Source organism: Mya arenaria, chromosome 3 (genome assembly GCF_026914265.1).
Source record: "Mya arenaria isolate MELC-2E11 chromosome 3, ASM2691426v1".
Taxonomy (NCBI): domain Eukaryota; kingdom Metazoa; phylum Mollusca; class Bivalvia; order Myida; family Myidae; genus Mya; species Mya arenaria.
This window is the reverse complement of record NC_069124.1, coordinates 84,804,232-84,876,320: the sequence shown is the minus strand read 5'-3', so window position 1 is coordinate 84,876,320 and position 72,089 is coordinate 84,804,232. Positions and strand designations below refer to the sequence as shown.

Below are 72,089 nucleotides of genomic sequence, written 5' to 3'. Positions count from 1 at the left end.
AAAGTGGCCTCGCCACTTCGCCACTCGTAAAAAATATGTTTTTCTATGCACTCGTGAAATAAAAAACGGTCTTACACTGAAATCAACAAAGACCCTCTATTTTTTTAAGTCGCGGACGTCACGCCCTAAATCCAACCTACATCCAGCGTTGATGCGTTTGCTGTGCACTTAAGTTACCAATATAACAAAGTTTGCGCAAGATATAAAAAAGATACCGCTTTATAACAGCGTTTGCCCAAGATCAAATACCGTCACGACAGAAAAAAAATATAAGCAACTAAACTATATAATCAAGTATGGACATCATAAAATAAAGTGTGCACACAATATATTAGACTAAGTGTATAAACATACGGATTAAAAGTTGAACGTAACGTTATAAAATGTCTACACCGAATAAAGATATATCCGCATAACATAATAAAACTATGTATATAAGTAGAGAACCACAACATATAACGATATTCTGACATAACATAAATGTATTTGCACAACATGTAAAGCATTAAGTACGTAATGTAATAAAAACAAGCATGATACATAAATACATTACAGTTTAAGGACTACGAAAGACAGTACCAGCGTTCCATGCATACTTTATTGTGTATCGAGGTTTACAACAAATAAACATACACAAATTAAATCGGTCAAGCTGTGTAAGTACTAAGAAAAAGAAGAAGAATGCTATTTTCTATCTTCTGGAGTCAACTATGACAAATATAATAAATATATTCATATTAATTTGTAACAATTTATAGTAAAAAATTGAGGTAAGCGCTAATTAGCCTGGTGTATTAATGAATTAATCCAGTATAATCTTAAGAAACTTCGCTAAATCTATCAATTTCTTTTCATCTGTTTCATTCATCAATTTTTTATACATAATTGTGTTACAGTTATCACCTTTAATATGCGGTAGTAGTCGTTTTCTTGCATCAACAAAGTGAGCACATTTAAAAAGATAATGAAATTCGTCACCGACATCGTTTGATTGACAAAGATGACATTTCCTATTATTACGTTCAATATTAAACCATCGCCCCTTTTCAATAGGGAGGTGATGATTACACATTCGAAATCTTATCAAATATTGCAAATAGAAATCAGGAACATTGTCAAAATAGCTTCCATAGCCAAACGTACTCTTAAACATTCTATAATTCAAACATTTGGAGAAGGAATTAACATCAGATGTCCGACTCTGTATATATTGATCAGACAGTGTTCGATTGATTCTAGTTAATAGCAGTTGTTTTGTACCATTAAAATATTGATTATTCCATACATAACTTATTCCACATTTGTCAAAAATATGTTTAACATGATGCATCCACTTGAAATGAGTATCATTGTCATTTAAATGGGTATATACTATTTTATAAAGCTTTGTAAACAGTTTGCCTTCAGTCGATGTAACTAAATTATGCCAAAATCCAACCATACGTTTTTTTTTCATTAAAATCGACAATGGATAGCGACCATGATCACCATATAACATGACATGAGGCGTGCTCTTTTTAACTCCGAGAAAATGTTTTAGAAAATCAGTGTGTACCGTTTCAATAAGTGACAAGTCACCATAGCCCAAGATCTCACAACCATATGTCAAAATTGGTACAATGGTGTGGTAAAATAATTTAAGTTGGCAGTCAATGGAGAGGTCTAAATTCCTAATTTTTCTATATAAACTAAACATTGCTTTACGAGCTTGCTCTGTTACATGTTTCTTAGCTAATGCAAAATGTCTGTTTTTCGAGAACAAAACTCCTAGATATTTGAAATGATCAACGACTTCTATTGTACAATCATTAATTTTAATATCTCTATTCCGTTTCATTTTATCGCCAAATACCATATTTTTTGTCTTATCAAAATTAATATTTAGGTTCCACTGACAGCAATAAGAATAGAATGTCTTGAGTACAGATTTAAGGTCATCCTCAGAGGTGGCAAACACCACTGTGTCATCGGCATATAATAAAACAAGCAATCTAATAAACATATCTAAGTTCACATCGTTTACCAGTAAACTTTTGACATTTCTTGCTACCATATAGTGTTCTAAATCATAAAGATAAAGCGAGAACAGTAACGGAGATAAATTTTCTCCTAGGCGAAGTCCTCTGTTACATGCAAACAAGTTCGAATATTTACCGTCTAACGATACACATGACTTAATCGAACTATACATATTTTTTATTACATTCAAGAAGTTTCCGGATAAACTGTATTTTACCAATTTAGACCATAAGCCTATTCTCCACACCGAGTCAAAATCTTTTTGGAAATCAACAATAGCGCAGAATAATTTCTTCTTTTTTGAATTTAAGGTACTCAGCCAACATATGCAGAACAAATATATTATCAATGGTAGAATAGTGTTTCCGGAAACCCGCTTGGTATTAACGTTTACATGTATGATCATACTTTCGTGCCTCTTTATAATGACCAATGTTAAGAAGCACGAAAGTATTATCATACATGTAAACGTAAATACCACTTATTTTGGCATTATGTTGATATATGAATTTCTGATTAGCAGCAATCAGACTGTACTTGATTCTAGGCTTTGTTAGTTGCTTGTTTAAGACAGGTGGTGAAGAATACACTACCTATAATTCACTTGCCTGAAACGGAAGAAAAGTAGAAGTGAATAAAATCGTGTGTTTTTTGCAGGTAATGAAATCCAGGCTACTACTTTGATGCGGATCAGATTAGATCGACGTTGTGAATATGAAAACAATTTTTTAATTATAAATTGGCACGCAAATATCACCATGTTGCCAATTAAAAACAAAACATGTGGATGATTCTTGCATGTCAATAAACTGTATGAGCATAAGTACTAGAAATGCTTTCAACAACAAACATAAAATTAAGTTAACATATAAGATATGCCTAATAAAACTATTAAGTGAAGTCAAAGCTTTATTGGTATATTCAATTACAGAGTACATTGCCTGTTCTGATAAATAAAGTTTAAAGGTGGTGTGCGAACATATTGGTGGTCAATTGGAAGTCTAGTGTTCTCTAAATCTTCAGTTGCGTAATTGTATTTGTTTTTTGTACATAGTTGTGATTTTTCTTACGGTCGAGGATTTTTTCAAATTTTCCGTGTTCTAATTCTCTGGATATCAATTTTGGCAAAAGAGCCAACGTCATAGGGTAAAAGTCTATTTTCCATATATCGCTGTGCATATTGCGTACGCGCATGCGCTTGGAAAGTTTAATTTTACAGAAAATCAAGCGGAACTTATTATGCATGTGTACAATGGAAACGTGATCGTGACATTTCAGCTACATTGATGAGAGGCAAGGGATTGCAAGACGAAAGTTTTAGAGGATATATAACGACATAAATGATGTTCGTGTCTGATGAAGATCGCCAACATTCTTCTCCGCCTCCAACCTTCTCCTCCTCCCCTTCCTCCCCAACCCCTCCTTCTCCAGTATTTACAGCAAGTGAATATAGTTCACGTCCCTTTCTCTCTTGAGGTACTGAATGCGTTTTTGTGTACACATACCTTATCCCTATGTGGTTATCCTGCGCTTGATTTTGTAACATTGGTTATTGTGGGGAAATAATTCTAATTAAATATTTAAAGGGTGGGTGAAAAATGTCCGGAATTTCCATCAACTAGTTTATTTTTAACTTAAAATAACTTAATAAACTGTATGAGCTATTTCGTTAACTTACGTTTGGAGTTTCTTTTCTGCACATGATCTAAACATGTTTTGAATTTAATGAAAAAAGTGATACGTTCTTGCGTTGATTTTAGGGTAACTTAAGGTTTGAAAGACAGATAATACTTGTCATAGCGTCATATTTAGCTCGAAGCATCAGATTCCAGGCGTTCCTATTATGTTTACAATGGAAGACAGTTTGTCTTTTGTACGTTCAGCAAACTGTCTTTAAAGTATTATGTTATCGAACTGTTGGAGTAGAAGTGCATGTCAAGGGCTAGAAGACTCGACTTAAAGAATCTGCGTTCTGGTGAATCTTTGCGAGTAGAAGACTACATCCCCGCGATGCCTGTAATTCTAAGTACTCGAAAGGCACTATTCTGAATCATGTTTCTGTATTCGTTGAACAGAAAGTTTATTTAGGGCACCGTTTTGAATGATGTGTCTGTATTTCCGTCCAAGGACGCTTTTGCCAGTAAGTATTGCAGTTACCAATGTGTTGATAGGGGTCTCTTCGTCAACAACGATAGCCTTGTTGTTAGCTCACCTCTCACATCGTGCCTTTTTTCTAAGCATCAAACGACTTTATTAAACTATGCATATACCTTAGAACTGCCAAAACCTTAACACCATGAGGCTACTTCTTAGAATCAATGTCAGACGAATTTACATTTATCAAGTTTGTAAGTTTAAACCTGAACAAAACATGAACCAGTTTATTTCACAAATGTATGCACCTTTGCATAACGCAATAAACAATCATCTTGTTATTATCTTAGAAACACATATTTGTAATGAAAAGGGGAATTTGCAATAAAACCTTTAGTAGCACTGATTGTGAAGTTGCGGTAAACCATGAAATTTTAAACCAGAGACAATTAATTTGACGATGCCAAGTATGAAGTTAATGAGGATTACTACAAAAATAAAGAACATGACCAGTTCGCCATTAATTTATTATGCTACAAGGCAATTTTAAAGCCAGTCTATTTGTATTAATAGAGATGCAGCGCAACAATCAGCGAAATCACGCATGCTCGCAAATTGTAACCATTAATCAATACGAATAAAGCCATTTAAAGGAAAGAACATTCACGACACTTTCCAGATGTACCCAGGGCACGTCAATACAATGAAAACTGAAGGGACGAGCGCAGAAGTCAAAATAACTCAAATATAAACCTTGTTTTAGATACAAAGTCAGGCCCCGAGAGCCACTAACAAAACAAACAGACCATGCACGCATCAAACGTTTTATCAGTAGGGCGATATATCAAAATCTAAGGACTCATTCTCTGTAAGGATGGAAATAATAACATGATAGCATGTGCGTACTTTTTACGACTTTTAATGGCCCCCATACGGCACCACAAACGTACATACAGACGTCACACTGACACTAAAACGTGATGTTCAGTAGCAACGAAATACATGTTTGCAGAACGCCCCAAAAGGTGGGAATGAAACAGTCGATATGATTTTTGTTGGGTGAGATAAGGGTTAAGTTGCTATATCTTTTTTCCAAATATTCGCAATTTTGTTTCGGATGCTCGTATTGAAGAATTATGATGCGGCTGAATAGGTTTAAATGCGAATCGTTACTTTTATCATAATCCGAATGAAGGTAAACATGAGTTGAAACGTCCATACAAGTGATTGAAATAAGGGACAATTAAGGGGGAATATGGAAAATGTTCCATACATATAAGGCCGATAGCAGGTGCGTACTCGCCTAATGTCTGCATATTTCAGTAAGCTTAGCATTTCGCTGTTCTAAGTATAGGATAGACAACGAGTGGACGTATCTATGACATATATACCCGAGCGTAGCGAGGGTATATTTGTCATAGATACGTCCACTCGTTGTCTATCCGACTTAGACCACATGAACTAAAGCGAGGAGGTTTGGTTCTTGTTCTTCAATAATACGACTCATACAATCCAAATACCATTTACTTTTGTATACCACAGACAATGCGTATTTGGGTTTAGCTCAATCACTCAATTTTCTATGGTTAGATGATTTATGTTTACCATACACATTGCAAGGCAGGGATTTTAACTTATTTGCCAGAACTGAAATTGCTGTATCGGAATTCCGTTAAGAGTCCAAAAAATGGTTTTGAAAAAGGTAGTCGAAAAACTAAATTGAATATTATTTTCTGCATAAATATAATTGATATTGAGATCGACATGAAACGTATTTTTTATTTTTTTTTACATCAAAAAGGGTTCATGTTTGTTCATGGTATGGCCTTACAAATAAATGCACTTTAAGTCTGATTTGTAACTTGTGGGAAAATATGTAAAGTTATTTCAGTATTATTAACTGTTGTTTGGATGTATAAATATCGCCACTGAACTAGTTACCAACGCTAGTGCCTGCTAATAAAAATAAGTCAAAAATATCTAAAATGAGAACAGCATCATGCACAAGTCAGTGTTTTTATTAAATTTGGCACAGTGGTTTGTGCAGTGGGAGGGGGGTCTCTTGGTGATACAGTTGACTTGATATTTATACATCGGACGATACACCACATTCGTGGCTGAGAACGCCATCCTTGAACTTTCTGTATGAAACAGATACCTACTGATGAACGGTCAAACCATAAAACCTGAAAAACTGTCTAAAGTTTACATTATCAACTTATAAATAAATCAATACAACTGAGGAATGTGACCTGTACGAACTATAATGTAAATCTTGATTAAAGTATATAGCATTGAACCTTTTTTGAATACGTAACTAAACCTCAAGTGGTAACAACTAATTTTAAGCGACTTAAAAAGTGGAAAGACCAACTAAAATCATGTTTAGCTACTCTGGTTCCTCTGAATTCGCTTCTTTATATCGCATTTTAGTTTTTGTTCCAGTATGAAAGAGTGTTTCCGTTTGCTATTGAAGTATATTTAATGATTATTATTCGACAATGAAAGGAGTTCTAAAAATAGATGCCTGATAAATTACAGATTATTTTTCTTGGCCTATAACAGTTGCATGCTTAACTTCATCAAATGTGATCCATTTTGCCTCGAGGAAATCGTGTTTTAGGAGTTGTATATATACTTCTGAAGGTACAACGTGAACATGAGAAATGGAGCAATGAAATAGCGAATGCCGATTGGTTGGATTAGAGTGAGCGTGGTCTATTAGTCAGATAGTTACAGTGTATATGGTAACAAGGGGAGTAACTTTACATATGCATACAGGAATGGCATACTCGAGTTTTCTGTATCAGAACTAGCGCTTAGCGATTTACTTGAGACAGGTACATGAGGTATGCGAGTGAATGTCTAACGATTTACAAGCACGATGCTTTGACTTGAAAAGGGGAAATAATCACTGAGTCTGATCGGCGACCAGTCACATTGTATGGATAGCGAATAACTTTGTTGATTCTCGTTATATAGCCATCTGCCATCTGACTTTCATTTTTGTTTGTAAAATATGTTTTATGTCGGTGTTTTATTTATTTACGGACAATAAATATTTTATTTAGAAGATAATTATAAAAGAAGTGTGTTATAACTAAATATTGATCTCTTACAATCTAAAAGTTATCCATACACACCTGTCAACTTCAAATTATACACATGTATCCCAATAGACAGACTTCTTCACAATTTAGAGTTTCACCTTTTTCACTCAGTTCCGAAAAGAGAAATTTCAGAGCGTAGAGTGATTTTGGGTTAAAGTAGAATGAGAAGTAATGGGAAAGTTCCCAAGAACGGCCCATATGTTGGAACGTCCGCCCTTGCGACCGCCCGTCCGTTAAACCGTCCCGGGACACAGGGACAAGTTTACTTTTCCCCATTTGACGCAAACTTCATAAACATATTGACTACTGATTACAGCTGTGCAAAACAAACATTATTTTGTGTATAATATTTTTCGAACAACTGCGCTTTGATTGTTTTTATACTTACAATTTTATAATCTCTCCAGCGGGCAATCTTTCATGGAGCTAAACTTAAAAAGTCTTTTGAGTTATTGCCCTTCGTTAATTTCATACTTACTTTTGTCAAAAGCATAACTTGAAAAGTCTTTGTGGTATTTACTTCAAAATTTATATACAAATGTATATATATTTTTTTGAGTTATTACCCTTTTTTATTTTTCATACTTATTGTTTTCATTACTCGCAATTTCCTTCAGGTATTGACTTCAAACTTAATATACAGATACATCTCATTCAGGACAACTGCAGTACACGGGAACCATAACTCTGGGTGCAGTTTTTTTAGTTATTGCCCATTGTGATTGCTCTTGTTATACTATATTTTTACTTCCCTCCGTAAGTTGAAATTTGTTTGAGGTATTGACATCAATTGTACAAAAGAAAAAAAAGTGTTTGGCAAACTTCATTAGAATCTGTGCTATGATTTTGGCAACTAAAAGAAATTTATTTCACAGATGTTATAGTCATCAGTTCTATATAGTTAGACTCTTAACTTAGTTGATGCCTTCTCGCCAACGTAGGGCATTAAAGGAGCATACATCACACCCAGTGATATTCTTATTACAAGAAGGTGGTGTGGTGAGGGTATTAATCATATCCAGTGATACCTCTAGTTTTGCTTGTCTTAGCGGCAGGTATACTTGGTTAACTCTAAGGGTAGCTTAACGAACTATCTATCCTAGCGATATCTGACTAATATCAACTTCACGTTGGTCCGACATTGGTGTTTAATGCTGCACTGTCACATCGGTATCCTATTTATTTTTGCAGTCATATATGCATTTTCCTCTGCTTTACCGCAATATTAAGCATATGATTCGTGAAAAGCAGTGTCTAGACTTTAACATTTAAATATCATCGGCCCGACATATATTGGATATTGATATATCGGTTACATATCAGTCAGAGATCATTTGTTTGTTTGTTCAGCATTACATAATTAGAACTTGAAAGACGATATTTTTATTTTATTACCCGTTGTTGGATCGATGTCGCGCCGTGTTGCAAAAACAATGTGGACCGCGGATATCAAACGATGTTGGGTCGATATTATTCTCGACAACAATTACTGTCGAACGGAAAACGGCAAAGTATGTTGGTCCAGCTTAATTTTAAATTTAAGGCGCACCGATGTCAGGCCGATTTTTAACCGATATCGGGCCGATATTTGTGGCATTATCAGTTATACATCCATGCTAGCTGGGAACATTGCTCCACCCCACGATATACCTTTACTGGTATTGAAACAGGTAGCTATATATGTAATTGTTGACAAAATGAGTGTAAATGCCTTGGATGTACTTAGATGATGTGGAAGATGAATAACACTTTGTTTTGATTTGCCCAATACATAAAGACATATGAAAACGTTACAAATATGAATTGCAATATGTACGACCAAGTTTATTCAAATTTAAAGAATAATTTAACCTTTATAGTTCTTTATTTTTAAGGAAACTAATCTTGTATTGCAAACATACCTTTAAATTAGGTTATTATGTTATGAAAATAATATATTTACTATTGTTTAAATTTCTTGTGTGCAATTAGATTCCTTGTACTCGATTCGACATATGTTTTTGTCCTCTCACATATGACTGCTATTGCCACGCAATGTGTTTATATTATTATAAAAACGATGAGCGGAAGATAATACATGAACTGTCCTGTTCTGTAAATAGTCCATTTGTTTTCCACTACATGTATTTAGATAACTGATAATAAAAACTTTGCGTTCGAACGTGTATAATAATATGGTAAAGTGCCCTCAAGAGAATTAAGTCCCAGTCAAGCTTAATCAACATAAAAGGCTTTACGCGTCGCTAAAAGCAATGGGAGAGGACAGATCAGTTTAAAGGGAAACTAAATCGTTGGAGTGTTATTGAATCGACAAGAGCAATGTTGCCTTTCTTGCCTGGAAAAGATTACTCTGATACGAGAGTAAGCGTGACAACTGAATTATTCAGAACCATACACAAACAGTTTCTTTTAACTGTCCATGGGATTTGCGCTTTCTGTTAAGTATTTGAATTCCACTAATATATACTTATGTCCGTACAGTCAGCGCTACTGATATACATGTATATTTAAGTGCAAATAAGAGTCTATGTATACAATAGTTAATTATCTTTCTCAAAAGTTACACACGTTTTGCTCTTCAAAGGTGGTGTAACAATATATATATATATATATATATATATATATATATATATATATATATATATATATATATATATATATATATATATATATATTAATTTTTCTTTTAATTTTTCTTTTAAAACAGCGGAGACGATAACTATAAAACAACTAGGGTTATACCAGTCTAAAACTACCCCCACACGCATGTACGCACGCACGCACATACGCGCACGCACACACGCACACACACATGCACACACCCCGCACGCATGCACACAAACACAGCTCTCAAAAATAATGCGCTGAAAGTGTGACTCTTTTCTTTTGAATACTTATGTTTTTATTATCGGAATTGACAATGTTAATTACGGATTTACGTTTTTATTTGATACGGTACTTTGGGTTACATACGTTTTACATTTTCCTTGTGACAATTGCCAGTATTTGGTGATATGCTGCTATTGCAAATTATTCGACTAGCAAGCAAGGTGCAGTAAACATCGATATTTTAAAATAATTGCGTGTTTTAATTATTTAGTAACCACTCATTTATGACCAATGAAATTGGAATAATTGTTTTGTTCACTTCAAATGCTTGTCTATGTTTGCTGGCAATTGCGTGTCTTGCGAAATGAGTCGGAACATGGTCGCGGCGGCATACTGAAAGTAGGAGCCCAGCCGCCACGTGTTGGAGAACAAGTTGGGCCCTCGGGGGTAAGGAAGACATGTTCATGCATTTGGTCTGTCTAGACAGTATTTTGACATTTAGAAAGTCGTATGACAGCATTTTTGAAAAATAGGAACATTGTGGAGAAACCTTCAATTTCGTGTCGTACTCAATATGATTGTTGTGAATTACGATATTTCTTCTCTTTGTTAATCAATTGTTGTTTGTTATTACTGGACAAGGCCAAAGTGAAAGCATAATAATTTGTAAAGAGATTTAATCACAGAAATAAACGCTGTGTGTTTAGCAGATTCTTCCCTCGGGGGCTGAGCCACTGTCAAATGGTATTAAATTCCAGACAGCTCAGACAGTGTTGATGTAAAGACAATTCACAAGGCCGAGTTCAGGCTATTAAAAAACCTAAGTCTGATAAATAAAACAGTTATATGTCTCTTACTCGACGTGATTGTCCACCACCAACAGTATATGTTATTTTAGCGACTTCCGGTCAGGGCTAATTCGCCGATCCCGCCCCTTTCCCCAGTCCACCCACATCCTTGGTCATTGGAATGGAAAGACAGTAATGGTTTCGATCCTACAATCCATGTGAAGCCAAGTTTTATGTCAATCGCTTCGGTTGCGGACGCAAGGGGTACTACCGGTGAGAGTACGAGTTGTTCGGAGGTTTCTTTATCGCCGTTTTGCGAGAGATCGTTATTAGAGAACCATACTCCAGCCAACTGATAAGTATTTTCATGATCATAGTTCAACTCAACTCAACTCAACATAGTGACTCTGGAATCTTTGACCTTGAACTTGGGAGCAAATGACATTAATATGCATTGTTAGACAAGTTTAAGTCAGTTTTTAATATGGGCTGTGTTCAGGTAACCGTGGATAACTGTTGTTTTCTGAAAGCAAAATGATTCCACAGTGGTGAGCCCTTTAAGTGTATCTGTTCACTTTGTTAAAAAAAAAATGTCCTTGAGTTTAGAAATAAATGTAGTTGGAAAGAGGAAATAACATGTGATGACTGGAAAACATACATATATTGGTCAAATGAAAACATGTTTTGTTAAATTTTGTCATTGATGTAATGTCAGTAGAAATTAACGGATTTCATTTTTTTCTAGTCATTACATATGAGCTTTATATAAAGGAATAATATGTGCAAGTGTGTCTATTTCTCCTTATACCATAAATGTCATATGTTAATGATGTTGTAAATGAAGTTTCGTACATTGTGAACAAAAAATCTTAAATCCGAGAATGAGATTCTAGTTTATCTATTTTGACTTGATAGACCCAATTTCCCTCCATAGCAAGCTATTCTCAGTCTTCAACTGCTCATTTTCCTGCTTCAATTTATTTAAAGATGTGTTTACATCGTCAATTTTACCATTTATAGCCGCTAGGTCAGTTCTGACCTCTGACCTCAAATCTTGTAAATAAGCTAGTACGTCCGCACTACACGTTGCTGGATTATTCGATGTCTTTTCGGCCTTACCTTTTGGCGAGGGGTCTCGCGGGGGTGAAGCCGTAACCTTTGCGAATGCAAGCTGTCTCTAACCCGGGTTGACCTTTACATCTCCGCTGAGCACCATGAGAGAACACAACACAACAAACAGTATCAAACTCATGCTTAAAGTCCCTGCACTGACAACTAATCCATCCATACTCCTTGACTTAAATGGCATCGAAAACGTACCAATCCTGGCTCTATAAGTACATATATCAACCCCCATTTTAATTTTTTAACGGTTTTCTCGTGCACACTATAAACAACGTGTCGCCATTACAAGGGGCACAACCAATCTTATAAGGGACTTAATTTTTACAAAGTTGTACGCGAACTCTCTTGGACAGTTTTCCGCTTGTATCAGACACTTGCGAAGTTATCTGACTGCGAGAGTTATTGTTATTTTATTTTTTGTTTAAACTTATGTCTATTATTACCCATGTAGTCATGCTCATACTAGATATTTGACGTAAATGGGGTGCGTACAATGTGTGCGAAGAATGTAGAAAGATTATGGTATAGGGGTTAAGAACTTTGAACGAAGTCGAACTCTAAATGCGAGATTATGTTGCACATCCTTTTTAAAAATTATACTTTAAGGTTTGCTAATTATTATACGTGCATTCGTATTTTCACTAGATATTTGACGTAAATTGAGTTTGTACAATGTATGCGAAGAATGTAGAAAGATTACGGGAAATAGGGTTAAAATATCACATTTTTTATGTTAAGTCCCCTGGACATATTCCGCTTGTATCCGCTACTTGCGAGGTCGTTCTCTGTGAGCGAGATGTATCGAATATTTTTTTAAACTTTATACTTCATGGTTTATCAATATACGTGCATTCATGTTCATACTAAATATTTGACCCCGGTCATATGCGGTTTAGAATAGTGTGAATTCAAAGACCACTTTAATTAAATACGTTCATAAGATTGCAACGTTAATGAAAATTTTAAAGCAAGCCGGAGAATCTTCAATAAATCTTGATCAGGAACCGAGGGAATAAGTATTTATATATGATTACGCAGAAAATGGAAATGTGTTGCCTTATGCTACGTTTACGCTGTTCCTGGTGGCCACGGCAGCCCCGTTGCAGACCACCGTGGAGAAAACGGGATAAACGTGAGATTAGCGCGGGGGAACGAGATATGCAAACGTGACAGACCGTTATTGCCGTGCATGCCTGGCCAGAATTTTAAACTGTCAAAAATTTGGCCACGGCAGCCACGGTGTGGATGAGAAACGTAGTAGGTCGTAGTAGAACGGGGTAAACGCAATGACACGTGACAGTACGTAATAGGCCGTTACACAACTTATAAATCGTCCGTGTGGGCGGGAATCATATGTAATCTTCGGCATCTGAAGTTCCTTTCCAGTTTTGTCACGTTGTGCATCGTTTTGTCACGGTTTTCACGGCTAGCTAGGGTGGACGATAGCCGTTTCGTTACGTTTCATTTACGGTGCGTTCCAATATGTGACGCTTTGCCGGCCGGTGGGTTAGGGAACGTTGAGTTCTACTACGGCTGACACGGTGCACGCAGTCTTGAAATGTGGATAAAAAGGCCGCACTAGGCAGGAGAACTTTTAGTTTGACGAGGTAATATCGAATAACTGTTTATATTAATCAAGCTCTGAAATGCCTTCTTGGCCTTCGTCCTGCCTTGTGAACTGTTTGCAACTCATGCTGGCCTTCTGGCTGACGCAAAGCCATAAAGCCTCCTCACACATAGGCGAATCCATTAAACGCAGTCTAGCGAATTGGGTAAATTTGTCATTTTTGGCGAATTTTGACCGAAACTGTTTAAAAATTTGTTACATTATTTGAAATATAACGAAAAGTAAACGTAGGGGAACTATCTGTTGCGAATGATTTACAAAGTGTGACGAACGGTTACTGTTGTTCGCTAAAATGAGTTCGGTCGCGCGAACAATATTTGTTCTTTTTATTAGCGACTACGAACGCAAACATGCGAACTTAAGCGCCACTTTGCGCATGCATCCGAATCCGTCCGAAGCTTTCCGAAAGCGTACTTATCACAGGGTTATTAACGTCCACTGTATACTGTCCCTGTGACGCCTGTGGCCAACGTGGCCTCCCCTCTTACTCAGGCACTATTGTCCTCTGGTGTTAACGCATCAGCACTCCAAGATAACTTCACACAGGAAGATACCAACATGCTCGCAATGATCAGGAACCTAGATGTCCTTGGTCAAGAAGGAAACAGCATGGATAGTAGTCTTTGTGCTACCACCCGTCCCCTATCTGCTCCAGTTATTTTGTCTGACCCGGATGCTTCATTAAGTTCACGGGCCGTCACACCACGTAGTCAGTGAAGCACTAAGAGACTTTGTCAGTGAGATTTTGTATTGATCACTGTATTGGTTGCTTTTGTACCATTGTATGTATATTGACTGCAAGTTTTTTAAAGAATTTTTGAATATAGATTTTCTTGTCTTTGTATACTTACTTCTCTTATTAAGCCCAATAATTCAAAAAAATGTCGGGTATATTATTGCTCTGTCTTCAATCCCTTTATTAGGAACTTTTTGCAACACCATAAGACCCACATCCCCTTGATATGGTTCAAATTAATTAAAATTGCAAAGTTTTGACATGTAGTCTGAGTCGACAAGGGCCAGTAAGATAATGCTGTAGAAACCCTTATAATAATAATATAAGGAACCAGAGCTGGCAGGCTTTTTGATGGCTATGCCATCAATGGCAGCAACACAACTTGGAAAGTTCCACTTCTTGAGGAACCCATCAGCCAGTTGTTTCCATTCTTCAGGTGTGGAGGGGGCTGTCATAACCTCATCAACATATTCCTCAAATATAGCATGCCAGACTCCTCTAACTACTTCAGAAAGTGTATTCTCAGCGACCCTTCAGGAGTACTGCATGTCTGAGTACTTGGCATCAGAAACCAGGTGGCGTAGAGTGGCAGCTAACTTGAGGTCTGGATCCAAGGGCTCCCTGTACCAGGTGTGCTGTTTCGAGAGGCGGTGGCGGACCCTCTCGAATATTTCATCATACATTTCAGTTGGCATGCAGAGGAATTTCTTGAAGGTTCCAGGATCTTTCCTTCTGAGCTCAACCATGAGCTAATCGTAGATGCCAAATTGGCGCCGTCTCTCGGGATGCCGCCATTGTCTACTCCAGATGCGACGTGCTCTGGCTCCTCTTCTCCCCCTAAATCGGCCTCTGATGATCTGGTGGATGTTAAGTTGTTGCTGGAAGACTTCTTGGTGGGCCATAGCAGCCACATACTGCAGCGTCAGGCGTTGTAGATCTTCCATTTTTGACGAAGGAATAACAAATAATCTTGATATTTAGCCTCCTCTGTTTATATATGAAATTCAAGAATACACAAAACTGTTGAGATACTCAAAACAATGTGAGGGATCCCATCAGAACGTATCGGACCGGGACGCAACGTACATGCATCCCTGGTAGACCGCGCCCGGACCTAAGTGCGCCTTGGACGAACCACTTTGTCGCCCCTACGGCTTGTTACGGTTACCTTGATAAAACGTGAGGAAACTTAGCACAACCTTACAAAACTTGTATATGGAGACAAAAATGGTCAAAACCCCACGGCGCAAAACGTTTCGGGCAAACGGGGCTGCCGTGGCAACCGCGAACAGAGTGTAAACGTATTACTTCATCTACTACAAATAGCCAAAACGTCCCCAACCAATATCGGGTTACATTTAATTAACTCGACACAAGCAAAACACTTGCGAGATGAAAGCAAAGTTCATATATCCTAGTACAGATAGGTTAATCAGTAATTGTTATGTAACTAGCTAATTGTATTAAATACATCCATTTTCATAACATATTCTTTGGTAATGACAGGCTCTTTTAGGTTCCAGTTTGGGACCATACAAAATACTTTTTGGATTGTATTGTTTGTGAACAGAAAAAGTCAAATAAGGCTTGTTGTGACTGAATCTGCCTTTCAACGCTTTCATATATCATTGCCGACATAGGATCACCATATTCGCTTGTGTTCAGTTTATCAAGATTAAAAGATGTCAGCTACAAAAGTTAATGGTATTGTTTTTTAAGGAAATTATTAGGTACATTCTGTTGATGAAAAATATATTGTTCACAATTTTGGAAGATCAGATATGTGGGTTGGAATTTATTTGTCAGTATGAGTCCAAAATGTTTTTCAGGTTCCTGAAGATTTAATGAAAAAGTTTATATAAAAGGTCAGATCTATCCTTTTAAGAAGATTGTGTTAAACACTCTTAAAGAGCGCATAAAAAGCAAAAAAACAGACCATTTCGACATGGTGTAACAGTTTTTTATCAATTCAAAAAAAAGGAAAAGTGTTTGTTGTGTCTAGTTTCCTATTCGAAAAAAAACCTTCTTTATACGGCCTTTTATTTGTTTTGTGATTGTTTATTTTTCTGTTCTTTGTCGTTGACCCTGTGCCATTGAACTGGGTTTATTATAAACTTTAAACTACTGAACTGAAAATATTGAATGTTCAGTGTTATGGTCTATCTGTACATCCACTCTTTTACCGTCGATATAATACCCCGTCTGTTTGCACACCTACATTGTGTTTCATTGTTAGTTTAACTTAAGGGCTAACTAATAAATATTGCATGTTTGTAAATAATGAAATAGAGAACATTAAATGTGTTGTTCATTTTTCAAGTATCGTGTTTTTGGCCTTATTTATCACCAAACGAGGGTTCGTCACGGGGTTCGTCACGGGGTTCGCGCATAAAAACGACAAAATTTATGGTATTAAAATGTTTGTAAATTGGTTTGTAAAATGAAAAGAATATCATAACAAGATTTCTGGTGTCCATGACAACACATCTATGTCGCTTATCATTTTTAAAGATGTTTTTGTTTAAAACACTGCACAAAACGGATGTCAATTTGATAAATAAAGACAAACATTATGGTTCTCTGATTGTCGTCAATTTAATGGGCCGATGTAAATAATGTCCTTTGTTATAAAATATTCATTGCGGACACTAATTTCTCCACTATTTCGAGCACACTTGAGATTGTTTCCCCGCGTGGAAGGCAGCCGCTGTTGTATTCATAACACCATTCGAACTGTAAAATCAACGATTGTGATGGAAATACAATACCCACATTGTCCAAAATGACAAAAGATTGAGTGAAATAGCACATAGCTATTTAATAAAACAAAATGTAATGGAAATCACTTTGAAAAAACAGAAGCCAAAACCAGATAAGATATTTTCTCTCGCGTGAACCTTCATTTATGTCACTGGTGGGTTGCAATGCAAAGACAACATTTCTTTTTGTTAGGCTAAATTGCCTAGATTTTTTTACATTACAATACACAATAATTATAAGGTCTAATTCTTTAAAGACTTGAAACAGTGATCATAATTATTACTTGTAAAATAAGATGTTACAGTTTAGAAACTTAAAATGTTTCTTTAAAAAAAAAACTTGTCACAACGTCACGATATTTTTCCCCGACATGCCCCAATATACTGTGGGATTGAACTCGTCATGACTCGCAGCTGATCAACGCGGGTTTGCAGACTTTCTTCGACATGGGGCAAATAAGTTTCAAAATGAGCACGGTACGAACACGACTTCGTACCGAATATGGCGAATTCAGTACTTGTGATTGGGCAGTTGTACAAATAATAGTGCTTAAAACGATGCACGTGAGAGTGACCAGGTCTGTATGAGAACATTATGGACGGCGAGAACAGTTTAAAATTTATTTGACTTCATACGACATGAGGCGAGTTAAAAACTAGCCGCAACTCGTAGAAAACGGGCCCATAGTGTGACAGTAAGGTTTTGTCCACGGTTGCGCTCGCCTGTTTTTAATCCTCTGGCCCCAATTTCTCGAATCTTCTTAAGCTTAACAGGCTTAAGTCGCTTATTTCAATTAGCCAAAATACATACTGAAATTGGATTTTGATAAATGAAAAATGGTTTATTCTGATAATCATACAGATTATTCCTACGTAATTTCTAAAAATTCTTGAAGAGGTAAATATAACACATTTTATAGAACAACAAAAATGGTGAGATTAGCTTAATCAATATTATAAGGGACTTTAAGAAGTTTCGAGAAATTGGGGCCTGGTATATTGCTTTTGAATCTCTCATTGATCTTTCCGACGCGGTGACCTCATCATGTATGGATAAATATATGTTTACGTATGAGTGATCTGTCTGTGTTGTTAAACAAGGTCTATGATGAAAAAATGGCTGCTGGCTCGTTCCTTTTGTTTTCTTTGCTCCTCTTGGCCGACGGCCACGAACCTTTTTTTTTATTTGGTGAATTGATAATGTATAAGGACATCAACGATCCTGGTAAAACTCATGATATGCTTAAAGCCTTACCCTTATATTGTGAATTGCAATCAGTTGTGGAACAAATGCATTCCACTGATAAAATATTACTAAAACATCAAAATTTCTGTAACGAATCCGTACCTGAATTTGAACAGGGCTTTAATAACTCCACCTTAAGGCATAGCCCAGCAAACATGACCATATCGGACCGATGTCGGCTGAATATCGGCATATCGGCCAGTGTTTGCCGATATCGGCCCGACATAGGCCCGATATGGGCTTATTGACTGAAACATTGTATTTGTAATAATACTATATGATTTTAATTTGAATGTTTAAACATTATAACATAAACAATAGCTTTTGTTTTTTATGGACAAAAAAACATTTTATAAATATCGCGATATCGGTCCGATATTGGCCCGATGTATACTCTGTATTGCTTCAAGGGAGAGCAATGCATATGCTGCAACTTTCACTAGCAGTTCATTCCCCTGGCGATTAATAAATATTTAAATTCATTATCATTAAATGATAAAACCAATTTAAGTTTATATGGTTATTTTTAATTAATTCTGTAATTAATAGATTCAGTTCATGTTTATTTGATTTTTATCAACGAAATTAGTTTGTTTTATATTCACTGCGGTATTTGTGCCATTTCAAAAAGATGATGCCAGTCAAATCATACTTTTGCCGTACTTTTGGTATTGATCAATGGCAAGTAATCTTTGAATCGTTGTTGAACGTATGAATATAAGGAATTATTATAGTACTATTCTGTTAATCTAATGTTTTATTCTCAAAAGTGATATAAATACTTTTATTTCGAGTAAATATGTTGAAAAGGAATTCGTGTAACATATTTTCGTGACTAGTTCTCTTTGTAAGTTTGTTGTTTTATGAGTTTGATTAAAATCTACATTTAGGTAGCATGTGCACACAAAAGCAAAGTATTACATTGATGATTTGGTTGGGTTTGAACGATTAATTTATCTGCTTCCATTGTAGACAAATTTAAAAAGAACATTTTGTTATCAATTATGAATCATAATTGAGACATTGTAATTTACAGTATCGTATATTGTGGAAAGATCGATCAAAGTTGCAGAGAGCGGACAACTGCAAATCGAGACACTGAAATAGAGGAATAAAGGCAATCATAGGGGAGGTATGTCTTTACAAATCCAAATCCCCGCTAAATTTGACGCTATGACAAAACCACCGCAGTCACCCGGCCCTTTTCCCCGGCTATCCCCGGTATACCCCCGGATCTGGGGACCGTGGATACGATTGACTAGTGCATTACCATTTATATTGAACGTGTTCATATTCATAATATGTTAGTTACAATCAGTCTGTCAGGATGCATATGTATATTTTTTGTGAAGCAAGTTAATTTATGATACATCTGTTATATGAATTAAGATCGAAAGTACTGATAAAAAGCAGGTGATTTAGGGTATTTGACTATTTCACACTTAAGAAAAGCAGGTTGACTATACCAACCTTTAAATTTACCTAAAGGGGAGAATGATCAGGATAACCGACTAATGCATTTGTAACTGTAACAAAATGTGATGCATTACAGAGGAAGCGTGTTTAATCAGATGAGGATGAATAAATGTCAGTGACAACACCACCAAGGCATTCGAAGGTGACAGTGGCTATGGCAGGACTGTTCTGCAGGCATCACAACAGCTACTATAAGATCCCCAAACAGTTGCACCATCTCTACAGGTATATACCGCTATTAACCTTTGTTTCAAGCACAGTTCAATATATAATCCCCCCAGAAATATGCAAAGGGATGTAGGCAAATTTTATACAAACAACACACAAAAAAAATCACATTTAACAAAAACCCAATTAAAATTAAGAATACCATTTTCCTTGAAAATTCATTATGTAAATACCCATATCCTGGAAAAGACCTATCTCGCCTATGTATTAACAGTACATGCAATTATTCCAGAGGGTGTCGTGAAATTCCGTCGTTTCTCACAACAGAGGTGCAGCGAAAAATGCCGCCTGGATGAAGACAGCATCGGACAGAGATGGTGGGAGGGAAATGAGGCAAACGCAAATATCGGAGTGCATCCTTGGAACACCGGGATGAAAAAACAAAACAATATTATGTTAAAAACGCTTAATGTTTAATGCAGTAGCGTTACCTTAAGTATTGTTCAATGAAATAACTTTTATTTCAAGTCTTATTTTGTTTATTTATACAGTAACAGCCTGTGTGTATTATGGCATGTTTTTGTATTTTAACTTGAACATTTTGATAAACTGTTCAGGGGTATTATCCACATTCTGTGATAATTCAATTGTTTAAATATTTATAGCAATGATAATAAAAATAAAAATTTATAAGATGAAATAGCTTATTTTATTATGTAGTAATTTGCGAGTATATAATATGCATGTAGGTTTACGATTGATTTTCTCTGCATTATTATTTTTTCTCTCAGAAGAAAAACCAAGACAAAATCTTGTGTTTTAACTATCTTGTTCTGTTGTCATTGAGCATGGCAATCCATCTGAATAAGAATAGGGACGAAATAGGAAGGATATCGGCATCATGCTGGCTAAATGTCGGCTATTAAAAATATGCCGACATCGGCCCGATATCGAGCCGTGTTGCACATCCGACATCGGCCCGATGTAAATGCCGATGTCGGGCCGATGAAGTGTTCCATATCGGCCCGACGTCGGGCCGATATAAAATGTTTGCTGGGAGGTTAAACATTTATTCGGTCGTGCGTAACTTGAATACAATTACCTATTGACCATTATCCAAAGTGGGCTATTGGTTTCTGAACCAAACCACGTATTCATATCATATCATGTCATGCAGTCTATGTTTAATATTTAATATCCAACCGAGTATTTATACTGTGCAATTTCCATAACAAAGTCCCGGGAGATTATACTAACTTGAACATATGTAACACATATCTGCGTCGCTGTATAATCAAAATGTACGCCCTAAATAATGATAAGATGACGGGGGTAGGTAGGCTAAAACTGCGGTGGAACGCGTTGCCTTAGAGACTAAGTGTTCTTAAAGCGTTCTGTTTAAAGAAGAAATTATAAAAGTAAAAACAATAGAAAACGGACTTGTGTGTTCTTGACTCTCAAATAAAAAAACATTTTTTTGCATAACATCACATAACCCTTTCATTGGTGTAATGTTTCAATTTTCTTTCCTTACCTTTTCTTTCGGGTTTGATACTATATATAGAGAGATAGAGAGGAGGAGCGGTTATCATAATAAAGATTTTGGAAATATTTAAAGCACATCGAAAACTCCAATTATTTTTTAGATTTTTATTAATGATAATTTTTACATTTGGAATAGTTCTGTCCAATGGCTCACATTCGCGTTATGCGGCTTATAAGTGAATTATTGATACATTAGCCAATGTTCAGCTTTAAGAAAATAGTAAAACTAATTTGTTAGCGATTGTTTCGTTAATTTTGCATGAGATACATTTATTGTGGTAACTCTTACCTCAAGCAAATTTAGTGCGCTTTTAAAAGTATACATGATTACTGAAATATTTTAATAATTTTATTCATTTTTTGGCAAATACTTTTTGTCTGTATGGATACTTGTTTATGCTAAACCTGTACATAAGGCTGGCAATGATTGTCTCGGGTAATTAAACTTATCTAAATCGATTCAGGTATGAATATTACATAGGTTGTCTGATTTAGGAAGTTACGGATATGTGTTCATATTATACCTTACATACATGTGTGCCTTTTTGCTTATATAAAGTCGGTCGGTCGTATATCGCTGGGGGGGGGGGGTTAAATCAATATTTTATATCAGCGGTTCAGAGCATATTTTTGGCCGGTTTGAAGCAGTCTTAACATATTTGATTGACCACTGACGTCATAAAAGTGTTGACTACGAAAAATTGTCGCAATGTTGAACTATTTGTGCGTTATTTGCTTTGTTCAATAAAACACATCAACAGCGCTTTAAAATAGTAGATGGTAATATAAAATGTTTGGTATAATATAAGAAATAGAACACACCAGTTCGGGCCTTATGACATTGTAATAACCGTCCATTCAGTTCCCGACTTCGCTTTATACGACCCATATACATATACATATACACGTACCTTCAGGGGCTGCATGGCCAGTCATTCTAATGTCATATGGCCCGAAGTAGAGCGTTATGTTTCTTTAATTAAAAGACAACATCCTATAAATCATGTTACGTTTTATTAACCAAATAAATTAATAGAGAGACAACGTAAATAACTCTGATAATTATATAGTCACATTGTCAGGTCTTAAACAACCTAAAATTTACCCTTCTGAATATTCTGTAAATAAATATGTTCAAATTTTATAATGTGATGACGAACTAGAAGAAAAATAAATACTTATTCTATTCTTTTTGCCGAACAATTGTTCAAACAGAATGTCACATGGCTTTAAATAATACTTGAAATGCATATACCATAAGCATAACTAATTAACATGGTTTCATCAGAATATGCTCATTAGAAAATTCACACCTCTTTATGATAATTTTGACTAGGTTTAGGCCCATAACTCTGCTATATATCTGCTGATAACATTCTTGTAAATATTTAAGGCTGCAGCTAAAATATGTTTGGAGTTGTATTTGAGCTGGCTAAAGTTCGCGTAGAGTCCTTAGGACTCCACACACTTTAACCACACCAACTGCGTTCATACCCCGATAATGACATCAACCCTGAAATTCATTCCTTAAAAAGTATAGTTATGAATCTAACTAAAATAATTTTGAATGGATAGATTTGTGACAAAAATATTATAAAAGTATTATCTTGATCAAAGCACATACGGCCATAACTGTACTGTATCTGGACTTCACCACAAACAGAACCCCATCTGAACAGTTCCAAATGCTGATAAACAATTCTTTTAAACTGTTATGGCTGTAGCTCAACTACGTTTGGAGACGTTTGGACGATTGCATGCTCTTTAGGCTACTTTTAACGTAGTCAATGGCAAGAACTCTACATTACTCGTTGCCGCCAAACACAAGACTGCAGGTGCACAACTACACTTGCTGCTTAACGTTCCTGTAAATTGTCATTACTCTGGTCAACATACTTTTGGAAATACGCGGGAACAAGAGTTTGCGACGGACGGTTGCTCTAGTATTTATCATCTAAGTCAAAGGCCATTACTCTACACCTATCGGGATAGTTAATACTCCTCTTCCTAATATGATCTCGGATATATACACAAAAGAAATTTGTAACGGACAGACAGGCAACCATGCCATAAAAAAGATGTATCTCTTCAGTTGACGGGGAACAAAATCACCAAGTAACGACATAACATTCTCAGTCACTAAACTAGCCCAGTAAGGACATGTTATTATCAGTCTGTACATGCATACAACCTAACTAATTAAAGACAGGCCATTCTCAGTCTATACATGCAGACAAACTACCCAAGTAAAGACAGGCCATTGTATATGCAGACAAACTACCCAAGTAAATACAGGCCATTCTCAGTCTATACATGCAGACAAACGAACAATGTAAAGACAAGTCATTCTCAGTCTATACATGCAGACAAACTACCCAATTAAAGACATGTCATTCTCAGTCTATACATGCCGACAAACTACCCAAGTAAAGACATGACATTCTCAGTCTATACATGCAGACAAACTACCCAAGTAAAGACATGTCATTCTCAGTCTGTACATGCAGACAAACTACCCAAGTAAAGACATGTCATTCTCAGTCTGTACATGCAGACAAACTACCCAAGTAAAGACAAGTCATTGTCAGTCTGTACATGCAGACAAACACCCAAGTAAAGACATGTCATTCTCAGTCTATACATGCAGACAAACTACCCAAGTAAAGACATGTCATTCTCAGTCTATACATGCAGACAAACTACCCAAGTAAAGACACGTCATTCTCAGTCTGTACATGCAGACAAACTACCCAAGTAAAGACATAACATTCTCAGTCTGTACATGCAGACAAACTACCCAAGTAAAGACATGTCATTCTCAGTCTATACATGCAGACAAACTACCCAAGTAAAGACATGTCATTCTCAGTCTGTGCATGCAGACAAACTACCCAAGTAAAGACATGTCATTCTCAGTCTATACATGCAGACAAACTACCCAAGTAAAGACATGACATTCTCAGTCTATATATGCAGACAAACTACCCAAGTAAAGACATGTCATTCTCAGTCTGTACATGCAGACAAACTACCCAAGTAAAGACATGACATTCTCAGTCTGTACATGCAGACAAACTACCCAAGTAAAGACATGTCATTCTCAGTCTATACATGAAGACAAACTACCCAAGTAAAGATATGTCATTCTCAGTCTATACATGCAGACAAACTACCCAAGTAAAGACATGTCATTCTCAGTCTGTACATGCAGACAAACTACCCAAGTAAATACAGGCCATTCTCAGTCTGTACATGCAGACAAACTACCCAAGTAAAGACATGACATTCTCAGTCTATACATGCAGACAAACGAACCATGTAAATACAGGCCATTCTCAGTATGTACTTACGACAGAACATTATCAGTCCAAATTTATCAAAAATGTATTATAAATAAATAACTGTTTGGTCCAAACATGCAAGAAGGTATAATGTATTAAAATACGTATGAATGCAATTAATTTCGGTTTGCATATATTTTTTTAAATGTTTTTGATATCATAGCACGCTAGCAATTGGAATTTAACATAGGAATGCATTTACTCGGATTTATAACTGTTCCTCCTACAATTCCCCCTGCTGACTGTGTCGCCTGCTATGGAACCGAGGTCTCCAATAACGGCTATGTCTCAATACGTACACGAGAAGCGCTATATCTAACTTCATCGTACATATGGATGCAGTGTTCTTGAAGTCAATGCGATGTTAAATTGTGTGGGAACGTATAACTTTCTGCAATAGATCTCAAAACATTAACAGATATGTCAAAGCAACATAAAAAGGTATGTACATTTAACTAATATGTAGCTCAATGTAGCGGAATAAACAAGTAACATGAATTCAATTGTATAAATAAAGGTATACAGACTTTCAAACATATTCACGTAAAATATAGTATACATTCTTTTAAAAACTAGTTGATGTAGTATAGTACTGCGAAATGATAATATCAAAGACCAAATTGAAAAGTTATTTTAAAGCTTATTGCTTATGAAAGTGTGCGCCTTTTTAAAGGATATAGAGGATATTTGTAAAATGGCAATATCTGAGCCAGCACAAACAGGTTTATTTTAGCCTGGCTTTGCTACGTGTGAACTCATTACCGTAAGCGTTTACGAGGGATTGTAAATCATTTAAATTGAAATATTAGCGCCAAATGTTAGTTTAAAGACGTCTTTGATATTTCCTTCCAGCACAGTGTGCATTTACGTTCTTTTCTTGTCAGGAAACGGTAGCAAACAGTTCAATTACATATTGTTTAACTATATGTGTCAAATAGTAAATTAATCACCGCTGTTTATTTCAATAAATCACCGAAAAACATATTTAATAGAATTGGTATTATGTAGCCTCACAGAAATTCCATTTTATCAAAATAACAATAATAAAGAATTTGTCATACGAAAGCCGAAATCTGCTGTCATAGTAATTTACAGTGTATTCTATAGGCATGAAGTGTGTGTTCATTGTTAACGATTGAACATACATAAACATTAAGAGAGTGACTATGCGAGTTTCAATGAAGTATAAGATAATGAGAGATTCCGCGTTCAACTGGAACGTGTACATACTACAACGGCTACTACAGGGACAAACCCAGTTGCCATCAATTTAACATATACCTCGTCTAGAGACACAAGGTTATGGCATTTAAAACAAGTTTGTTATAACATCGATGTTATATATCCGGAGAATGAAACTAAAAGTAAAGATCTATTTCATAAAAGGTATCGCAATAAGATAAAGTGCCTACTTGCGAAAATGGGGTCATGCTTTTCTAAATACCCTCGGAAAATAGCTGCTTGTATGAGTATATGAATATTTCCCCAAACCAGCATGAGAACTCACTGTTCAGTGTCTCTGCAATGGACCAACTCCAGTAACCCCTCGTAAACATGTAAATGGGTTTAACATAATAACATGTTTCCTGCAAACAAAATATGATCCAGGTGCGGGGCTCGAACCACTGAACTCGGAATGATAAGCTTAAAGCGCTTCTTACTAAGTTATTGTCTTATCACAAACTACAATTGATTCAAAACGAACATGATAACCCAAGATTTTGCGAATTTTACAGCGACTGAAATGGCAATCGCCCTATTAAAACAAAACCTTATATGTATACATATACGTGCTGGGCTATATTCGGTCGTTGATCCTTGTGTTTGCGGTTGTGTTCATGTTTGATTTCTGTGTTACAATCTAAAATTATCTTAAACCAGTTTCCATGTTTTTGTGACATAAGCTCTTTAGAAGCATGGTTTTTATGGTCTTCAACAACGCAACAGGGATGTCTGCTACTTGGCTTGTCTCTCTGCACAGCTAATTAATAGAGCACTCTTTGATGTTTCAAATATCGCCCTTAACCTTTAGATCAAATAGAATAGTCACTCTTTATAATACATCCGCATATCATATTCACATTAACTTCTCTTCAGTTCTAACCGTTAACCAAAAGTTTATATTTTTTACAGTTTTATCTTATTTTTTTTATAATTGATAACATGCGTTTGCCTTCAGCATTCTTAGTCACTCACACTATACACAAATGTGAATTAACTTAAAATTTAATGATATTGTATACAAGGTGTTCTTGTTTTCTATTTTAGAACCAACCAATCCATTATTTTACTTTTATTTGCTCATTCTTAATGAGACTTACTCCCCGTCAACGTAGGATCAGTCGTAGCTGTGTTCTTACGAAGTTCTAGTCTACTCCCCCGTCAACATATCAATACATTCCAATTATTAAGCGGACGTAGTGTTACATATATTCAAGTTAGCTCCTCTGGGACTTTGCTATGGAAATTGCACAGTACAAATACCTTGCTCGATATCAAATATTAAACATATAAACTACATTAACATGAAAGAAATTCTTGGTTTATATCTTCCAGTTATTTTAGTTGCCAATGATATATCTATCAAATCAAATTACCAACGTAACACAACATTTATGTAAGCTAGGCTCTAATGGGGATTTATTAAAGTTCTTTTTCAAATTCAGGAACGGAGTAGTTGCAGAAATATTGATGTTTGACAGATCTTTGATCAGTTGAATGCATTGCTTCACAATCTGATTGAAATTAAATGATAGCTGTAAGCGTCAAATGGTTAACATACATAAATACTGGCATGTGTGGCTCATAATGTCGATCAATCGATGTAGCTTGTATCTTGTTTATAGTTCCGTCGTTTTTGCTTTTAAACTACAACATTAGCCTGGTGGGACTTACCGTCATCACTCTTCAAAACAAATTATTTACGATCAAAAATATAGCCAGAAAGCACTCTTCATCAAATTTGAAAGTGCCGTCAAATCCTCTTGTGTAATCCGTGCTTTTCTGTATTGTTTTTATGCCTAATGTAGGGCATTGCTATTCCAGTAGTTATGTTGTCCTTGTAAATACAACTTAATCAGATTGAAAAGAAATAATAACATGATCGAATCCTTACCATCTTGAAATTATCGATATTGCTATTTAGGGCACGTGAGAAGTTGAAGTGTATACCTGTTGCCAATAAAAATACAATTAATAACAAAAGCAGTATTGCAAAGGAAAAACAACAATGTAGAACCACCTTCTCCTTCCCTCACGACTCGAACTGACTGTATATGCACTACGCAAGAGCTAAGCGCATGCGACTAAAGATTATCAATTGCCTGGCTTGTCCCTGAAGTCTCTCTTTCATCATACGTACTTCAAAATTTGTTAACAATCGAATACAAGAGTTCACGTCTATTTGTCATCCAATGCGTCTTTTGATTGGCGTGGAGTAGAATCCTGTGTCAATTGGGTAAATTTCCCAAACACTGTAAAAATGTGCTGGAACATAGGTATAATGGTAAGAAACTTGACAATCAATCCCGGTCCGACCCCATTAGACGGACGGTTAAGTGGGGGTCTCGTGTGACAGAGCTTTACACTGGCGCAAGTCAAAGAACGGGTAACTATGAATTGGTTACATAATGTCCACTGTTCCTAACAACTATGACCAACAACATTGATCCCTGGGGCCAGTACCCATGGAAAGGTTAGTGGCGTCGTATAATAAACGTATTTCGCCAACACATGGGACAGAATGAAAGTTGTGTATACATTGTTGACACGTACAAACCTGGTGGTAGTGTGTTTGATCTCAGAACAACAACCAATGTCCATTGCATTTAACCTACATGTATGTGACTGGCTTCGTATATTCAAGCATTAAACTGTATACAAATTATGTAACATGAAGAAGAATGGATTTTACGTTAAGCTTTGGAGTGGCAAAGTCAAATTTAAGCTTGTAAATTATCCTAGACGCTCAAAGCATTGAAGCTGGGCTGGCGGCGCGCTTTACACTGAAAACGCTAAAAAAACAGCGCCACCTATCAGGGAATTATGAGAAAAGGGTGGCGTCAGAGAGCGCTTAATAATTATCGTGTTTATGTTGAAATACTTAAATTAAAGAAAAGAGAAGGAATAATAATAAATAAAAATCTACATTAATCAATGTCTGCAATTTGGTATTTTATTTCAATTCAGTAATTGTAAAAAAAAAAATTAACGCATTCTTCGAAGTTTTTTTGTCTTGCTTAACTTCCCAACAGCATTAATCACAATGATTCATACTTAAAACCTCATTTTTTATTACAATCCCTTTCAGAATTCAGCGAACAACGCAATATTTGGATTTCCATTTGTCCTAAAGAAATAACGGCCCATCAATTATGTTCACGTAATATCGGTTGTTAGAAACGAAACCATTCTTTAATTCGCCATACTTTGACAGTTCAGTTGTTATTCATTTTTCATCTTGCTCGACACTTCTATCGTATCAAGTAATGGTGTTATCGTGACTCTGTCTGGCCTCTTGGAGCCATAAAGCCTAATCAACGTTACTTTCTCCAAAATAACAAGCTATTTTACCGACTTCCCTAGCAAATTATCGGAAGAGGGTAATATTACTTGTTTAAGTAACTCTTGGAACACTTAAGATTGACTGCAGCTCTCGAGTATTGACATTTTGTCAAAGCTCTTATTGTTAATCCGTCTCCGAGAAGATGAACTATTTATGGAGAGGCGTACCAGGATTAAAGCCTAATATAATACATACAGTTTGATCTTGAGCTTGACAACGTCGAAAAAACGTTCTTGTTTACCTTTTACCATATTCTGTTCCGTCCCTTTGTGCTCTCGGGGTAACGTTTCTTAAAGGAAAGATTCAGTTAGCTATCGGTAACATTTTTCGTCTTTGTAAAAATCGTAATTATATTCTTAAAAAATAAACGTGACTAGTGTCTTTTTATCCCGATTAATGTTATGAAAAAGTTTGTTTTAAATATTTTAGTTTTCGATAGGACGAATAACTTAACCTATAAGTTTAGTTGATAGCGCACCTAGCTAATTAACCGGCGGTCGTAAGTTCGAATCCGACCCTTACATAATTACTGTTATGTTATGGAAACCAAGTTGTTTTTGAATGAACGGTCACAAGAATTGGTCCAACGCAGAGACACTGGAAAATAGATAAGTAACTTTGTGTGAAATCATACATTTAAAAAAAAAAAATTCTGATCACTTAAAGTCTATTTCATATGTCTTAGCGCTTAAACTAGTCCAATAGTTTTTCTTGAAACTTTTTTGAGAACTATGCTTTGGGTAAAACAAGTTAAGTAACTATTAGTACAGGTATCGCAGAAAGCTGTGTATTTAGCAAAACCTATTTCGTAGAAGGTTTGTGATGTGATCATAACGATCAATACTTCATTGTCACGTCATCCTTCCTCAACTAGACAGATGCAGTATTACATAACTGAGTTAACCTGGTAAAACAAAACACATGTAAACCTAGTCTATTGTCCACGATCGATTTCGACAAATTTAAAAAAAGAAAGAAACACGACTATAAATTAAGTTGTTCCAAATGGTTTCGAGAGAATGATAGAAGTTTCCATTAACATTGAGTTAAATTATTTTGACCTGTGTATGCATATGTTTGGAAATAATTACTATTTATTTGTTGCTATATATACCGCGTGTTTTCATGGTCGGGAGTAAACCTGACAAGTTTTATCGCAACATTGAATAATGATATTATTTTTTATCTTCAATTGCTTCCTAGCTTGATCATTTCCGCACACAGACCATCAGCAAATAGAATAACCGAGTTCAGTTATCTTACTGCCATTGATTTTGTCACTATTACACGGCGATAGATGATTGCCCCTAGATTGGACGGCGTTGCTATACCCTGGACTATTTTCTGGGCGGAAGCCGTTCCGATGTAAAATTGCCATTGTGAGCGAGATGGGGAAACAATTATAGTCCGCGAGAACTGCATGGACATGACATCGATAAATTATGATCGTATGAGCCACTGAGTTTTTGATTGCCATCGATTTTCAGAAATAATGAAATCCATGGCGTTAATTTCGTTCGACAATATTTATATGATGGTTAAAAAGATAACTACAATTGACGTGTTTTAGAAAATTGAGATAAAGCGTTAAATTTGCGAATTGTAACCATACATTTATCTTAATATTCGTTTAACACAGTTTAATTCTTCACAATGCTTTCTGAGAGGATTATTTCAATTCACAGTCTACAAAATATATTAACTTCAGCTTCATGGCGGTCCTAGAATTGTATTGATACATTTCTCATTCTTTATTATGGATTAGATGTATGATAATTGTAATTGTGTGATTATTGTAATGTATGTTTATTAAAGATGAAGATGAAGAAGATGATTTTATTTCATTTCAAACATTCAAAATACATGGTTTCAATGAAATAAGTCGATATGACCCTTGATCATTGCAAAAGCTGATACATATTCATATATATATTTATATGGCGATCATAGTCAATAGTTCAAATGTAAAAACATTTAGTATTCGAGCATGTATAGCACATAGATAAACTATACACACAAAGAAATGAAAGAAATATGCGTTTAAATTCAAGGCTTAAACTCTTTATAAATTATTGCGCTACCTAGTTAACTCTTTCCTTATTTCAAAAGCTCTAAATACAAAAACAGCAAGATTTTTAACTACATTAACATTCTTGAACATAAAAAGCGCAATTGTTTTATACTTTATACTTGTATTATTGTTTGTCTGTCCGTTTGTCATTTATCTTTAGATTGTTTGGCTACTAAACTAGTTTCAAGTTGCACTTTTTATTGCACTAGTTCATTTGTACATCAACAACACTTTATTTTTGTAAGAGTGGTTCCTTAATGTCCTCATATATATATATTTAAGTTATTTCTTAAACAAATGGACACGTTTGTATAAACTGTTTTATAAAACGATTGAGTATGCGAGAAGAAAGCTATCGGTGTAACATGTTGTAATAATATTATTATTATTATTATTATTATTATTATTATTATTATTATTATTATTATTATTATTATTATTATTATTATTTCAAAGACATTTTAAAATATTGAATTTAAATTCTTGTATCGAAGTTGTAGAGAGTTAAATACTGATGGGGCCGTTTATTCTAGATATTCTAGATATATTACGTATGCTTCCTTTGGTCCCGATTATATAAATATTAAGGGATAGTTTCAGGATTATAACAGAAACGAAACAGAACAGAATGTTTATTTTACTAAAGTATACAAAGCTTATCGTTATAACCAAAACAAATACAAGTGATGCACGTATGAAAGGAAAAAATAATGTAATTTTGCAATAAATTATTTACAAACCTAAAGAGACGTTAACATTATGTGTGTAGGGATGTCTTTAAAGGTTATTTAATACAATCATGTCTCTTATCAAAAACCTTAACACAGCAAAAAGTGAATATTAAATATAGGTTTATTATCAGAATTAAGTCATGACATGCATTTTATCATAGTTGGATTTCCATGATAGAAATACAAGTCAATGGTATAATGTACACTGCTTGGTCATACATGTATATGCTACATCGTAACGCAACATTTTGCTTCGAACGATGACTTTTTTCACCATTTTAAATGGACAAAGGACAGACTATGTCGCTCAAAGAGCTCCGCCTTCTTTAAACACTTCGACAACCATTTCACAACACCGCCGCCTGATTAAGCACTGTCAAACATTATTTTGGAAACAGGTTTGTCGAAGTGTTTGTGGAAACTAATCACCTAATCAACTCCGGTAATAAAACGATGGTGTGGCTCCTTAAGCATGATAGACTGGTCTTTGTTTCATTTAAATTGGTGATGATAATGAAAAGTTATCTTTGTTTTAAGTCTTTATTTGAAGCAGTATGTTGCCTTCCGACGTAGCATTTATGACGTAATTTATAAGGTGGTATACACACACTGTGTAAATGAACAAACCTTAAAGGTTTATAACAATATAAACAATATTTTATCTATTTAGCAGAGTTAAACTTGATGTGATGACTTAACTGTTGTAATTTGATTCTTAGATGAGGAAAATCCATATGGCTCTGAAGTTTGGGATTTTATAATTCTAATGAAGTTTACAAGTCACAAATGTTGTAAATACATTTCGGTGGTACATTAGGAGACCTTCAATACGGCTGTTTTGGATGGGCCTAGTCACTTTCCATTGTCTGTTCTATGTAAAGAGGGGGAGCTCTAAAATGTTGCTGTAAAGTATAACGACCATGTTAGGACATACTGATCACGAAGTCTTTGTTTAATCATGGAAGGAGTGTGTTTCATGTTTATAATATAACCAAGTATTACTAAATGCACTGTAGATCTTTAACAGTTTTTGCCCATTTTTGTTTTACATTTATATTTACAAAAGAGTTATTTCTAGCATTTTTGTCACATATATATTAATATCATAAAAGAGTTTTGGAAATCAAACTTTCCATCAACATTTTAGAGCTTTTAATATTAAATTCAAAAGCTCTTAATGTTAAGTTTAAAAAGGAATTCAAAACAAATATTGATAAGAAAAGAATATCATCGAACTGCTTTGTTAAGATTTAGACTGAGTGGAAATACATTATATATATAAACCGGAAGATACAACAACATTGTTAAAGGGAACAGAAAATGTAAAATGTGTAACCTCAATACCGTTGGAGCAGAGAATCACTCCTCGTGAATTTATCTCTGTAGACTGGCATGTATAACCGGTATCGATCTCTAACCTTATAAGCGAGTTTGTACTAGTAATGTCCAGTACTAATAGTCGGACTATTAGAAAAAAAATTAATACATGATGCTTGGAATTAACATTGCAATTGATGTATTTTATGATTCCTCCATAATTTAGATTTAATATTCGTTCCAACTCTTTCTGCAACTTATTCTTACTTCCTTCTTCCTTACCAACAAAGCAGTGTTATTTTATTTATGATTTTGTGGATTCGATTCAGAGCTATGTATGTATATGTTATCTTCAAACCAAAATAACTAAAGTTTCTGACAGTTCAAAAATAACTTTTTTATGATTTAAAGGGGATCTTTATATCCATTTAGATATATTCCGCCCTCACGATACATGGGAGGTTATTTTATATTGACTCAGTTTTATGCATACCTTGAGAAAATAAAAGAAACTCTTTAAAGAAGGTAAAAGGCATAGATGGAATGACGTCTGCAGTTTGTTTAGTAATCACGAAATCTCGAAACAGCAAAGAATGCCCAAAACGTTCTACCCCAATCACCATCTCGACTACTTTTATATCAACATCAATCAAAATTTTGTTTACTTGCTCATTTTAAAACTGGACAAACGCATCAATAACGTTAATACAAACCTTTGGTCAATAATTAAAGGAAAATCCATTCTAGAGCTAATCGTGTAATTGAGTACAATTAATTTTGTTTCAGAAATATTCATAATTATAATTTCTTGAGTTGAGTTGAGTTGAGTCTATGAACATAAAATAAAATGAGCTTTTAAAAAAGTACAGTGAACTTATTGACAGAATCTTTTTGACAAAGTTCACTGTACATTGTATGGGAGGTTTTTAATGTTCCAGATTTTAGTACTTAAAAGACATCTAAATTACTATGAATTGAAAACAACGACTCCGCAGAGCGAACTTGGACGCTTCTCTGTGTTTTAAGTCGAGGAGCATAACTCGAAAATAATAGTATTGGGACTAGAGGTATGTGCCTTGCCACACGGCTGGGGATTTATCACTGGTAATATGTTCAAAAGGTAACTTGTGCGTATCTTAAACGATTATCAAGAAATGGGAAAAACCTAAATTGTTCAAGTTGTCGAGCGGCATAGCAAGACCTTCACTTCAACCAGACCTGTTTTTGAGTGAGGATCAAGACTAAAGATGTTTTATTGTTTTTCTTCACACTATCAAGGGACATAACTAGACAATTATAACACCCAGAACTAATGACCTTGCAACAAATGTGCACACCTTCACCGTAGACTGTGTACATATTTAAGTTGAACGGTACGTTTTTGATGGTCAAGTTTTGTGCACGACTACGCCGCCAATGCCGACGAGGCCGATAACGACATCAAGGTCATTACAACGACTCGATTGTTCTCCCCCCTTTTCAATCATTGTATATAAGCACTCAATTACTGTGTCCGTTTGCCATACATTAAATATAAAAAGAAACATATAAAATAGGTTACAATTATGTTATAAGAGTCCGAATCCGTGAGAAGCCATTTTTTTAATACATTTATTTCAGCAAATCAGCTGTAAGCTATTAATGATATTTTAACCACGTGAAGCGGTTGTGTTATTTTTTAAAACCAAAAGTATGCCTGTTCATAGGGCAAGGCATTCTTTAATACATTCAACATGGATTTGTCTCTTGAGTATCTTACTTTATTTATGATTGATTTGCTTATGTTTGTGTGAACGTATTTTGGTGTTTGATTTAGTTCCTTCTTTTCAAATTTGTGTCATTTTGTTTCAAGGAATATTGTGATGGTGAATATGCACTTTACCGGATTTTTGAAAAGACCCAGCAGTACAACAGTGTCCGGGTTAGGAAGATCTGTCTTTATTGACATTGTAACTACTATATGGACAATTGTTTTTCTTTGAAAATATATTATAGGGTATTTTGAAAGACGTTATATCTTGCGAAATACTCTATAATATGAGTGTCTAACTATCGTAGCTGGCCAGCTTTAGAAGACATGCATATGTTCCAATTGGCTGTCGACTTAACTCAAAACACGTTTCATTTTGCTTCCAGTTTGCGTACAATTTTGTAAAAAATGACGAATAAAAGAAAAACATGGCATACAAATGGTAATCAAGCAAAAAATAAACAAACATGTTTCTTCGAAGACAAAATGCACGATACTTATAAACGTTTTGGTAGTACAAAAGAAAAGAAAGAAATTCCTGTTTTTAATTGCTCTATATAATAATTTACTTAGTAATTTTGATTTTAGCGCGTTTTGAAAACATGAATGTAGTGTATTTATCGGGGAGGTTTATTTGAGTTTGATATTCAGGTACTGAACTAGTTACTCTATATTGATCTTCCCAAAAGTAACGAATTGATTATCAATGTATTTGCAAACGTATCACCTCGGCAATCTCCGGTAAACTCGGAAATCTTCGATAAGCTTAGAAGATACCGTTCTCGTTTCGCGGAAATATCCAAGCGTGATCCATTTATGGATTACGAGATTAATTAACCCTATTTTCGAATTGGAGTTAAATGTGTCTTTCATAGATAAAAAATCGAGATCTATGAACTTGAAAAAAAGAATTTCTTTGGAAGAAATACTTACAAATACCATCTAATACCATCTACATGTATTTAATATGATTCTATTAAATAGATAAATTTTATTCCTCAAAATTGGTGAGTATTCCGCTGCAGTAAGTACTGGGTGAAAAGTGAGTTCTCATTTATAACACACCAATTTGTTGCGTCTTCTTTGAAACGTAATCCAGTCGATACGTTTATTTGCTGCATATTAAAAACGCGGCGCTTTATATAAAGTTTTTAATTGGTCTAACATCAAAACCCATCTTACAGAGCTTCACCAAAAAGTAAATGTTTAAAAAACACTTGTTGGTACTGACGTTAATCATGCTAAAATATTTCATTGGTTATGTAGTAAAGATCATGTTCTTATTTTACAGGGACCAAAGATAGCTAGCAAACAACTGAAGGGTAAGAAAGGAGAGTCGTATCATCTACTCGGGATACAAATAATATGATTAATTCTTTTATTGGAATTAAACCATTAATCTTTAAAACAAAGAGGACGTATACCAGATGTTCGTGTCTCGTTATTGTTCCAAAACACTGTCTTTTCCTGTAATTATGACAAAAAAACTACACGTTTTTCCATAATGATGCCGTTATGAAATTTAAGATGCACTCTTACTCCCAAAGAAGCAGTACCACAATTAAAACAACTGTTAACTTACCGTAAAGGATTAATACATATTGAAAACAATGGTTCTTATAAAGGATACCGTGTTGAGTTTGAAAAAAAAGGTGCAGAAAACACGGTAGTTCAATCTAATGAGACGGTATTTGGCCACTGAAAATGTTTTAGGACTCACAAGTCATTTAATATATGTGCTTTTTTTAGCTATTAAATTCATATACAAATTTTCCATAGATGCATGATTTAGTAAGAAGTTAAAAGTTGATAGCTCAGAATTTACGTTTGTTATACATATACATATGTCCGAAATATGTTAATTTTAAACACGAGTGTCACTGTAAGCAAAGCCAACGCGAAATAATGTCTAACATTGCATGTGGACGAGGCAGGCGAATGTGCCTTTTTGTGTGCAAGCAAATAACTCTTTTGATGTTCCCGTGTTTGTAGAGTTGCGAAAGACGTTTGAGATGTTTGACCGGGACGGGGACGGGCGCATATCGGCGTCCGAGCTGGGCCACGCCTTCCGGGTCCAGGGACAGATCATTCCAGACGCTGAGATCAGGAACATCATTAAGGAGGTTGACGACGACGGTGCGTAAAGGGGGGAATTATAAGTTAGTTAGAATGACGAACTGAGATAAAGGAGCAAATGTAAAATCCTCTTGCCTGGTACGTTTCAACTATTTGTGTCTGCGATCGTTAAAGTAGTGTTTTGTTCGTATCTTGGGTAATTTGAAGCATTTTACTAATTAATCTGTCAACAATTGATATTCTGTTTTAAGCAAAAACTGAATAATCTGGCAATAATAAAATGTTCAGTCTCAAGTCAGCATGCTGGCGAAGGTGTCTAATTTGGAAGGTTATTGCTGAAAGTCTGGTATTTTTCCGAGCTTGGAAGGGCAGCGGAAAGTTTCAGTAGTTGATAATGCTCATATGGTTTTTGTTGCAAGATCTGTGAAGGGTAGCTGATATTATCCATTTGGTCCTTTTTCCAAAATTGAAATAAAATTAAAAAAGTAGTAAGTATAGTCCATATTAATATGTTTTTTTTTTATGCAAGATCTGCGGAAAGTATCAGTAGTCGTTATGGTATATATGTGTTTCGTTTTAAGATCTGCGGAAATTATAAGTAGTTGATATTGTCCATAATGTTATGGTTCTTGTTTTAAGATTTATGGAAAATATAAGTAGTGGCAATTGCCAGTCTGTGGAAAGTCTCGGATGTTTGTATTGTCCATACGTGCAGTATTGCAAGATCGCGGAAAGTCTAAGTCGTAGCTATTGTCCGTGCAGTCAATAATGCAACAATGCTAACTGTGCAAACATTTTTAGTAGCTGGTATTGTCCATATGTTTTTTGTTGCACGACTGTTGAAAGTCTCAGTAGTAGATACATGTATTGTCATTGAAATGTTATGAAATGCCTTCAATTGATTTTAATTCACTTGCATAAAACGAAACCATTGAGGTTTATATTTCAATTCTTTTTAACAGCAAAAGAAAAAAATGCATTGAACTGATTCAACGTTTTTGTTTATCAACCATTGTATACCGCCTTAAAGGCAAAACAGATGTGAAGCCTCATAGTTTTAGCATTTATACGCATATATTACATACATGTACATGTACATATTTAATGGAAACTATGGGAAATTGATGTTTCATCCGTGTAATCATTTAATAATGAAATAATGAAGATGTATTCTCCAGAACATTTTAAACATTTAATTTTTTACATTGATGCAAAATATCTATTGGAAAACATAACATATAAATTTAATTGAATTGTCATATCATGCCGGATTATTTTCTTAATGTGCGTCTTTGTGTTTTTCTATTTTAGCAAAGCTTTCTAAAACAGGATTTCTTATTTATCGCGTTTGCAGGTAGTTGCCCGTTTCTTATGTATTGATAATACAGGCCGGCAAAAGTTTATTATGTTTTGCTTATCGCACATATGTAACGGTTTCTTACCGTAGGCCGGTTACGGCTTTTTATCTATTGATTTTGAAAACATGTTTCTTATCTATTTGTGTATCTGGCTGGTAACGGTTTATTATCTTTTTCAATTACGGTTTCTTATTGATTGATTTTGAAGGCATGTTTCTAATCTATTGGTGTAACTGGCTGGTAACAGTTTCTATTTATCGCTTTTGTAGGCAAGTCACACGTATCTGCTGGAATTGCAGGTCGGTAGCGGTTTCTTATCCATTGATGTTACAGGCAAATATCGGTTTATATTGCTTTTGCAGGTAACGGTCAGATCGACTTCGAGGAGTTTGTCAGCCTGATGACAACAAAAACCCAGGAGGCGCGTGCGCAGATATCACGTGACGAAGCCGAACTGAGGGAGGCATTCAAAGTATTCGATCAAAACGGAGATGGTGAGCTATTTCACGGATTTATTTTTGTTATTTTGTAGCAAGCATCCATTATATATATATATATATATTAACACATTTACTTGTTCAATGTTTTATGCAATTATATATTAGAAAAGTGCAAAATAGTAAAAAAATAAATAAGAAACTGGACAACGGCTGCCCCTTTTTTAAGGTAAGATCAGCTGTAAGGAGCTTAAAGCTGTGCTGAGTTCTATCGGCGAGAAGATGACGGAGAGAGATTTTGCTGACCTCATCCGGGAGGCGGACATGGATGGAGACGGATCCATCAGCTTCGAAGGTCGTATTGTTTAGTTTTCTATGGATTATGAAAACCAAAATCATAGTGACAAGCAATAGTTTTTGAATAACCTTGATTTAGTTCGTGAACAGTAAAGGCGTTGATAGGTTGGTGACTGGCGAGGGACTTGGGGAAATGTAAAACAAGATGTAGATGTCGACAAAATGTATACTCAAAATATTAAATTGCCATTTCATTTCATTACAACCATGGTAAAAATATTGCGTATTTTCTTATTTGACCGATCGCAACCTATTCCGTCACTTTTTCTAATGCTCAATGATAAATTCAGACAGTTTCATTGCTTGAAACGAATTAAACTTGTGTTCTATTCCGATAACTGAGTCGCGGACTGTCACATTCAGTTATGACGCCCCTTCCCAGAAGATAAGGAATCTGTAAACGCAGGTTTTGGGGTGATATCTCTTAAATATTTACAGGCCTTAAGTTTCTCATGCATACTGCATGTTCCGACACTGCTGATCTTGGTATCGAATACCAACAAACTTCTACCGTTCTTGTAATTACATCAGTCGGTAATATTTCACAGTACCAGGATCTCTTTCGATAACTCTTCCCGCGAAATATAGATGATATAGTTACTTGTATTGAACTCGATATATTCTTCGAAGTTGCGGACATTCAAATAAGTACACAACTGTTGTTCGGCATTTCAATGTATCGCTGTTAATTCCAGTGATATCTCAATGAAATAACAGGGTTCTTCATATTTTATTTATCCTCTTTGTGACTGCACAAGCCAGTCACCGCAGGACATCCCAAAAACAATTCCCACAGATGTATTATGGATGTTATGCTTCAATCAATTATGAAAACAGTTTTACCAAATAAGCCGTTTCTAATTAATTCCCTGTAGGACATTCATCCGCAGAACGGTTTTTACAGAAGTCGATCAGTCCAACGTTTCCCCCAACGATGTTCGTCATCATTTGTCTGCTGCCTTATCAGTAGTAATCACCCTAAGACATGCACTTAGTCACCTTGTCCCAATTTATCAAAACATATCAGGTTTCTTAAGAAAGGATTAATCCAAGCTCATTTGTTTTGGTTGGTAAAATTGGTGTAATATTTACATCCGTAAAATATTTTGGATTTTAAAGGAAACTATCATTGTTTTACTTTTTTTATAAAGTATCAAGATAAAGTCATGAATTTTGCGTAATGTAATAGGTTTGTCTTCTTTTAACTCTTTAATCTCTACTTTCAGAATTTTCCAAAGTCATAGCTAACAAATTTATGTAGAGGAGTCTACTTACGATGACATATATACGAAGGACCTACGAAATGTTGCCAAATGCGTGACTATTTAATCATTTTTGATACTGTATAAGAGTGTTAATGCGTGTGAACAGTTTTAGACGTACTTATTTGTATTGTTTGACAACGTTATTCTTTATACTGGAATACAAGTGCACATCAGGGTGATCTCCCTTGGCATTTTCTATTTTATTTCTATTTTTTATATGTTTAAGATGTATTATAATAAAACTGAAGACCTCTTTATTTATCGTTAGAGTCTTACGACCGGAATTTTTGATAGATTATGTGTTTAAATGCAATTCATAGTTTAGCACGCCTGTACTTTAACGGTAAGATCGATATCTTGGCATAGTTTTGGTGTCGTGTTGTCGAGCAAATCTTGAAATAACTCAAACAACTTTCAAACTATTCGGACGGAACTTGGTACGCAAGTGGGTTACTGGTATGTGTAGCATTAGACTCATTTCCCTGGTTAAAATAGCCGATAAAGAATAACGACAGGCGTTTACATCCGCTCTAGATGCTCTTATTTTGTAACGCTTTTGTATTATTTAAAAGTACAGATATCGTATTTATGTGTGTTGGTCTGTAAAAATTGATATAAATACTGCATTACAGTACATATTTATATCGCTGAGTCTAATATTGTTGCCAAGTCTGTTTTGATTTTATATATAGTTTACAAAAAAAATATTATATCGCCAAACGTCATTTAAATGATACATATGTTGTAATTTCAATAAATTGTTGTTTAGAGAATCAATTGTTTAGAGATACATTTAACTCAGAATTACAGTTAAAGTAGTCTTGTCTTAGTTTTGTTGTAAAGAAATTTGTAAACTTCAACTTCCGTCAATTTTTGGCAAAGGATTGCATCATTTAAATACAAGCACATTTTAAATAGTTCACATATGTTGAAGCAGAAAGTAGCATTGCCTTTAATAGGCTAAATAATATTTTCATGCATTTTCTATCAAAAGAAATTAACGTCACTTACTTGTTTGTTTACATCGGTTGTGACCCGGTGATTACCCATGTGAGAACCCATTTGAAGTCACGTGATTCCTCACCCTGTAAAACAGATAAAAGCTGTACACTGTCTTCCCTCACATGTGATTATTTTTGGGAGGGGCACACAGTATTTAATGCAACTAATAACTGCCAATATCATTTGGGAACATTAGATAAATACAATAGTCTATTGAATTCGTTGAGTCGTTGGTGAGCTATGTTTTTAGCGCCCCTCTATATTTACCTAAATACCACGTGGTAGGTATGAACGAGTTGTTCATAATGAGTTGCAATACATGCGTGCAAAACGCTTGCTTGAAGTATTTAGGGGCAAACATGTCTAGGGACACGTATATAATACAATATGTAATGTAAACGTACAATTTAAAATATCTCTGAAGACTCAAAGGCTCTGCAAACCAGGCTTACAATTCACTTCGATATTCGCAACTTTTTTGTTTAAAAATATTAATTTTAGTGACTTAAGTTAACTAAATATTGTTACAATACGTTTAAAATGGCTGCATTTTACAACTCAAAGATGTTTATTAGAGCTATGTGGTATTTCCCAAAGGTTTTATCATTTTTTTTTCAATAAGATGCAGATCATTTTAAACAGCAGAAGTATGATCTCCTCGAATGCATTACCTACTGCATGCCCCTCATATATCAATGTGGACAAGTATATATAACGTCACGTGTTATTGTATCATATTGAATATGTTTCCTTGTTAGCTGTTTTGATGTTTACAATGTATTGTTTATCATGTGTTTTTTTAGTTTCTTAATTTCAATTGGTTGCAACAAGAATTAGTATTAAATATCTTCACACAGAAATTTAATAGTTTGCATAGTTTGAAAAAGTACCAATGGTGGGGATCGACTAAACAACCTCTTGGTTGGCGGACACGTATACTACTCGACCAGTATCACGTTGAATTAACCGGAGTTGTACGCTTAAATGGTGATGTTTGGTTTTCTCGAAAAAAAGGTTGACATACAAGCCCGTCTTCATTAATACTGGTTGATCATTATGAAAACATATTTTAACTTTGTTGTCAAAAATTAGCACGGGAGGAATTTTAAGTTTCCACATCACAAAGGATTCTACCGCCCAACTAACAACAAGATAAAAGTTCATGCATAGCATCAAGTCGGCGCAAAAAAATAGAAGAAAAGCATGCATGTAGATCACTATTTATTTACTTCAATAACATGTTAGGTATACATATGCTACATATGTTCGAAAGACATTATTGTTGATAATACTGCTACAATTATATTTGTTGTTGTTTTGTGAACACACTTTTCTGTTATGAGTGAATAGTACGGTGATAAAAAAGACTATACATCATGAGGAAATAATCATTACAATTTATTCTTTCGAATGAAATCTGCGAAACAAACACTCAAGCATAATGTCTTCATTTCTCCCCATTTCGCTGCTCGCCAAGGGAGATTACTGCGTAGGAGGTTGAGAAACATAATTAACAAATTGTTATAGAATCGTGTAACCTTCATCTATTTGGAGAAAACTTGGTATTTAAAATCAAAAATTTCAAAAAAAAAAATAATATTCAGGGTCGTTATCATTTAAGACTTCGCTATCAATAAAAGTATAGACTGTACTTCTTATTTTATGGTGCAAGGTGGAAAAAATCGAAAACATTCTTCTGCCATTTATGAACTGGTCCCTGAGTTGGAGCAAAATTTGGACAATATCAAATATAGCCATCTGGGCGCCGACTAGTGAAGGCATTTTCACTGCACTTAACAAAATTTCACTTAAATAGTTCAATCCCCTCGTGTGCTTTTACCTAGACAACAGTAACCCATAGTATTGACCTCGCCAGCAGAAAGGGGATTTTGATGGGAACCAAATTGGTAAGCAATTGCGAATTTATCTTCATTCCTAAACCGAAATATATGCAGTTTTAGATGCGTTTGGATGCTTTCGTTCGCGAACGATAGAATATATTTAGAGTTTGTTTGGAAACAGAATCGAAATGTAAAAAATGGCCATTTGCCAGCGCAGAAGTGTTGCAACAATAAAATATTAAACCAAACCAAAACATCCGGTGTCTTCCATATTTACCTCCTTGTAAGGCCACACCATATATATATATATATATATGAATATGTCTCCATCTGTGGATTTACCGTACCTATACTTTTTTGAAAATGTTAACGACATCAACAGAATCTTTGTGGTAATATTCTTCTTGTTATAATCAACTATGATTTTTCACGCAGTTGTATTGATTAGTTTCAAAGAAGAAAGTAACCGATGAGCGTAGATAAATATAAACTGGTTTAGCATTTACGTTTTTTCAAATAAAATGGCGGCTTCCGGTAAACATGTTTTGTAATTTATCATAATAAAAAACTGAACGTTTTTGTTTATTTAGGCATTTACAGGCGCGTTACCTTTACAGTGATATGGACACCCCCACCCCCATATTAAATCAAGTGGAAAATGGAAATGTTTATAAATCGACTTCTAAATTGTTTATTCTGCCTGTGTAAAACAAACATATAAACGTTCCTTTTTTTAAAATATTCAAAATCAATGAAAATAAAAGTTTAGATATAGTTGCAAATGGTGTTAAAGTGATTCAGCTAGATAAGATGTTTCAAACATTTCCGAAAAGAAGCGGTATAACTGTACTCCATAAAGTGAAGTGGTGGCTATATGGGAATCACGCGCGCCGTCCCGATTATGTCCGGTCCATACCTTTCTCATTTATGGCCGGTTTTTAAAATGATATGGCAGAAGTGACCACTAAAGCATGGAAATGTGTCGCACACTAGACCCTTGACCCTACCTTTAAGGTGATGGTCACACTAGCCTTGTAAACTTAGTATGTGTCGCACGGTCCATTCCGTTTTTGTCCGGTCCATATCTTTCTCATTCATGGTCGGATTTTAGAATTATTTTACAGAAGCGACCACCATATCATGAGGCTGTGTTAACCACAAGACTCGTGTTCCTACCTTCAAGGCCACAACAACCTTTTTTACTAAGTAAGTTTTGTTAAATAAGCCTTGCTGATAAAAGTTCGTGTCTGGTCCATATCTTTCTCATGCATGGACAGTTGTTAAAATTATTCGGCAGAAGTGACTATCATAATAATTATGAGGATGTGCCACTCACAAGTCCCGAGTTCTTTCTTTCAAGGTCACAACAACCTTTTGAACTATGTATGTGTATAGCATGAGGACGTGTCGCTCACAAGACCCATGTACCAACCTTCAAGGTCAAAGGTCAGGTTACAGCAACCTTCTAAGTATAATTTGCTGTATAAGCCTTACTGATAACTTTTCGTTTCCGGTCCATATATTTCTTATTTATAGTCAGATTTCAAAGTTATTCGGCAGAAGTGACTATCATAGTATGGGGCCATGTCGCTCTAGAGACTGGTGTCCATACCTTCGATTTCAAAGTCACAGCATCCTTCTGAACTGAGTTTGTTTTGCTATACAAGCCTTACTGATAATGTGTCCGGTCAATATCATTGTCATACAATGTCGGATTTGGCAAAAGTGACCCCACATAGAATGAAGACGTGTCGCACACAAGACCCGTGTACCAACCTTCAAGGTCAAGGTCACAGCAACCTTCTGAACTCAAAGGTTTAAGCTATTAAAGTCCTACTTAAGATCAAACTCCAAGCAGTGTTACCTCCCTTTCAGTACAATTATCAGTGTCACCATGCCATCTTCGGCAACCATGGTTTTTAATTCCGTTCAACTTCATAAAAGCATAGCGTAGTCGAGTATTGGAGGTATCCGACGATCGGAAATCACATGACTTTGGATAAATACCACGTGATACATGGATACAGATGGTAAATCATGTAATCAAACGACTATTAATTCCAATTTAAGGCATTATAAAAGTACGTGCTGGAACATTTTTTTCATTGTTTATTTAAAGATTAAATTCAAGATTGTGTTCAAATGGGTTGAAGGGCAGTTATGTTTTCTTCTTTATATTGTTTATAAAAAATGTTTTTTCTCTCCTCCCTCGCTTTAGTTTTTATGAAAAAAATGAAAAAATGCATCCAGCTCCAATTTTTTTGTAGAAAAAATCCGTGGAACCAACAAATAATTTGTTGTGTGCATTTTTTTCTCAAATAAAAAGCAGCCATGAAAAGGGCGAAAGTCGTTGTTGTATGGAAGGGTTCGGGGAATGGTCTAACATGATTCATATTGGGTATTGTTCAGACGAAATGTTTCACCCCTCCTGTCTAATGTTGTCTGGTGATTATCTTTAAGACTAGTATTTGAGATATGTTGTCATAACTTCGGTAGATATCTTGTTATTTCGAAGAATCTTGCAATTTAAGTGTAAAAATTCACGCTCTATTTCGGAGTTTCGCTATGTTTTTATTGCCCGCTATTATGGAAAATACGTATAAGAAAGTTTACACACAGTATGACAAGGGCTGGATTGGCACGACATGCCAGTACTTAACCTGACCTTGGTGTTTACATTTTGTTCCTTATGTTCATGGTTTACGTACTTCATGTTTCGAATTTGATGCCTAAATTGTTAAAATGGCAAAAGATTGATTGCTACAAATATTAAGGAAATTGTACAGACAACTAAGTGCCTTCTTTCATGATAGAGACTGACCAGTCGCTCATAAGCATTATACGTTTGTTCAGGAGATCCGAAGTCGTATAATATAAGGCACTTAATCACATAGCTTGGCACTTAAATGGGCAGTTCTTACTACATGGAAAGACATCTTATATTGTAAAACAAGCAGATAGTTATTCAGACGATAGTCTTGTCTAGACTTATATTTGTTTTGTATTTGTCTACCCTCTAGTTACACACAAGTTTTCGTAAAAAAATGACCGGTCCGCAAAACTGCATATTGAAAATTATACTGTAACGAGGCTCGCTGTCACTAGTCCCGTACGAATGTAAAGAAGCAGCATAATTATGGAAGGTTAAACATGTAAATGTGTCAAAATAAGCATCCAATTATGCGACATTGGTGAAAACTAACCGACCAATGAATTCTTATAAATGTACCTACATCAGCTTTTCTATATATCGGTGGCGCTGTGCTTTCTTATACGGAAGATTAGTTGCAGCAATGCAAAAGAACCAACGTGATGTGCACTGAGCTTGACTGAGCGGCCTTCATGTTAGTGTTGATGGCCCCTCTGACGCCCCCTCTATTTCCGGTTGCGAATAGTGTTCGAGTATGCACTGTTGTTACACGATCCTGATTTCGGCTTTGCCACTCCTCCGCTAATGCGGGAAATTGAGCCTGTAAGTGTCCGTAGTGCTCCGTAAGACCACACCGGGGATTCGGTCGAGTCGACCCAACGTGCAGCCAATGAGCACGGGAAGACGTTATTAACTCTAAAACCACTACCACTATCAGGAAAAAAGAATTCGTGAAGACTAGGTGTCCAATTTGGGGAAAAAACCCCAAAGAGACTGCATTGAAATGCTGATTTATTTTCAAATCATGGCACATTGATATCCATTCCAACAACGAACACTCTATAACAACAAATATTAAACTAAATTAACACAAATAAATATTGAAAGCATCTGGGTTCTGTAACAAAACAATGCTTATGTATACAACGATTGTACCTTTGAAAAGTTAGAGTGACACTCTTATTCAAAATCAAAACATACACAAGTATAACAAACATAAATTTTGACTGATAAAATTTTAACTACTAAAGAATGCATTTATGGATAATATTGATTACTGATAACAAGATTATAACCGTGTATTTAATAGCTGAAAACGTAAAAATATTAAATGATAGGTGAAGGTTTAAAGAGTTACTGTTATTTACTATAGTCTCATAAGGTCGAAATATTGTGTTTTATGCACGTTTCTTTTAAATTAAACTCGGTATCCTTCGTAAGAACCATTGTTTTTGACATTTTTCATCCTTTTTTGGGAATATTTAAACAATGTGGTAAATCTTATTTGGGAGTAAGAGTGCATCTGTAATACTAGTTACCTAACTTTGGTGTCCCCCACAAGAACCCTACCACATTTACTAGACAAAAATAAATAAAAAAATGGACAACTCTGCAACAAAACAAACATATATAAATACAACTAGAATCCCGCGAATCGGACGTGTCGGCTGTCAAGGGCGCACATCATTGCTCTAACTGGTCAAATCAATAGGGGTCATCTACTGAGAGTGACCAAAATGTTGAAGACTCTACAACAAGTCGTTCAAAATTTATAAATCGAAAACGATGCGGACGACGACGTCGGTTAAAGTAATCCCTACGTGTATGGTATGCTACGCATTGACACAATATTCGCCAGTTCATGTGAATGTAACGTAAATCCAATGAAAAAAATTAAATCAGTTTTTCAAGGGCTTTCTTTGAACACATTTTCCTCGAAATATTCACTGCTTAGCAACTCTGACAATCATAAAATAAAATCAGCATTAAAACAAAAAATAAATTGATTAATCTTCAAACAATTAAAGTGATGAGAATTTACGGTCCCATTAATGCATTTGCACGTAAGATCTAAGCCCTCATAACGACAGGAATGTGTTTAAATTAAACTTTATGATGCCATTGTTTCTAGGAAATATGTTGTGTTTTTTTCCATAGAATAATTTCTCTAGTTAACATAAGATCCCACCCTGATATGTCTTCCTGTGGCATGCAATATAACAATGCATTATATGATCAGCACCACCGTGTAAAAACAAAGTTTATGGTCTTGTTGATTTTGCTGTCCTTTGCGATTACTTTTGATGACATGGCCATAGAATTCATGTAATAAAGTGTTATGGTTTGTTTGAACTTGCTATGTATTTCTCGCACATACATTAATGTACAACTCTTTATTTTGCAAGTGTGCTACTATGGATGCCTTTTTAAGGGCCTGGCCCCAATTTCTCGAAACTTCTAAAGTCCATTTTAACGGGATTAAGCTAAGCTCACTATTTTTTATTTTCAATAATTTGCGTAATATTTACTTCTTTTAGAGTTTTTTATATAATAAGATAGGGAAATCTTTATGAAAATCACAATAGCCCATTTCTCGTATATGGGAATTCAATTTAAGAAAGCACATTTTGGCTAATTGAAATAAGGTACTTAATCCTGTTAGGCCTAAACGGTTTCGAGAAATTGGGGCCAGTTGTGCAAGTACATGGGTAACGTTTTTTTCTCATATAGTGACAACCCGTAAATTGTCTGACTTGTATGCACGTCGGGTTACAACATTTTGCTGTATTTAAAGTTCCAAGATGTCTTCGGATAACATGCTGCTTGTTTGAATAAATATCTCCTTTGAATATCACCGTAGGCAGTGTTTTATAGTTTATCAACCAGTTTCGTATCAGTTTGTCCGAGGGGGCGTGGCTAATGAACGTAAGTGTTGAACTGCCACAGCTGGGTGATTGAGGTGGCATTACACGTCTTCATCACGGGTCCCTGATCGTCAAGGTCGAGACACAGGCCAGTCGGGTCATGCTTTAACGATCCGCTCTGTAATAAAGGGACATAACTCACTTTTCAATACACCACAATCAAACCAAATCGGTAAGGTACGTGATAAACACCAGCCCTGATTACCAAGAGATGAAACTGTAGTTAACCTGCACCAGGTCTGAAACTAAGGGAAAGAAGTGAACATAACATCAGCATGCTCTCGAATTAAAAAGCAAAAGCGAAGTTAACATGAGCCAGCCTTGAAGTCAAAGGACATATTTTAGTCAACATGAGCCAGCCTTGACGTCAAAGGACATATTTTAGTTATCATAAGTCAGCCTTGAAACCAATGAACAAATGTTTAGTTAACATGAACCAGCCTTGAAACTTATGGACGACAAACAATCACTATAACCAAGATACGAAACTATAGATACCATGAACCAGCTTAGCAGTGAATTCAGTAAATCGGTTAACGGCCTAGTAGTTTATTGACATGTGGGAACACAGAGTCATGGGAAACTGCCTTTTGAAAAGCTACTGCCATAAGCGTATGAACAATTGATGGATTTTTGTAGTCATAATTTTAGAAATAAATTACTGGTCTAGCCCAATATATGTTTTAAAAAGTCGTCCTTTTCAATAGTTTCGAATACACGCGTTGCTCAGTTTCGCCCACGAGATAATGTCATTGAGACCAATAGACAGACAACTCGATGGGATTGGATATTGAAGAACAGATGATATCGGGTCACAGGATTTAGAATAAATGGTAACGACTATCCATGAACATTAACTGGATTAAAATTCCTAATAAAAGAATGATTGATTTGTAAGTGTACACGGCGGGCGATCTTGGAATCCACAGAATTGTGTTATGTGTTGAAAACGCATTTACCTTTCATTGCACTAGCCTCATTCCCCCTAGAATCGCCAAGTTTACCTTTTATTTCAATAAAGGAGAAACAAAGTAATAAAATACGCCCAAAATGCACCATTTCGGACAATAAATTGTTAAAGTTCTCTTTGGGGAGTACCCCTAACATCGCTGCCAACACTTTAAACCAAATACATTTCGGTTCTGAGGGAGGGGCGCAAGCTAAAAACTCAGTTACGCATTTGGCACTTCTGAGTTGTAGCAATTTCAACGCGTTACAAACTGCAGTAGCATTTAAAAACTAAAAAAGCAGCCGAATTCAATCTGATTAATCTTTAATACTTAGTAATAATCCTAGCCTCGAGAGCGGTAACATACTATTTATATTTTATAATGAATATCAATTCATTAAGCATTGATTTCCTGCATAAAAAATGTGGTTAGAAACTAAGGCAGTCGGTAATCTAATATAGACTCATATCCTGATATACTATTTGCCATAACCCTACGTATAATCAATCGTGCACTTAAGTCAGATTGAGGCAATTGATTTTCACTTTCTCGACAGTTTAAATGTCATCACTTACGCATTTGTTAAAGTAGCAGAAATGTATCTAATTTCCTCCATTATTAGGAGCTAAACCTTTACAAAAGATATATTTCATTTACATAGTTATAAAACTATCATATACAATATTATCATCATAATATAGAAAGTTATATTATATAGTGATCATTAAACTAACAAGAGCTGTCTTAGGAAAGCGCGCTCGACTATATGCAGCTTTGTCTTAGAAATAAATAGTATAATTTTATGTAATATGTGCATGTCAAAAGCAATTAAAATCAAATTAAAAAGTAAACAAGTATAGCAGCAATGCCACGGAACCAGGTGTTCAATGATTGACAGAAGAACTTCAGCCTTCGTTGTGAGATTCAGTTTCAACTGTTTTTTATCTTTTTTTAGTAACAGTGACTTTGACCTTGACCATAGGAGCCCCAAATGCAATCCCATTGATGCTCTCCATAATGTTCCTACATACCAAGTTTGGTTGCAATATGTCAACCCTAACTTAAGTTATTCAGTTCCAACCATTGTTCTACTTTTAGTAACAATGACCTTGACCATGACCCTAGTGGCCCCAAACACAATCCCATAAAAGGTTCTTAAGTCAATCTCGGGTCATAATTTGTATTTAGGATAATATGGAGTTATTTAACCTCATTGTGTGATGGTCCTGAACGACTGTGTAAAGTATGAACTGAATTGAATGAAGACTATTGGAGTTATAAGTGAAGTTCCAATTTGCCCTAAAACTATTACTGGACGCCGACACAGACGCCGACGCCGGGGTGAGTAGTATGCCTCCTTATTCTTCGAATAGTCGAGCTAAAAAGAAACATTCTATCACTTGACATCTTAATATACAGCAAACCATGATATTGGTATTACACGTGCGTGCCTTTCGAAAATTATATAAATGAAACCTTCATTATATTTTCTTTACAGCTTGTCTGTTTATTCACTGTGTTATGCCTAGAACGGCACACATTGTTGAAAACACAAGCATACGTTTTCATCAACAAGCCATACACACTTGAGGCAAATGAAGGTGGAAGTGCGCCGTACCTGTTGATGGGTCCATGTGTCGCCCTGCGGCCCAATGATGCAGTCTTCCAGTCTCGGTCTGGTCCCCGACACGCTGCCCTTCACCACCACGCACTGCAAGGACGTCCTCAGCCGCCGCCCTGTCGTCAGTGAGAAGCCCTGTAAAAGAGAGTGTGTGTGGGGGGGGGGGGGTGAGGACGTGTTAGCAGGATAACGAGGACATGGTTAACAACGAGAAAACCAATTTTCACATTTTTCTTAAACAGTTAACCGTTGTTTTTGTCTTGGCTAATTATCTAATAATCATATTACTTCTTGCAAGTAATGAGAAGCCAATCCCAGCTTGACTGTCCACAGGTAATACCAATTATATAGTTTACCTGAGCGGCGAACTGGTAGTGGCAGTTATCAGCAAATAGTGGCTCATCTGCTTGGAACAAATAGTTGTGATTGTCTAAACACTTATTTGTATTCAGATTCCTAGCCTAGAAAAGAAGACAATCTTGGTAAACAAAGTAGAATAGTTTCGTCGACTCGTAAACAGGGTTATTTTACACACAAAATCGTAAGAAATGCAAAACTGATAAAGCAATTGAAATTGAAGTTTAGCATGGACAGACGACATGAATACATAAATATATATGATCAATTGGCTCTGGTTCATTATTGATTAAAGTGCCTGGCTGTCATTTTATTGTGTACTACTAGCATCAATCTTTACACCATTGAATCAGCATGTTACGATGCGATATAGTTAAGACGCAGATCCCAGAACATTCCGAAAGGTCGTTTGCTAAGATCACAGTGTTTCATTACGATACAATAAAACGAAACAACCGTTATGAAGGAGGAAAGAATGCTATTGTGTGCTTACGGATCCCCATGCGGTGACGTTCCTGTTGAGGACGAATAGTTCCGGCCAGATATTCTCCATAAACCAGGAGAATGGACGGCATTGGAGCCGCCTTTTGAGCGCAAGCCGCTCGGACAGGTCACCTACGTCCATCTTCTGCCAGGATATACATATATGCGCTAATTCTGATGTATTTTGCAAGTAAACTTAGTCAAAAGGAGCAATTATTCGTTCAATGAGGAACACTAGTCATACTGTATCTACTTCCTTCATGTCCCTGACTACCTTGATAACGCTTGATGGAATGCCTTATGAATGTGTGGTTACCGAGGTTTCATATCAGTGTACGAAAAATATGCACACTTCTTGCAATGTCCAAACTTGTACTCAGAGATAGCTTTATATTTGGGGAGGTAGGTAACCTTTATCTTAACTGGGATGGGTCGGGTTGGGCTGTGTTTCAGCTACCTTCATGTGTGGGAATGTGTTATAGATGAGCTCCTTGTGCTCGTCCTCCATCCAAACCTCAACAGCCCGCTTGTAGTTGTACTGCTCTACCGCCTCCCGGCCGCCTGGGAACGTGTACGGCTGCGAGCGTGCCACGTGACCGATGTGCGAGCAGGGTGCGTGCACCAGCCGGCCACCACAAAGCCAGATCTGTGGGGAGCAGGACTTAGACTTAGATCTTCGGATGTGTATCATTTCAACATTCAAATTACAAAGTAGGTGGTCAGCAAAACAATACGTTATGGCGTCGGGACTATATTAAGTGAACAAAACAAGCATGTCTGCAGCAACTCACCCGCCAGGCCATCTCAAGATTCTCGCCGCCCCACACCCGCATACCCTCGTCGTACGTCCCCATCTCTCCGAAGTATTTCCGGTCTATAGCGTAGGCTGCCCCCACCATTACTGTCCCCCTGAACGTACACGCTGTACATCACATACATGAACGGGAGCAGCACGTAGGTGCAGACAGTTAAAATGAGAAACTAGGACTCAGATCACAATCAATATTTGTTATGTATAGTACATAATGTTGTATATGGTTTTAAAATGTCATTGATTTCTAATGGATTAAAGTGAACATTTATATGAAGAAGTGTAGAAATGTCAGGAAACTCCCTACAGATTTGATTACATTTTCAATTAAGGCAGATTAGGCGCGCGCGCACAACATACATTTTTTTGAGATCCGTGAAGAAAAGAAGCTTCTGCTTTTAGCCATGGAAACCAAAATTTAGTCTCGCGGTGAGAAAAATGATATTGCAAAAGTTTCTAGACTGTTGGCAAAATGCGTTTAAAAGAACAAGAGAGCCGTGGAGCCTGATGTCGCACATCTTGGTATCAAAGCGTCTTATACCAACGCGTGCTAGCAACATGTTCTACATAATTTTTATACTATCAAGATACGGATTTCGAAAAGTTTCCCGACTATTTTGGTAGAACGTACGTACGGCCGTGTGGATTCTGGACGCGGACCGACCTGGTCAGCGCGGAAGAACGTCTCGAAGAACACGAGTCGCCAATCGAATCCATAGCGCGTCATGTAGTCTTTGTAAAACTTATACTCCATCGTGTCTAACTGAATGTAGTCCAGGCTGCCCATAGCAACAGTCCGCCGGTCAGCCTTGACCTCAGTTAGAAGCGGCTGCAACCTGCAACATACCCAAGGGGCGTTGTCATAGGATATAAGTGGATACTGACATTGGCTGGATATTTTGTGTTTATGGTATAAATAACAATCATAAACAGTGACTAACCATTTTTCTAGCACTGGTCACATGTCCGGAAACAAACATCCGGTATGCAAGAATATAAGTATCTTCCATGGCCGAGAATGTAAGATAGGTTCATTCCGACCCGAGCGTAGGGTGTTTTGCGGAAACGAGGTTTACCAGTGCTAGAAAAAATGGTTAATCACTGTATATGATTAACTTAACTTAATTTTGTTTAACTGAGGTGGGAGAAAAAAAGCATTGTTTTGCGGAAACGAAGTTTACCGAGTTTCCGCAAAACATCCTGCGCGAGGGTCGGGATGAACCTATCTTACACGAGCGGCTATGGTAGATGCTTTTTCTCCCACCTCAGTTAAACAAAGTTAGGTAAAAATGTATTTTTTTGCTGGAACTCTTTGTGCTTAGTGAAAATAATTGCGTACGGATATGTGATAATTCGTGGTTGTCATGGATATTCGCGCAGTGATTCAGAGTATGTAAATGGTCTGATCGGTCTTTAAATAGTTCTAAGAAGAGTGAAACATTATTTCTTGAAAGGTGCGTGAAAACTTTTTTCTGGTGACATTTGAAGCGAGAAATAATTAACTAGCGTTCTAAATATTGCCACAAGACAAGGTTTCCATGATGCGCTACAGACGACAGTCTTCAACAAGGGAGGTAATTACAATTTGGTGACCATTAAAAGAAGTTTCATACGGGCATTTTATCTTCGCCCGTGGGCAAGATAAGAATTTCTAGCATGGTTAAATTAATGGATCTACTTATCTGAGGTGGGAGAAAAGAATTTCTAGCATGCTTAAATTATTGGATCTATTTATCTGAGGTGGGAGAAAAAACAATCTTACATCCCCATGTAATATTGGTCACGTACAAACAACGCGTCACTTCTCATTTATTTTATTGTATGGTTTATGAAAAGTATATTATGCCATTTCAATAAAGTGCAACTTGTATCAAAAATGAAAATAAATAATCGTAAAAATGGGATATTCAAAGGAACTATTTGACGTCAATAGTGATTTAAAATTACTCCGCTTTATGACGTCAGTAAACGACGTCGCACGCGTTTTTTGGTAAAATGTACAAAAGGTCGTTTTGTACGTCATTTCCTTTCACAAATTGATAATTTAGATAAGCAAACATTAATATAAATAATGTTTTTTTCCGGTACGGACAGAAGAATTCGACCCGAGGGCACGCGTGTAAGCCGGTAACGAGGCTTGCTGAGATAACGACCAAGCAGCGTGCCCGAGGGTCGGAAATACATGATAGATACTTATAGTATCTCATGTACACCAAGCCGTAATGTATAGCTTACTCGATATGACAACGAACACAATATTCAAATAATGTTCTCGAAAATTGAAAGTGTACGTTTCCTGTTGAAATTATATATATAAGCGGTGAATATTCTAAAAATAAATAAATTATATACTGTTTAAGGAAAATGAACATTTAAAAAAACATCAATTCAAGAAGACAGAGTTTGAAATCACTTAAACAGGGGAAATATAGTGTCATGTTTAATACAAGTATGGCTATAAATGTGTGGACAAACTGAATTAATTGGCCTAAGTGGTCGCTATCATTTAAAAAAAACTGCCACATAAATTGAGCTTTAGTAGTATCATATCAAAGTAAAAGTCGCCTGATGAATGAGTCAAACAAATTGGAGAACCACACTGACAGAGTTGGTCCTGTTCCACCCACCAATCAATGTCTACACTGACAGAGTTGACCTGTACCACCCATCAATCAATGTCCACACTGACAGAGTTGACCTATACCACCCACCAATCAATGTCTACACTGACATAGTTGTCCTGTACCACCAACCAATCAATGTCTACACTGACAGAGTTGACCTGTACCACCCACCAATCAATGTCAACACTGACAGAGTTGACCTGTACCACCCACCAATCAATGTCCACACTGACATAGTTGGCCTGTACCATCCACCAATCAATGTCCACACTGACATAGTTGGCCTGTACCATCCACCAATCAATGTCCACACTGACATAGTTGACCTGTATCACCCACCAATCAATGTCCACACTGACACAGTTGACCTGTACCATCCACCAATCAATGTCCACACTGACATAGTTGGCCTGTACCATCCACCAATCAATGTCCACACTGACAGAGTTGACCTGTACCACCCACCAATCAATGTCCACACTGACAGAGTTGACCTGTACGACCCACGAATCAATGTTCACACTGGCAGAGTTGACCTGTACCACCCACCAATCAATGTTCACACTGACAGAGTTGACCTGTACCATCCAACAATCAATGTCTACACTGACAGAGTTGACCTGTACCATCCACCAATCAATGTCCACACTGACATAGTTGACCTGTATCACCAACCAATCAATGTCCACTATGACAGAGTTGGCCTGGACCATCCACCAATCAATGTCCACACTGACATAGTTGACCTGTATCACCAACCAATCAATGTCCACACTGACATAGTTGACCTGTATCACCCACCAATCAATGTCCACACTGACATAGTTGGCCTGTACCATCCACCAATCAATGTCCACACTGACATAGTTGACCTGTATCACCAACCAATCAATGTCCACACTGACATAGTTGACCTGTATCACCCACCAATCAATGTCCACACTGACATAGTTGGCCTGTACCATCCACCAATCAATGTCCACACTGACATAGTTGACCTGTACCATCCACCAATCAATGTCCACACTGACATAGTTGACCTGTATCACCAACCAATCAATGTCCACACTGACATAGTTGACCTGTACCACCCACCAATCAATGTCCACACTGACATAGTTGGCCTGTACCATCCACCAATCAATGTCCACACTGACATAGTTGACCTGTACCACCCACCAATCAATGTCCACACTGACATAGTTGGCCTGTACCATCCACCAATCAATGTCCACACTGACATAGTTGGCCTGTACCATCCACCAATCAATGTCCACACTGACACAGTTGACCTGTTCCATCCACCAATCAATGTCCACACTGACATAGTTGACCTGTATCACCAACCAATCAATGTCCACACTGACAGAGTTGACCTGTACCACCTACCAATCAATGTCCACACTGACAGAATTGAACTTTACCAACCACCAATCAATGTCCACACTGACAGAGTTGAACTATACCAACCACCAATCAATGTCCACAATGGCAGAATTGAACTATACCACCCACCAATCAATATCCACACTGACAAAATTGAACTATACCACCCACCAATCAATGTCAACACTGGCAGAATTGAACTATACCACCCACCAATCAATGTCCACACTGACAGAATTGAACTATACCACCCACCAATCAATGTCCACACTGACAGAATTGAACTATACCAACCACCAATCAATGTCCACACTGGCAGAGTTGGTCTATTCCACATACCAATCAATGTCCACACTGACATAGTCGACCTAAACCACCTATCAATCAATGTCCACACTTACAGAGCTGACCTATACCACCTACCAATTAATGTCCACACTGACAGAGTTGACCTATACCACCCACCAATCAATGTCCACACTTACAGAGTTGACCTATACCACCTACCAATTAATGTCAACACTGACAGAGTTGGTCCTACCACTTTCCAATCAATGTTCACACTGGCAGAGTTGGTTGACCTATACCACCTACCAATCAATATGAACACTGACAGGGTTGACCTTTACCACCAACCAATCAATATGAACACTGACAGGGTTGACCTATACCACCAACCAATCAATATGAACACGGACAGGGTTGACCTATACCACCAACCAATCAATATGAACACTGACAGGGTTGACCTTTACCACCTACCAATCAATATGAACACTGACAGGGTTGACCTATACCACCTTCCAATCAATATGAACACTGACAGAGACACTCACAAAAGTCACCTTAACCATAAACCAATTAATGTCCACACTGACAGGGATGACTTATACCACATACCTATCAATGCCCACACTGATAGAGTTGGTCAATACCACAAACCAATCAATGTTCACACTGACATAGTAATCTTCACAACCCACCAATCAATGTTCACACTGACAGAGCTGGCCTATACCACCAACCAATCAATATGAACATTGACAGAGTTGACATATACCACATTCCAATCAATATTAACACTGACAGTGTTGACCTATACCACCTACTTATCAATATGAACACTGACAGAGTTGACCTTTACCACCTACTAATCAATGTTAACACTGACAGTGTTGACCTATACCACCTACCAATTAATATTAACACTCACAGAAGTGACCTTAACCATAATTATACCAATCAATGTTCACACTGACAGGGTTGGCCTGCACCACATACCAATCAATGCTCACACTGACAGAGTTGGTCCATACCACCCACCAATCAATGTACACACTGACAGGGTTGGCCTGTACCACATACCAATCAATGCTCACACTGACAGAGTTGGTCCATACCACCCTCCAATCAATGTTCACACTGACAGGGTTGGCCTGTACAACATACCAATCAATGCTCACACTGATAGAGTTGGCCTGTACCACCCACCAATCAATGTTCACACTGACAGAGTTGGTCCATACCACATACCAATCAATGCTCACACTGACAGAGTTGGTCCATACCACCCACCAATCAATGTTCACACTGACAGAGTTGGCCTGTACCACCCACCAATCAATGTTCACACTGACAGGGTTGGCCTGTACCACATACCAATCAATGCTCACACTGACAGAGTTAGTCCATACCACCCACCAATCAATGTTCACACTGACAGGGTTGGCCTGTACAACATACCAATCAATATTCATACTGACAGAGTTGGCCTATACCACCCACCAATCAATGTTCACACTGACAGAGTTGGTCCATACCACCCACCAATCAATGTTCACACTGACAGAGTTGGTCCATACCACCCACCAATCAATGTTCACACTGACAGAGTTGGCCTATACCACCCACGAATCAATGTTCAAAGTGACATTATTTGCCTATACCACCTTCCAGTCAATGTTCAAAATGACAGAGTTGGCCTATACCACCTACCAATCAAAATTCACACTGACATAGTTGGCCTATAACACCTATCAATCAATGTTCACACTGACAGGGTTGGCCTATACCACCCACCAATCAATGTTCCCACTGACAGGGTTGGCCTATACCACCTACCAATCAATGTCCACACTGACGGAGTTGGCCTATATCACCTACCAATCAATGTCCACACTGAAAGAACTGGCCTATAACACCTACCAACCAGTCTCCACACTGACAGAGCTGGCCTATAACACCTACCAACCAATCTCCACACTGACAGAGCTGGCCTTTACCGCCTAAAGATCAATGGCCAATGTCCAAACTGACATAGCTGGCCTATACCGTCTACCAATCAATGTCAAAACTGACAGAGCAGGCTTTTACCGCCAACCATTCAATATTAACACTGACAGAGTTGACCTATACCAGCTACCAATCAATGTCCATACTGACAGAGCTGGCCTATAACACCTATCAATCAATGTCAACACTCACAGAGTTGACCTGTACCACCCACCAATCAATGTTCACACTGACAGAGTTGACCTGTACCACCCACAAATCAATGTTCACACTGGCAGAGCTGGCCTTTACCACCTACCAATCAATGTTAACCTCCATGTGACTGTCGAAGAAGATAATGACGTCACCGGTGGAGTTCCGGTATCCCATGAGCCTCGCCTGGATGAGTCCCTGCCTCTCAGGTACCCGGATGATGCGGACTAGGCCCTGCGGGAAATGCGTGACCAGATAGTCGTCCAGCTGCTTCCCAAGCTCCGCTGCAATGTGTCACAGTTCCGTACTATAAGCTGTGTTATTTGGCCGAGGGCTGTTATGTTGGGCCACAGTCGTATTGTCCATTAACTTTATTTTTCCGTTTTATAAGCAAATGCATTATAACTTTTATTATGTATGTATTTAAAAATGAACTACAGTAAAGGTGTTTGATATACGAATTTTTTATGAGGAATGAATGGTCGATATGTTTCAAACAGTTACTCCACACCCAGATGTACTATGTATTTACAAATATTTTTTTCAGGCATTGGTTTACTATTTTTGAAAGTTGTTATACCGGAACTATTTATATAATGTACATATTTAATATATGTTACTCATCGGCTTATAGTTAATGAAAGTCTTCTTCTATTAGCCTGTGGTCCAATATGAAATCAGCTTAATATTGATTTTGTATTAACCGAGCTTTCAAAAACCAATCAAAATGCATCATTTCCATGTTGTTCCCACTTTTAAGCCAATCAAAATGCTGCGTTTACGTTTTGTGTTCAGTTGTTCAATTTTGGTAATGGCCTAGACTTTCAAAAATAATGGCTTTACAGCTCTGACATTAGGCAGTTTCATAGTAACGGTTTACAGTGGAATCACTGGTAAAATTAAGAAGAGCTCTAATGAATCCAACCATAAAAAAACGATTAAGCAGATCCACCGCCAAATTTCCATTATGTCATTTCTTGGTTTTATTAAGTGGGTTATTTAGAAGCTCGTCCATGCGTGCTGGCTAGTATAGGGGCATTACGCGCTAAACACTGGGAAAGTAATCAGGTTTTGGTCTTCTAAACAATAACACCAAAATAAACACTAACTTTTACATACTTGATTATGAGTGATATAAAATTAAACAACACGCGCATTTTGATCATTGAATCATCAGATCAAAATGCTTTGCATTGATAAATTATCGGAATGGCTAATATGCGTATTTGCAAAATAGCTAAACTCTGAAACAAACGATCGTTTTTTAGTTTCTCTTATCAAGGCAAAACAAGTGTTTAGCAAACACAAAAGGTTAATACGTCTGATTTGTCACGCAGTAATGCAGAGAGAATCTGCCCTTCAAAATATTCGTCTAAAATTACGAAAACGTGAAGATGTTTTGTCTGGTGCAGTGTTAAAGATATTGAAGATTAAGTCTCAGATTAAATATTTAAGGAAAAGAACAAAGACGTACATGCAATGTAATCTTAGCTAGCCTTCTACGTTTAATTAAGGCATTGCTTTCTTGGATCAAGAACAATATACTATGAATAAGTAAGAGACATTTACTAGTTAAGACTGAACATGCAGGGTCTAGAATTAAGAAGATTGACGTACGCATCAGACTGCCGTCATCGACAAGTATGATCTCGTGAAGCAACTTCCGGGGCGTCCTGTTCACGAGACTGTAGAGTGTACGCAGTAGGATGGAGGGCCACTCGTCAAAGAAAGGGATGATGATGCTTGCCGTCGGCAGCTCCGTGGCGTACGGAATCCCACGGCACCTGTAGCACATGGTATAATACGATAGAACACGCAATACCTAACCTTCTGTATCGAAAATGCTGCCATTATATAATCGTACACATTAAAAGGGAATTCAACTGTATTAAGATTAAAAGAAAGAATGCCAGTAGGTCATACCTTACTTCGAGCGTTCATAATACGCGGTCAATATTTTAGTGATTGTACCTTCCAGTTATAAATTATATGTATATGACAACAAAAATATGGTGTTTATTCGAGTTACAACGTCAAATGAACAGTACATTTACCCCTTAAACCTAGCGTCGGGGACCATCCGGTTGAGCGGAATGCGGTCGCTGGCGTACACGTTGACGTTGTACTTCTGTATAAGCCGCTCCGCTTCACTTCGCTCCTCCCCCTGGAACACTACCCCCGTCCCATTCTCCCCCGGCAGCCCAGGGTCCCCGCGCCCGTATTTATCGATGAGATCATTTCCAGTGATGGCGGATGGGTCGTTTTGGTACTGTTCCCATGTTAGCGCCGACGCGCTGAACCTTTCATAACGTTTTATTTTTGTTGAAAGACTTATGAGATTTGAGAGTTTTTGTCTCGATGAGTGTTTATCATGAGCTTGCTTTAGGTGGAAAACGTCTTGTATAGAATTATGGAAAACACCTACATATCTGTCAGATATAAAGGCTAAATGTATAGAGATAAACGTCAGTATTAACACAAATACACAAAACAAGTATCTAAATGCACAGCGCATGCGCACGCTCTTCACACGAAGCATGTTAGCGGTCGGCGTTGCTCACAGACTTGCAGCATTGGACCTTGGTGTGTTGCACTCCTGGCCGCTCCGCAGTGAACATTCGGCAACACACAGGATCGTCATAGGTTTACCTTAATAAGAAAAACAAAGCGCTAGAGATTCATAGTATGGTATAAGTGAGATATACTCGACGGAACTTTGGACGTTCCCATTGTATATGATACCCTACCAACCACGCGTTTTTCTTTTTGCGCACTTCGCACGTCGTCGCAATTTGTCCTTACCGCGGACGTTATCTGTTTAATCTAATTTTCACTATACGCCGCGATAGAAGCATAATGCCCAACGCGTTCATTTCTATAATTTTCCCCCGCGTTCCACCGCGTCGAGTCACTGCGATACGCGGCGTTGCGAAGTGTTAATTAACGTTAATTAAATGTTGTCAATTTTCTAAAGGGTTTTTCTTTGTTCCCGCCCTATAAATATAACTAGTCAGTTTTATTAAACTCAAACCAACTCGACCCGTAATCTACATATCTTGTTCGTACTCAAAACGTAGTTTGATCCCTGAAAATTATGCTTTGCAACGGTGACGCTAATGCATTCGTTTAGCTTGTGTGATTGTGAATAAATATATATTGAATAAAACTGCGCACGTTTCTATCTTTTTACTGTGCTTTGTGTTCTGGTTGTGTAATTAATAGTTATCTTTTATAATATCATGCTCTTCTCATGTATGTAAATAAATGTTACCGCCAGAAGTAAAGGCGATGAACTCTATGCGCATTGTTAATGGTAGAGTAGGCCAGTCAAATAATTATACATATTTTTCCTACAATGGATGTTCCGTTATAGATTATTTATTGATGCATGAGCGAAACTTTTCAATGATTAGTGACTTCATTATTTGTGCATTCAATCAATGGAGTGACCACTCTCCCTTGCAATTTAAGCTGTTATGTAATTATGTCACTCATGATGATCAAGAAAGATCAGAGATGAAATATAGATGGAGTAATGATTATAGAGAACAGTTTCGCACGGGCATTATTGGCTGTTTGCCACGATTTAATAACATTGTTAATAATATTGATAACACTAGACATTCTGTAAATGACGCTGTTAATGAATTTACGAATGTTATACGTTCTGTTGCTGACCCTTTATTCTCAAAATGTCATAATGTCAATAATAAAGCATATTTCCATGTGGACACATGTATTAAAAATAACGATTGGTTTGACGCTGAATGTATTGAAGCGCATAACGTGTATTTACAGTCATTACGTTTGTTTAATAGCGATAAATCGCATGAAAATAGATTGTTATTAGTAGAAAATAAACGTGTGTATAAAAATATTGTTAGTAAAAAGAAAAATAATGCATACAGATTAAAAATGCAAGAAATAGAACAATTAAAAAAAAGTAAGCCTAGAGATTTTTGGAAATATTTTAAACCAAAATCCAAACCAACGGCTGACAGTATACCAAATGAAACATTAGGGAATATTTTTCAGCATTAGGTAGTAGTGTCTTTGAATGTTTTAACGAAGAGTCTGAAATTTTTTGCAACACGCATGATTTTGATAATCTTGATGTTTCATTTGCCGAATTAGATCAGCCTATAACTGTCAATGAAATACATATTGCTATTAAATCATTGAAGCGTAATAAATCTTCTGGGAGTGACATTCTGATGAATGAATACTTTATAGAGACGTTCGATATTTTGCCTTCGCATGTATGTGATATTTTTAACGGTATTTTAAACTCAGGATTTTTTCCCGATAAGTGGATGGAAGGTGTTATTATACCATTGCATAAAAAGGGAAATTTAGATGACGTTAATAATTATAGGGGAATTACACTCGTTAGTTGCCTGTCTAAGCTTTTTACAACTGTACTAAATAAACGCATTGATACATTTTGTAATGAACATAACATAATTTCGGACGCTCAGTTCGGATTTCGGAAAGGGCGATCAACTGTAGATGCTATTTTTATTCTTACGTCATTAGTGCAAAAATATTTGAATGACAATAAAAGACTTTATGTTGTTTATGTTGATATGATGAAATGTTTTGATTCTATTTATAGAAATGCTTTATGGTTGAAACTGTACAAATGCGGTATTCAAGGAAAACTACTTAGAATAGTACGAGTTATGTATCAAAAAGTTAAATCTTGTGTTAATTCATGTTTTACATATTCTGATTACTTCGACTATGCTGTAGGCCTCCGTCAAGGAGAAGTTATGTCCCCTTTACTATTTTCTCTCTTTGTTGAAGACTTAGAATTATTTTTACAGAATGATGTAGATTCTGGACTTCTAATTGATGATATTGTCCTTATATTGTTGTTATTTGCAGATGACATGGCTATCGTAGGAAAATCACCTGAAGAAATACAACAACATTTGAATAGACTTTTAGAATACTGTAATAACTGGGGTTTATCTGTAAATATACTTAAAACAAAAATTATGGTTTTTCGTAAAAGGGGAAGGCTATTGCCATCAGAACATTGGACCTACAATGGCCAGTCTATTGAAGTTGTGAATGATTTTAATTACTTAGGAACTGTTTTCAACTATACTGGTAATTATGCTTTAAACCAAGAACATTTAACTGGTAAAGCTTTAAAAGCACTAAATGTATTATCATGTAAATGTAGGGAATATGACCTGAAACCAAAGATTCTATGTCAACTATTTGATGCTTTTGTAGCTCCTGTTCTAAATTATGCTTCGGAAATATGGGGTTATACCAAGTCAAAAGAAATTGAAAGAATTCATTTAAAATTTTGTAAACGTCTATTAAATGTTAGAAAAAATACATGTACAGCAAGTGTTTACGGTGAGCTTGGCAGATATCCTCTTTATGTACATAGATTTGTTAGAATTATACAATATTGGCTTAAGGTTGTAAGAAGTGATAATATCATAATGATCACTGTATATAGGTATGCATTATCAGACTGTGTAATAGGAAAGAATAATTGGGTATCAATGTTAGAAAGCTTTTGAGCGAGTTTGGCTTTGGATATGTATTTGATAATGCCAGTGTACCAAATGAAAAGTATTTTTTGTGTGAGTTAAAAACTAGAATAATTGATTGTTTTAGGCAAGAGTGGTATCGCTCTCTTGATAGTCCAGTCTTGTTTTTGTATAAAGACTTTAAAACCACTTTTGGTTATGAACATTATTTAGACATTTTACCTAAAAGCTTACGCCTATTCTTTTGTAGACTTAGACTTTCTGTTCACCCTTTAAGAATTCAAACGGGTAGATATAACCGTAATCGAATTCAACGTGATGAAAGATATTGTTTATGTTGTAATAGAAGAGATATAGAAGACGAGTTCCATTTTATTTTTATTTGTCCATGTTTTAATCTTATTAGAAAGAAATACATCAAACGTAATTATTATATACGTCCGTCTGTACTAAAATTTATTGAACTGTTAAATTCAACAAATAGACAAGAACTTATAAAACTATCTTTATTTGTCAAAGAAGCGTTATGTATAAGACGAACAAGTCTTAATATTGAATTATAACAATGATTCATTTTTTGTTATATTTTTGTTCATCCTCACCTAATTTGAATATGTCCATACATCTGTATTCTAATTTACTCATTATTGTATTACCTGTGTTCTCACCATGTGTTCAATCATTATATATGTATAAGGTTAAGAAGATGATGTACTTTGTACAAGTCTTAATAAATTATCTGTTCTGTTCTGTTCTGTTCAATGTTTGTGCTAATAAACTATTGAATTGAATTGAATCTAAGAGCGATGTCTTTACATTGAATTTTATACGTTATTCTTCAGGTGTGAAGAAAATGCTCCATTGAGTCCATTATTCACAAATCACAATTAATAATAATTTGATAAAATCTTAACAACGTCTACACCAAGACATACCACACAGTTGTTTATCTATACCTGTGACACCAAGTAGTATTCGACAATCTACCTACTTATAGCAATACCCTTTATTTGAAAAATACCTGACAACTTGGTAGCACTTAATCCTCCAATTCGTAGTCTAATTATTTCCGGTTTGTTTATATGTGACACTTTAACCATAATTGTAAAGTTCGTAAAGAAGTAAATGAATTTAACAGATCATATTTAAACAAACATTTTGCGCAATGAGAACTTTTTAAATGAAAACTAAATTCAATTTCATTGTAGTAATTTTGACAATTACAAAAATGTACAATAATTTATGTTCTTCCAATATTTCGGTCTCAATTAACCTTTTTAAAAATACTTTTAACAAACACTCAGTATTAAAGCGACATAATTATGAAGTAAGGGGAAGATATTTTTTCCCTCGCAATCGCGTGAAATCCATTCTGCGAGCACGGGTCAATTTACATGTACAATCTTCTATTTGACACAAGAACATTCAACTCGAAACAAAAAAAAACAACAACGGCATTTTAGAGGCCATATTCGCAATTATTCCTATGGAAATGGACAAAAATCAATAGTTATTAATTTTGTGACATTTTGCCTGTTTCAGAGTTTTAAAATTCCCAAAATGTTCTTTAGAACTATCAACATCGTAGAGAAACTGCTTTGAGTTTTCTGTACGTTGATACTTCGTCATTAACAATTAAAGAAAAAAACACACTAAAATGTGTTAGAGATGACTTTGTAAATTTAGAAGAATTACAGATATGTATGCTTCTTTTTGCTGATGATACTGTTTTGTTCTCTAAATCTGTGGAAGGCCTTCAATTGTTATTAAATAAATTACATGATTATTGTTTAAAATGGAATATCACTGTAAATACTAATAAAACTGTTGCTATGATATGAAAGAAAGGTACACGGAAAGAAAATGTCAGTCTATTTTATAACAAAGTTAAACTGGATATTGTTAATAAATTTTGCTATTTGGGAGTAATGTTATCATCCAATGGAAAATTTTCAGTGGCCCAGAAAGCTTTATCTGAACAAGCATTACGTGCAATGTTTTCGTTAAATTCTTTGTTTGAAAAGATACCCTTAAATGTACATGAAAAACTTAAATTATTTGATTCAACGGTTTTACCAATATTAACATATGGTTGTGAAATATGGGGATTCCATTCTGCTCCCGATATAGAAAGGGTTTATTTGAATTTTTTAAACAATTACTAAATGTTAGATGTCAAACAACTAATGCTACTGTTTATGGTGAACTTGGCAAAGTGCCATTATATGTTATACGCCAAGAGAGGATATTGCAATATTGGTATAAGCTTGTAAATTCAAATGATAACCTGTTGCCTAGATGTTTTAGATATTGTAGTTAACTAAATAAGAGCAGCTCATGGTATTCTGATGTTAAAAATTGTTAAATAATTTAGGATTTAACTACCTATGGGATAATATGTCAGTCACTAAATTACAGTTGTCAAAAGTTATTGAAAGATTATATGATCAGCACATGCAGAAATGGTATGCGACTTTAAATGGTTCGTCCAAACTTTGTACTTATAAAGATATAAAAACAAGATTTTGTTATGAAAAATATCTCGATAGTGTCACTAATGTTAACCATAGAGTATCTCTAAGTAGAGTGCGATGTTCAGCACACAAGTTAGCTATATAAGAAGGCAGATATAGAAATATACCAAGACATGATAGGAAATGCATATATTGCAATATGAATATGATTGAAGATGAATATCATTTTATTCTTGTATGTCCATTTTATAAAGATATTAGACAAATGTGCTTACCACGATATTATTGTCATTGGCCAACCAAGAAAAAACTATGTTATTTGTTAAGTTCTGAAAATGCAGCATTATTAAGGAAACTTGCTAAATTTGTTTATATTGCCACTGAAAAGCGCAAAAGTGCTTTAAATTAATTTAATTTAATTATTGCTTATTATTATTTGAATAGCTATATTTATATTTGTCCTTGAATTTATGCTCTTCTCATACAACATTAATGTCAATACTGTTTTATATTGCCGCCGTGAATGTATATATATGCATTTGGCTACGAACATGTTAATGTTTATGCCTAATAAAAGTTCTGTTCTGTTCTGTTCTGTCTAAAAATATCAAGTTCATAAATATTAAATAGTGAACGATACGAAACCATGCGAAACGATGGTTAAAATAATACCATTTTTTATCAGTGGGGACGACCTTATCGATGACTTCTTAATAAACATGTAGAATGGCGTCCAAAGAGTTAAAGAACAACTGCATATTTTTTTTCTAAAGATTCCTTTTTATAACGTGGTGATCTTTCGGTTTCAGTATTCATTCAAATCAGTTGTTTTAAAAATATCAATTGTATGATTGCTGTTATTTTTTTCAGGAAATATTCATTAAATGGACTTATGGTTTCTGTATAACTTCATTTGATGTGGCGAACATTTGCAACTGCAAGGAGTTGTAAGAAGAGAATCTGGGAATTGTAGTGGAGACTATAAGTTTCTTCCATGGCCGTGAGTGTAAGATAGGTTCATTCCGACCCGAGCGTAGGGTGTTTTGCGGAAACGAGGTTTAAATATTGACTTGACTTGACTTGATCAATTTGGTGTGGCTTGGGGTAGAATATCAATTACGTCATTTCCGGAATATTTTGACTTCACCACGAATTTAGCGCGCCATTGTTCTTGAATTCAATACACAAACAGGACCGCTTTTTCAACAAGTGAAAATGAACATCCCTGACTCTAGCATAACAATAGATAAAATGTATATATATATATATATATGATCAGTAAAGCTTACAGAATTACTGAGTGCTCATTAATAGTACTAATAAAATGTGTGGCCGAAAGAGAAGTTCATTTATAATGTTGTATATTACATTAATGAATTCGGTTTCTTGCATAGCAGACGTGTGTTTCCGGTCACGTGACCAGTGCTGGAAAAAACCCGTCCTACATCCCACTTCTTATTTATTTTAGTGTATGGTTTATGAAAAGCATATTATGCCATTTTAATAAAGCGCAATCAAATATATAAGTATACAAGACTTTTAATTAAAATTGAAAATAAATAATCGTAAAAATGCAATTTTTAGAGGAAATATTTGAGGTCTATAGTGATTTAATAAACAACGTTGCACGCGCTTTTTGGTGAAATGTACAAAAGTGCGTTTTTTACCTTTTTTTTCATCGATAATTTTAGACATTCAAGAAAAAATATCAATCATGTTTTTTCCGGTAAGTGTATTTTTCCGCAATTTCGACATCATAGAGTAAAAAATGATAAAATAAGTGTTTTCAGATGCATTACCGGCAAACTAATTTTTGGTAAAAAAAATTGAGCGAGTCACTTTAAACTAATTTTAAGTAGATTGATAAACAAGTGTAGTTATGGCATGAAATGTATTGATATGTCAAGCTGTTCTGATTTAAATTGCCATTGTCTCAGAGTAGTCTCATTCTCAATAGTGTGAAATATGTTTTAACATGTACCATTTAAATATGTAAAACTCTTTTCGTCATAAATTGTGACAGGAGTTATATTTAATTATCTTGGAAACTTGGAAATTTAATTAGAAAAAAAATGTGAGGTGAACCGCGAACTTTTGACCGCCATGGATGTCAGTCAGTGACAGTTACCTCGTTAGACCCACATGGTATACCATAATGATTAATGATGCCTAATTAATAAACCACTGGTATGTATCATTTGTGTTAGGTAAAGAGACACTGAAATAGTGCATAATTTTGAAGATATATTACCATGACATGAAAGCTCCACAATATCCAGGTATGTTTCAACTTCCTGACTAAACTAGCACTTTTTATGTTTATTATGCTTAAAAAAAATAATGCCTCATTTATTACAACTCTCAGGAATCCTACACTGGTTAAGTAAATTTCAGAGTGATCTGCTTCCAGTTGTGAATACAACAGATGTCGACCTCGCTGTATGATAAGGATTGGTTTATCTAAATGAGGCGAGGGCCCGGATATGGTTATTTGGTTGGAGCTTTATCAAAAAGTACTCGATTCCATGGTTTCTGTATAAGGAGAAATCAAATAAATCCTTTATTAGTTGACCAAAGACAATATACATCTCATATTGTCTATCTTACATGTATGTGCCCCAAGAACAATGAACAAATCATATGTTTCCGAAACGAAGGCATTTGTTGTATTTCTGATGTTTCTAGAAAGCTGCATGCTTATTACACCAGTTTTATCAACTTGAAATAATCACATGTCACAATTTTACTGACTGATGGACGGGACTACCTTAGCCATGACAGTTAATGCTCAATAGTTTAAGAACAATCTTTCCCAGCTTGGAAGGAAAACTACCAAACATTAATTTTTTTCATTGAATAGCGGCCACGTTTGTTCATAAACGCTCACTACTTGCAACCCACACACTTATTAAGAAAAGCGTTTTGAATGAAACTGTCAATCATGGCTTCGAGTCAAGAATAAATTTGACTAACAACCAGCCACTGCTTAAGGTTGTTCAAGATGATATGAAATGCTTATACGGTAACGATGTACGTGTATCAATTTTTGAATCTGACATACTTGTTAAACAATAGCTCGGTCAAATGTTTTAAGGAGCAAATGATGTCAGAATCCTAGTCCCCACCCCCCAACATTGGCCAGGTCCGAGAAGAAAGGGCATGCATAAGCTGTACCACATTATCACCATGTGCGCAAGATATATTTCGAAATATTTGGGACTCGAATTAAAGCAACATTTGAAAAACCGTTCGAATGGAATTAACTCGCGCTCACATGCTATCAATTGAATAATTTGCAGATTGGCTTCAAGATACAGTACATAACATGTCCTTCATATCCAATGAATAGTACCACTTCCGTCTTCTACTTGATAAATCATGCATGTATAAAATAAAACAACAACAACAACAACAACAACAACAACAACAGCTGACCACAGCAGCACTACCTGCCTGGTGCTGGTCCCCACCACCGCGATATTCCATGCGCTTGTTTCCGTTGGCTCCCGGTGCACTGACATCCATTACAGTAGCCCCCCTATTCCACCATCAACACAACATACGACATCGCTCATATATGTCACTTAATACAATGATTACATCCTAGTTCCCGTCAGCCGCCTTAAGTGGTGACACACCGTTAACTTAGTAGAGTATGTATAGCTCACTGAAGGGACAGCTCTGACAACTGGCTAGTGATATTATTTAAAACAGCAACGCGACGCGTTAAAAGATAATGCGCTATCAGATAATGTTTTAAATCAATAGCGCAGTTAACTTTCCATTGAAATTTGAATTTTTAATATCAGTCATTTAAATTTACGTATGAGTTTCATTTCAGTATTTAAGCTAGTTTCATGAGCATAACAAAACTAATCACACTCTTTATTAAAGGGGCTAGACACCAGATGATACACTTGCAAGAGAAAAGGAAAATTGCCAAAAATTTACATACAATTTATATCGGTGTGTCAGCGCATTGAAACTTACATGCTGATGTATCACATCGCTTACGACACATGTATCTTTCTCAGTTTTTGTGCATTTTTCCTATTACAAATTTACTATTGTCATCTACCACGTAAATCCCAGTAAGTTTAAAAATAGCGTCAGTATATAATTCATAAACAGATATGATTTAAACTGGGAAACTGTTATGCGCTTTTTTGTACACGGGGAA

General features: G+C 35.9%; 2 protein-coding genes across 4 annotated transcripts; one reads left to right on the top strand and one right to left on the bottom strand.

Moving 5' to 3' along the window:
* The first annotated feature begins 25,201 nt into the window (after positions 1-25,201).
* Positions 25,202-42,632, top strand: LOC128228992 (calmodulin-A-like). The gene is made up of 6 exons (XM_052940603.1): positions 25,202-25,304; positions 36,588-36,618; positions 37,289-37,432; positions 39,093-39,224; positions 39,397-39,522; positions 40,751-42,632. Exons 1-6 carry the CDS (start codon positions 25,284-25,286, stop codon positions 40,783-40,785), a joined length of 489 nt encoding a protein of 162 aa, XP_052796563.1. The 5' UTR covers positions 25,202-25,283; the 3' UTR covers positions 40,786-42,632.
* A 4,648-nt stretch (positions 42,633-47,280) lies between these two features.
* LOC128228877 (polypeptide N-acetylgalactosaminyltransferase 13-like) lies at positions 47,281-71,568 on the bottom strand. Of its 3 annotated transcripts, none has more exons than XM_052940412.1 (11): positions 71,359-71,568; positions 61,977-62,571; positions 61,540-61,706; positions 60,029-60,206; positions 54,064-54,264; positions 53,409-53,526; positions 53,075-53,263; positions 52,628-52,762; positions 52,134-52,238; positions 51,775-51,912; positions 47,281-49,324 (listed from the first exon to the last, which is right to left on the bottom strand). In XM_052940412.1, exons 2-11 carry the CDS (start codon positions 62,459-62,461, stop codon positions 49,199-49,201), a joined length of 1,842 nt encoding a protein of 613 aa, XP_052796372.1. In that variant the 5' UTR covers positions 62,462-62,571; positions 71,359-71,568; the 3' UTR covers positions 47,281-49,198. The 3 variants fall into 3 exon arrangements, with proteins under 3 accessions (XP_052796372.1, XP_052796373.1, XP_052796374.1); XM_052940413.1 differs by having other exon boundaries at positions 71,363-71,568; XM_052940414.1 differs by lacking the exon at positions 71,359-71,568 and adding an exon at positions 70,161-70,278.
* Positions 71,569-72,089: the final 521 nt, after the last annotated feature.

What these genes read in the sequence shown, in the direction of transcription:
- LOC128228992 (XM_052940603.1), top strand. Translation starts at nt 25,284, where the DNA reads ATGTCAAAGCAACATAAAAAG. An exon ending in TAAGGAGGTTGACGACGACG is followed by an intron (nt 37,433 to 39,092) that starts GTGCGTAAAGGG and finishes TTGCTTTTGCAG; the next exon opens with GTAACGGTCAGATCGACTTC. An exon ending in ATTCGATCAAAACGGAGATG is followed by an intron (nt 39,225 to 39,396) that starts GTGAGCTATTTC and finishes CCCTTTTTTAAG; the next exon opens with GTAAGATCAGCTGTAAGGAG.
- LOC128228877 (XM_052940412.1), bottom strand. Translation starts at nt 62,461, where the DNA reads ATGCTTCGTGTGAAGAGCGTGCGCATGCGCTGTGCATTTAGATACTTG. An exon ending in CCCGACGCTAGGTTTAAGGG is followed by an intron (nt 61,707 to 61,976) that starts GTAAATGTACTG and finishes CATGTGCTACAG; the next exon opens with GTGCCGTGGGATTCCGTACG. An exon ending in ACACATTCCCACACATGAAG is followed by an intron (nt 52,763 to 53,074) that starts GTAGCTGAAACA and finishes ATATCCTGGCAG; the next exon opens with AAGATGGACGTAGGTGACCT.